The sequence below is a fragment of the Helianthus annuus genome, chromosome 8 (assembly GCF_002127325.2).
Source record: "Helianthus annuus cultivar XRQ/B chromosome 8, HanXRQr2.0-SUNRISE, whole genome shotgun sequence".
Taxonomy (NCBI): Eukaryota; Viridiplantae; Streptophyta; class Magnoliopsida; order Asterales; family Asteraceae; genus Helianthus; species Helianthus annuus.
Genome location: NC_035440.2, coordinates 18782499 through 18854587, shown reverse-complemented (window position 1 = coordinate 18854587; position 72089 = coordinate 18782499). Strand labels below are relative to the sequence as shown.

The 72089-nt window shown below is 35.0% G+C and overlaps 4 protein-coding genes across 4 annotated transcripts in view; 1 reads left to right on the top strand and 3 right to left on the bottom strand.

Moving 5' to 3' along the window:
• The window catches only part of LOC110901932 (probable serine/threonine-protein kinase PIX13), a 1429-nt gene extending 289 nt beyond the window's left edge, over nt 1–1140 (top strand). The window contains exon 2 of the mRNA XM_022148689.2: nt 701–1140. Within this exon, the coding sequence (XP_022004381.1) occupies nt 701–1071 (371 nt within the window). The 3' untranslated portion in view covers nt 1072–1140. The remainder of the gene's footprint in view (nt 1–700) is intronic.
• A 308-nt stretch (nt 1141–1448) lies between these two features.
• Nucleotides 1449–16565, bottom strand: LOC110899702 (probable serine/threonine-protein kinase PIX13). The gene is made up of 5 exons (XM_022146598.2): nt 16076–16565; nt 2895–3030; nt 2632–2765; nt 2202–2325; nt 1449–1988 (listed from the first exon to the last, which is right to left on the bottom strand). The coding sequence occupies exons 1-5, from the start codon at nt 16442–16444 to the stop codon at nt 1525–1527; spliced, it is 1227 nt and encodes a 408-aa protein (XP_022002290.1). The 5' UTR covers nt 16445–16565; the 3' UTR covers nt 1449–1524.
• Nucleotides 16566–21053: 4488 nt separating this feature from the next.
• LOC110899703 (probable serine/threonine-protein kinase PBL21) lies at nt 21054–25180 on the bottom strand. Its single transcript, XM_022146599.2, has 6 exons — nt 24749–25180; nt 24465–24643; nt 24181–24370; nt 23071–23462; nt 21974–22336; nt 21054–21257 (listed from the first exon to the last, which is right to left on the bottom strand). Exons 1-5 carry the CDS (start codon nt 24843–24845, stop codon nt 22052–22054), a joined length of 1143 nt encoding a protein of 380 aa, XP_022002291.1. The 5' UTR covers nt 24846–25180; the 3' UTR covers nt 21054–21257; nt 21974–22051.
• Nucleotides 25181–31712: 6532 nt separating this feature from the next.
• Nucleotides 31713–37365, bottom strand: LOC110899704. Its single transcript, XM_022146600.2, has 9 exons — nt 36916–37365; nt 36166–36202; nt 35953–36031; nt 35813–35858; nt 35620–35718; nt 35104–35172; nt 34662–35019; nt 33769–33923; nt 31713–32575 (listed from the first exon to the last, which is right to left on the bottom strand). The coding sequence occupies exons 1-9, from the start codon at nt 37294–37296 to the stop codon at nt 32003–32005; spliced, it is 1797 nt and encodes a 598-aa protein (XP_022002292.1). The 5' UTR covers nt 37297–37365; the 3' UTR covers nt 31713–32002.
• Nucleotides 37366–72089: the final 34724 nt, after the last annotated feature.

The following is a 72089-nucleotide window of genomic DNA, read 5'->3' as shown; positions in this document are numbered from 1 at the left end:
ATTTAGATAAATGTTTCATTATTGTTTCAATCAGATCACTTAAGTTCCTATTATTCCACTGCTGTGAAGTTTAATGACGGGCTAATTTAATTGAAAGTTGAAACAGTTACGAAACTTGTTATGTTTAGTTCCGGGAAACTCATTACTTGAGATTAAACTTGAAAATGAAAAACCCACCGAGGGGGGTTCGATCCTGAGCCGTACCCCGGTTTTCATCCGGCTGTTACTTCAGTGAGGCAACTCGTGTGGAGGCAGTACGGTTTCCGGGGGAACGCCGTAACCAAGTCTGGTCAACCCAGCGCGGGCCCGGTTAAGACAACGTAAGTCTGGGCAGACTTGGCTAGTGCCGCCAATTAGGTGTGACATTTTGGATCACTAAAAAAGAAAGTCACCGTTCAAAAAAAAATTAAAAACAAGTATTCATATGTGTTTAATCTAGGTCACTTAGTTTCTAAAGTTACGGAGAATTTTATGACAATAGAACGATATGAAACTTGAGTAACCTACATGACATATAATGAAACTTGGTTTAATATGAGAGACATTTTTGCTTAGATAAACTTAGATTGAGAATTAGATATAGTTTTTCAGGTTTGTTTGCTATGTACAAAATTTCAATCATTATAAAATTGTAACGAATATCCTTCTTCGGTTTTGATTTTTAAGTGGTTCATAAAAGGGTGTTGCATTGCAATTACAGGCCGCTTATATGTCAAGAGCGATGTTTATGGTTTTGGAGTGGTAATGCTCGAGATTATAACAGGGTTACGAGTTCTTGACACTTCTCGACATGTCTCAAAGCATAACTTGGTGGACTGGGTTAGACCTTTATTAAGTGATAAAAAGAGAATACACAGAGTTATGGACTCACGATTGGAGAAAAAATACCCTACGAAAGCCGCTCATAAAACCGCTGAGCTCATCCTAACTTGTCTTGAACCAGATCCCAAGAACCGGCCTTCTATGGAGGAAATAGTGTCGTGTTTGCAGGGTATTAATGCTATCAAAATGGAACCGAGCAAGTCAACGGCTAACACCATCAAAGGTCAAGCTATCAATGAAGTTGCATAACAAACAAATATCCGGTATGGGAATGGATATTGTTTTCATCACTAAATTCATGTTTGTTCCTAAAGCTAGTCGTCGCGAAATTGCAATTCGTATACCATGCATCTATTAAGTACATCATTTCAATATTTATTGTTAGAATTATCTTATACTTACGTGTTCCCCTAACACAAACTCGGGCATTGCCACAACCTTGGCCACTGCTGGTCGACCCTCAATACAAGTACAGAAGCATTCGATTGAGTTACATTAGTTCGAGTCACTGTAGGTTCTCCTTGATAGATGACAATTTTTTTCTTTCCATGTCCATTACAAATGTGAAAGCTGTTTATTATTTATTTATATTTATATGAATGAATTAGATAAAATATAATTACGGTAAACAATCAAAAATAATAATCAAACGAGTTAAAACAAAACTTTTAATTTGAATTAATGGAATTCCTTCTATTTATACTATTGGACGGGTGATCTATCGACCCAAACCCCTCCCCGTTGCTTCACATGGAGGGGAGAACGATGGCACTTCTCACGACGATGATCACCATAGCTTTGTTCATGGTGTGGGCTCATCAAGTGTCCATTGTTGATCTTTAACCGCTTTGGTTTCATTCTGATTGCATTGATCTCTTCTAAACTCGCCACCACTTTCTCCATTGAAGGCCGGTGATTTGGGTTCACATCAAGACACTTTCGGATGAGTTCTCCTGCCTTAATCACACCTTGTGATGGATAATGTTGTTCCAATCGCGGATCCATAATTCCTTTTAGTTTCTTGATGTCGGTTAACGAAGGTCTAGCCCAATCCACCAAGTTTTGTTGTGAGGGAGGTCGATTAGGATCAAGTACACGTAACCCTGTCATCATCTCTAGCATCACCACCCCAAAGCCATAAACATCACTCTTCACATATAGATGACCTATAGTTCCATCACAACACTTTATTGTTTATATAATGTAAGTTAAAAGAATATAAGTAATATTAATAGGTGGGGGAAATTTTAACATGAATAAAGAAATGAGTTGCGTCCGGTTCATAATTTAAAATTACCAATTCAAAACCTACCAACCCAAAACAAATTTAAAAACACGTAAATTATTAGATTGACTACAAATTTAGACAAGTGACTAACCAGTAATCATATACTCAGGAGCTGCATAACCATATGTTCCCACTATCATTGTTGACACGTGAGATTCTCCATTAACTGGACCTAGCTTTGCCAATCCAAAATCTGAGAGTTTCGCGTTAAACTCCTGTCACAAAATTCGTTTTTAACAACATTTAATGGTGTAGATGAGTTTTTAAAGTTATGATATAATATGATAGTGATGATTTGTTTCTTCTAAAGCAATGTTTATCAGGCCATCTCTCTTGAAGTTTAAAAAAAATAAACAAATTTATTTATTTATAAAACTTACACATGTGCAACGATGTGCAAGTCATATATAAAAAATTAGAAGCGTTAATCGTTAATATAAGTTAAATTATTTTGGTTTGTTCTTTTTGTTCTCGTAATATTTTAGTTATGAAATCAACTTTACTATGTATATAAAACTTACACCATCTAATAAGACATTTGAGGATTTAAAATCTCTATAGATAACTTTTCTTTCGGTATTATGCAAGAAAGAAAGTCCCTGAGCTGCTCCCATGGCGATTTTGATCCTTGTCTCCCATGGAAGTGGTTCACTGCCTTCTCCATTGAAAAAGATATAAATAAATAACTTGGTATAAACACAGTGTTAAATAATTATTATATATATATCATATTAGTTTTGATTACATTTTATTAATTTGTTACTATATATATGATAATACTCACTTTTAAAGAGATGGTTTTCTAAGCTTCCTTCTTGCATATATTCATAGACCAGAAGGAACTCTTGATCTTCCCAACAATATCCCAAGAGTTTTACTAGATTTGGGTGAATAAACTTTCCCAATAACTCCACTTCTGCCTGCCACACACATGCTAATTGTTATATAAATAGTTACTGTTGATTATATCATAAGATCATGGGTAAAACATAAACCCTAATGATGTAAATTCAATCATAAACAATAAAATAAGAGGTGTGTACCTGATTAGCAGTCACCACACCAGAGAGGGAAGTAGACGTCATGTTCGTCAGATTGGTCTGGTTCCCCTTTAGGATGTATCTTCTTGATGGTAGTACCGAGTTCTTTAGGGTTGAAGAACTCGTAGTAATGGAGAGAGAGGAGGGGCGATTTTAGTGTGATGTTATGAGGGTCTAACCCTAATCCCTCTCTAGTAATCTCCTTATATACACCCAAGGGGAAACCCAATTAGTTAGTTAGGGTAATCTGGCCCATCAACAATTACCAACTAATTTATTATAGGTTTAATATATTTTGATCCAAATAATATAAATGATTATAATGGCTACACAATTAAATATAAATATAATAATTATATTTAATCTTACATTCTCCCACTTAGCCGAGTAATCATTTATCATGAGTATTAGATTAGTCTGATCAGAAGTTAATACTCATTTTAGCCTTAAACAAGTACTATAGCAGAGAAATACAGCCGTTGAATCATTATGCGACTCAGGACCCCCATTAGTCATACTATAGCCTCAATTTAAAACCTAATAGTTATGATCAAAATAAGTAAGCCCTTTAACGTTTGATTTGTATTTATAGTTGTCTATATGTCATTACACCGGCAGAACATATGTAAGAGACATACAAAATCAAACTGATGAGGAATATTAAAAGTTAATCATTCATAGTACGATATGCAGTTGTACATAGTCATCAATAAACCCGTGATTATTATAAGCGCTTACATAATAGTTATGGGTGATAGACTTTTAGTTATAGGATCCTTAAGCATATCATGAATGCATTCGATACAAAGATTTAGTTTCCTCAATTCGTTCATAAACGAATAATTAATTGTGTATCGAAATTTAATGCAGCACCTCTCGAACTGTTACTGTTCAAGGAGACATGGTAGCTGACTTTATCACAATAAGTCTTCAATATATTAATTATATGAAGTTAATAAACTTATGAGTCCACTGATAAATTTCCAACAACATTTAGTGACTATTGCTTTGTGATCAACAATATATTATATCGTCATATCTTAGGTTGTTATTATCAGTTTATTATGACTCCTCCATAAGATAGGTTTTGTCTGCTGACATAAAGATATACCCGAAATTACATTTTTGTCATCTTTGAATATTACAAAGTTAGAGTAATAAACCGGTTTTTTAATTCTCACTTCTTCTTTAAATTGTAGTCTCTCGTTTCTTTTAAAGATATTGTAATACTCCATTAGATGCTACACATTAATCTAGACATATCTAGTGTGTTGCAATATGAGTAATATCTAAACGAGTATAGACTTAAACTTACATAAGGCTTCTAATTAATGAAGCATAAATAAATAATCTCATTTATCCTATTATCCTCTAAAGGAGAGCAATATTGATTGTTACATATGTAAGGACCCATTTAATGTTAAACTTATGGAACGAAACTAATATCCCATTTGGTCTATCTCAGTATGTTATGATATCAATCACGTAAGAGATATCTCTGAGTTTTATTATATCAAGGTTTGTGTTAACAATGCTTTGACTTATGTAACATATGCTTGTCAAAGAATGTCATCTATATAGACAAGTTTATTTTAGTTGCTCCCACTCATCTTGAGGTAGGTACATTAATCCACTTGATTCTTGATGAAAATAATTACGTTAGCTTTTCATCACATTATGATGTTTGCATTAACCCATACATGGATATTATTGGCTTACAAATAAAGTGTTCTTTAACCTTCAGTTTGAAACTTTAGGTTGTTATCTAATGAACATGTAAATGTGTCAGCCATTTATTAGGGAAAATCGTTTTAATGTTCATCTAATGTAGCTTCAAACTATTATAAGCTACTAGAACAGTGATGATCCTTAAAGAAATCTTTTGTTAGATATGCAATAAAGATTCTTTAATAATTTATCTCTTCCTGAGTACAACCTTTGACAATCAATCATGCTTTTGAGTGTCTTAACGCTTATATTTGGATTTGGTTTAGTCATGAACACTCTTAGGTAACTTAATCAAATCCCAAACGTTACGCAAACACATAAAATCAGTTTTACTAGAAAACTGTTTTATTCCATTCATATGATTGATTTACACTAATGGCTTAATTTGAAGAGATAGGATCAGTAAACTTTTCCAAAATCCATTTCAACCCCAAATTAGGGAGGTTATGTAATCATCAAAGTTAGTAGGTTTTTAAACCTAGATGACCTCCTGAGTTTATTATTGGGTTTGTTAGAAGTTTCAGTTTTATGAATTAGCTCTTGATTAGGTTTCTACCATTTTCAGGATTCTAAGTTTTGAAGAGTTGGTGCAGTATGGTGTACAAGAGGTGTAATAAGAGTTAAATTCGAAGTGAAATTTAATGACACTCTTCCCCCCGCCTCTTGTATTCCATGCAAGTCATTATAAGGACTTTGACTGCTCCCACTGACCTTAGAAAACTTAAGGAACTCGGCATGCTTAGGGTCAATGTGTAACGGCTAACAAATTCTAATAGAGAAACACAAATTAGTGACGTTAGTCGTTGTAGTTTCTCTTGTTGAGGATTATGTTAGTTTAGGTAAGAAATCTAATTGTGCCCACAATTAAGCAACAATGAAACTTTTGTAAGAGTAGCATTAGATTTTAAGGAGACAAATTTTGTGGAACAGTGTCGTGATGGAGCGGTGTCTTGTACAAGAGGTGTAAATTGAAGTAATATAAAGTTTTCACTCCCCCACCTCTTGCAACTTTTTACAAGTTATAATTAAGACACTTAATGCTCCCACTGATCTATGATATTTCTATAATGCTACAAGAAAAGTTTCAATGAGCTACGTGATGTGGGAACCTATCACATATATGTTAGACTTTATTTTATTTCTTTAACGTCCAGATATCATAAGAAACTTTAGGGACATAGTTAATAGAAATCTTATTAAGTACATATATGAATAGAGTTCTTCTAAGACCGTAGGCCATATGCGACAAAATTTAGATACAAGTTGATAGTCTTTCAAATGATAAATGAATTATGTCTGAATATTCCATTTTGAATAAGTTCCACGAATGTCAATGAATGACTTATGATGGACCCATACTTATTCCTTAAGCCAAGTAATATTTAGGGCTGTAACGTCATGATTTAGAATCACTGAGAATGAGATTAGATGAAAAAAATCATCCTCATTAACCATGTTATGATTTCTCATGAATTTTGGTTCTAATGGATGAAATTTATAAGTCTCATTTTCCTTTTGTCAAATTCTCATTTGCATGATGACAAAAGTTGTGAAAAAATAAGGTATCATCTAGTTTCATCACAGTAATGTTTCTATCCAGATATTTAGAACAAATAAGATGAGAATTTAAGATAAGTGTGACTTTATGTTGACTATGTAAACCTCACAATCTTCATAACATTGCTTAATTATGATACTATATTCTGATTAATCAGAATATATAAGGTATCGAAAAGCGTTGTTGGAAGACTGTTCATTATGGTTCTTATAGTCTTAACATTTAATTTTGTCACTAACTCTCATGTTAGTTATTTGTCGAGTTCTGGTAAGGAAACGTATGGAACTAGAGTTAACTAATCATGTGTTAGTTGGAATATTAAAATTACCAGACTTAAATATCATTAGTAAGTTACTATCTAATCAATTTATCCAACTGTTCTTTTGAATAATGGATAGTCTCGTTGCTTATGCCTAGTCTAATGACATAATTATGCAGTGAGATTTTCCCTTGAAGAACCTTAACGTTGGGATTAGCACTTGTGATTTGTCTATGGACCTTAGAACAATCCTCTTGTAAAGTTCTTAGTGGTTGTAAGGTGAATAACATCTTATTTTCCAGTTTCAAACATTTATTTCTATGTACATATGTTGCTTATCAATACACTCGTTATACTTTGGTACTTTTGAGTGTTATAGCTGATTTATAATGCATCAAATTGTACAAATGAAAACTTAGTATGTAATGTACTGGAAAATGTACTTATTTCCATGCGTAAGCCCTTAACTTTACGGGTCATGGTATTGTACATTATAATATATTCACATATACCACTTAACCTTATAATTTATAATTTAAATGAAGACATGCACCTTAGGAGTTCTTGTGATTATTCCACAATTATAGATTAGTCTTAGGAAAAAATTAATCTGGAATAACTTTAATGATAGCAATTATATTAGAGAGTTCTTGATTATCATAAGAGACATCATGTTCGATTTGTCCTGATCATCATGCTCTAATTTTCTTCTTTATAATCTTTATCAGAAGAGAGCAATAGGATTATCGTGTCTTAAGAAATAATCAAGGATTTAATTTAAGAGCTAATTCCAATAGAAATTTTAAATAAAGCAAACATTTTGGGTTTAGGAATTAGAGTGGATGAGATATAGGTAGAAGTAAATTATAGTGAGTAAAATTATGGGTACTTAAAATAAGGCAGACGAAATGATCATAAAATTAAGTAAGGATCATTAATATAAGGATCATTATGTGAAGAGATTGTGATATGTCTATTACTAACATCAAAATAATAGACTTAGTAAAATCCTACTTAAACAAAGACAAATCAGCTTTGGCCAGAAGTGTAATCATTTAAGTATGTGTGCAAAGTAATCGTGACAAATCAGCTTTGGCCAGAAATGAGACAATCACTTTAGTTATGCACTTGTCAAGCATGCTAAACATAAATGAATTAAATCAGCTTTGGCCAGAATTAAGACATTTCACGTTTGTAATGCATACTTAACATAGCTTTTATAAGACTTGAACAATAAATAGATGTAGTAAATCAGCTTTGGCCAGAATTAATACATCAAAAGCTCATTCAAGTTAAGCTATTTTGGTTTTGTAAAACATTATTTGATCCTTATTAATTAACTAAGTATTTACAAAACCAATTATTAATTAGCTAAGTCTTAGTTCACATTAAACAGCCTAAGTTTTGAGATTTCGAGTCATGGTCTCGAGTCGTGCTGTTATGGTTTCGAGTCGCAACCTTAGTCTCGAGTTATGCTGTTATGGTTTCGAGTCGCAACCTTAGTCTCGACTAATCACGTTATGGTTGCGAGTCGCAACCTCATGGTTTCGATCAATCACGTTATGGTTGCGAGTCGCAACCTCATGGTTTCGAGTAGCAACCTCATGGTTGCGAGTAGCAACCTCATGGTTGCGAGTAGCAACCTCGTTAACAGCTGTTTTGTGATAAGGTTGAATCAACTAATTTTAATGGATTTGATTATAATTTCAAAATATCTTATGTGTATCTATCCAAGTTAATTATTCGATTATAAATTTAAAGATAATATTTTTATTCGAAACTTGGAGATGAAGATATATAATTTTAAAAAACATAATCAAATCCTAATGTTATCCGAAAATAAGGAGATTTTTTTTTTTTTAAGATTAATGATAATAATAATCAACAAAAGTCGATTTCGATACACTATGCGACAAGTATTCGGAAAACATATAAGTGTATAACTTCAAGCCACTAAAAAAAAATTAAATCACCCCCACTGAAAAGCTGGTGATGAATTATTACTTTAGAAACTTGATAACTCAAATTGAATCAAGATACATATATTCGAATATATCACGTCAGGATTTATTTATATATGAATGATAGAATAATTATAAAATATTAAAAGTAACAATTATCATTCATTCTCAACACTTTCTGGGATTACGAATTCTTTTGCAAAGTCAAAAGATTTTCAATATATTGAACTAATGGCTTCACATATTCAAATGGGGTTATACGCAAACTGATTTCAGAAAAAAAAATAATATATCCATTAGATTTATTTAAGTATTTGAATTCCGTATATCCCACTAAAGCAAACTTTGTAATCGAATTAAATGATTGAATTTATATAATCAACATCGCTCTGATACCACATGTTGATTATATCATAAGATCATGGGTAAAACATAAACCCTAATGATGTAAATTCAATCATAAACAATAAAATAAGAGGTGTGTACCTGATTAGCAGTCACCACACCAGAGAGGGAAGTAGACGTCATGTTCGTCAGATTGGTCTGGTTCCCCTTTAGGATGTATCTTCTTGATGGTAGTACCGAGTTCTTTAGGGTTGAAGAACTCGTAGTAATGGAGAGAGAGGAGGGGCGATTTTAGTGTGATGTTATGAGGGTCTAACCCTAATCCCTCTCTAGTAATCTCCTTATATACACCCAAGGGGAAACCCAATTAGTTAGTTAGGGTAATCTGGCCCATCAACAATTACCAACTAATTTATTATAGGTTTAATATATTTTGATCCAAATAATATAAATGATTATAATGGCTACACAATTAAATATAAATATAATAATTATATTTAATCTTACAGTTACATGTTTCATATTATAGTTAAACACCTATAGCTTAACAAAAACTAGTAAAAATGAATAAATATGTATTTTTTTTTAAGTTTTAGTAAAAATAAGGGTAAAAAAGTCATTATATAACTTGTTTTTAATGAAATAAATCAAAATGGGTAAATTTGCAAATTTATTAGTTAAGGAAGGGGATATATGCAATTTTAATAGTTAAGAAAGGTGATATATGCAATTTTAATTTTAAGTTGGGTAACTACGCAATTAAACAGTTTTTTTAAGAGGAAACATGCAATTGTCCCTTTCTTATAAAAGTCCCTCAACTAAACTTTTTAATATAAAAGTCACTCTACTTGTTAAATCTAAACACATTTTAGAAAAAAAAATATAGGAACCCGTAGTAGCCGTTAGGAATCAAATACAAATCGGTGCATCAGGATGTAAATCACAAATTGCAAATCGTAAAATGATTTTGAGATGAACATTAAAAACCGGTGTTGTTTACAGGGGCAGACTCATATAGAGGAATGTATGCTACCCATTGGAAAAAAATTCTGGGTCCAACACTCTATTGGGTAGCGTTTGGTATGAAGAAATGAAAGGTGGAATGGAATGGATCATTCTGATGGAATGGAAATAAACATGTTTGGTTATCATTGGTAATGGAATGGAGCATTCCAAGGGAATGTAACTCCTTCCAAATATAACAATTTTCATTCCTTGGTATGTAGGTGTTTTTTTTCCATTCCTTCAAGGAATGGAAAGAAATATGTTATTATTATTATTATTATTATTATTATTATTATTATTATTATTATACTTTTATTTGTATTTATATTTATATTTATTAATATTCATACTAATATTAATATATATGAAAAATCTATTATTAATTTTTTATCATTAATATATTATTATTATTATTATTATTATTATTATTATTATTATTGAGTCAATTATATTTTTGTCGCTTTAATACAGTTATGTTTACTTCATTTTTTTTTTTGTTTATCAAATTGTACAAAGTAATGATTCATTCTATTCATATATGAGTAACCAAACATCACAATGGAATGGAATGATCCATTTCATTCCGTTGTCCATTCCATTACCTCGTCCATTCCATTCTCTCATCTATTCCATTACCCCATACCAAACAGACTCTTGGTTGTTTAGTTGTTTGATTAAGGTCAACATATGCTACCCAAAGTACACGACTTCAAAAGGTGAAATTCTCGAGTTTTCGAAAGAAAGCATACATTCGAGTTTTCGGATGGGCATGGCATGTTGGTCAGAGAAAAGGGATGTCAAGTTTCCCGTGGACAAAAAAAAATAATAAAGGATCTTCTTCATATTTATTTCTTTGATCCAACTCAGTACCTTTTTGTTTTGTTAAAAGAAAATAAATCTGTAAACCATCGACTACACCGGTTCCTAATCATTTTTTTTAAATCCCAATTGTGTTTGAATTTAGTAAGCAGAGGGACGTTTCTATTCAAAAATTGGGTTGAGGGACTTTTATAATAAAAATTATGAAAGTAGATTGATTTTGGTTGGGAATAATAACCAAATCAACCGAATAATGCACACTCTGACAATGTTTGTGTTTCTCTATGCATTGCGTGGGATCCCTTCTAGTAGATAATAAAAGAAAACTAATGGGGACACATGTCATCTAAAAATGGTAAAAATACACAGTTGAAAGTAATAATATTTTAAAATTAACTTAATAAAATTTATAAATTTCACGTCAATGCTTGTTTTATTTAACTCTTTGTACTTTATTTTCAACAAAATTAAAAATTTAATTATTTTTCAAACACGTTGAATTAATTGTACGATCTTGTCACCTAATACGTTGATTTTTGTATATGCTAATAGTATTTGTTACTTTAGTCGACAAATCATCTACCATAACTAAAGGGAAAAGAAATCTCATACGTAAGAATATATATAGTGTATGATTATATTTATTTGTGATCGTAAAAAAAAAGTAGAAAACACAATAAAAATAAGATATAGGGTAAATTACTTTTTGAGTCCCTGTGTTTTATGTGTTTTAACTAGTTGAGTTCAAAAGCAAAAAGTTTAACGACCTGAGTCCCTATAAGCATTTTCTTTAACCATTTGAGTCCAAATTTCTAACACTGTTAAAATTATTCTGTTAACTTTGGTTAAATGACCACATTACCCTTTTAATTAAAAAAACCATTTTATTATTAAATATAAAATATATATGTATCTTCTCTAGATCAGATCATAAGTCATGGAGAAATTCACTCTCTCTACCTAAACCATCTCCATCCCACCACCACACCTCCACCATCAACACCACCGTCGCCACCGCACCTCCACCGTCACCACCACCACTACACCGTCACCACCACAATACCCACCACCGCTGCACCTCCACAACACCCACCGCCGCCGCCGACAACTCCGGCGACATAAAGTCAGATGAGGAGGGTGAGGATGATGGTGTGTATGCGCTTTATATTCTCTCTCATTTTCCCAACTTACCCAGAAACACAAGTTCATAAAGATAAGTTTGCTTCATTAATTTATTGATTTCTATTTTCTTGATCATTAGGGTTCTGTGTGTGAATCTTTGCTTCTTGTGGGTGTATTCTTGCTCAAACTTTATCTTTTGTTCAGCCATTTTTTTGTGTAGATGGGTTTCTTCAGGATTTGTTTTTGATTGTGGGTATGTGTGATAACTTCAAATCTTTAATTTTCTTGACCATGAAAGGAAAAAAAAGATTTTTGATGCTTTGAAGCTGTAAAGAGTGAAAGATTAAAAAATTGAAGCTTTTGTGTTTGTTATTTTATGATCATTTCATCTTGATTCTGGGGTTTAATTTTATTGTAATTAGGGTATAATCAGTTTTTCAATGAGTTTGAAGGGTCGGTTCCGAGTAAGTTGTTTGATAAAGATATTGATGCGGTTTTTTTAAACGATAACCGGTTTCGGTTTGCGATACCGGAGAATCTTGGGAACTCGCCGTTGCCGCTGCACCAAGGATAACAAGGATTCCGTTGCAGAGAAGGAAGATGTAATGTCTGTCAGTGATGAACTACAGCTGAAACCTTTGCTTCATTGATGAAATTGAACAAAGGAATGAACAAATCGACGGCTGATTCGTTCGCAGAAAGTTTTAATCGGTGAAAACAGAGGAAAATGGTAGAAATGGAAGTGAATTGAAGAAGAAGAAGAGTGAGAGATCGGACAGAAGAACAGAGACAGAGACGGATTTGAATTAGGGTGATTGTGCCCAAATTTGGAAAATGGATTGTTTAGATTTTGTAGGTTTCTTTTCTTTTTGGGGTTGTGTAATGGATTTATGTATTATTAACAATTAATGATAATAATATGTAGGGGCATTTTAGTCTTTTAGTGCATGTTTGGCTTAGCTTATTTTCAACTTTTGAAAAGTCCTTTTGGCCAAAATAAGTCAGGAATTCCTGACTTTTGCCAAATCCCTCTCACATAAGAAGAAAAGCCAAACACTTTCAAAAGGACTTTTGTTCTTCAAAAGTCCTTTTACCCTCAAAATAAGGAACCCCAAACACCCTCTTAATGAAAAAGTAACAGGAAATTCAAACAAAGTTAGAAATTTGGACTCAAATGGTTAAAGAAAATGCTTATGGGGACTCCGGTCGTTAAACTTTTTGCTTTTGGACTCAATAGTTAAAACCCATAAAACACAGGGACTCAAAAAGTAATTTACCCTAAGATATATTATTTTATAATATTAAAATTGTGTATCGTAATACTTTTGCTATATAGGTGTTAAATACCTATGGTTATGTGAATTCACCGATCTAAATTATGAATGGTAATTTTTAATATGATCCAAAAACAAGGAAATAATTAGATTTTAGATCGTATCGTCTAACTCCTTATATAAACAAGCTGTGTTGGTGTTAATTTGCTTTAATTAAAAACATAGATATATGTCTATTTAAAAATTAAACTAAAAATATATTTTATAATGTAATGTCAACCCGTTTACGCCTTGTTTAAATCTTTTATTACAACATACTAACACGTTTTATGACATGGATAACTCTTTTACAACACGACAACTCATTTGAGTTGTTTAAATAAATAGATTACACGATTTGTTTTTCTAATTACACAAAACTATAAAATAGAAAATTGTCAACACCTTGACTGTTAATATTACAATGTAAATTTAATTAAAAAATATAAATATGTTATCTTCAATTTATTAACATATAACTACAATGAAATATTGTTTTCTTCAAACATCATCATCATACTTAGAGCATCCACAATAAGACCCACTAAAAACATCTAAAAACATGTTCAGTCAGCTACCACATAAGAAAAACACTCACCTTTCAAAAACATCAAAAACCCACCCAATAAGAAAACACAAAAACATAAAAACATTGCCATATCATCACCACCTTTTTAATTTTTAACCACACATTTACACCACTTATTCTCTCTCTCTATATTATATATATTAAAAGTACATGGGTCTCATCATTTACTCATTTTTTCTAGTTCTTGGAGAAAAACACCACCCAAAAAATGGATATAAAAAACATGTCTCACAATAAGAAAAACATGAACATATGCCACATAGACATATAAAAACATGAAAAAATAGCTTATTGGAGATGCTCTTAGTAAATTCCATCAATAGCAAAACTAAGATAAAGTCTAAGTAGCGTAAGATGTACACGGTTACCTCTACAATGAAATATTGTTTTCTTCAAACACGTTGCAAAATTGTTTGACTTTTACTATCCCACTGATTGACTTTCAAGACCGTACAACCTTGCCACCTAATACATTGACTATTGTACTATATGCTAATATACATTACTCTTTACGTACGACAAATTATTATCTATATATGAAAGAAGAATGTCGGTGCCAATTTTTAATTTGGTCCCTCCTTTTAATTTTTACACTTTAATCCTTTTACTTTTGTTTTTTTTTTCTTTTATCCTTTCTAAGGTAATACTTATTTATTACTGTAGCTATTCGCACTGATAATTAAAGTGCACGTGCCGCTTTCGTTTTCTTCTTTCTTAAGTTGGTTTACGTTTCAACATCATTTTTTTTAAACGACTAGGGTCAAATATAATACGTTTTCATGCCTATTTTTATGTACGTTTTGAGTTGATCTACGTTTTGACGTAAATTTTGTTCGAAAACAAGTCAGGTCAAATATAATACGTTTCTATTCGACGAAATAAATTCGAGTTATTGTATGTTTTGACGCCGCCGCAACGCGCGGCGGGTACAATAACTAGTCATCTCTTATAATTAAGTTATAACTAAGACAATATACTTTTACGTTTATATAAAAACCACAGAATAAATAAAAGAGATACTTATACTAAAATTATGTAGAATTGTGTTGGTAGTTAGGGAGATGTAAAACTCAACCCTATTAAAAATTTGAGGATGGTAATTTCTGATAATCACTCGGAACAGGATTGACAAAAAAGAAATAACAAATTTTAAATTGTAGCAAGGTTGGAGAACTCGTTAGTCGTTAGTCGGCCGGTGAGGTTGGGACTAGCGACTATTCGGGATTACTCGGATAGGGTTTTTTATATGTAATTTTCAGTTTTATGTATACGTATACACATTTTTATAGGTAAGTATTTTAAGTAGCTAGGTTTTAACTCTTACTCAACTCATTTTTTAATTATACAAGATTAATTGTTGGAATTCACATGGTTTTGTTGGAAACTGGCCGGAATTTAGAGGTTTTGATCGGAATATACAAGTTTTTTGCCGTAATCTAGCCGAAATCACTGATTTTTGGCTGGCTGACTAGGTCCGACTAGGCCCGACTAACGATTAGTGGACTGATTAACGGAAAATTACTCAGTTACAGGCCGACTATCGATTAATCGCCGACTAGTTGCGATTTTTACAACACTGGATTGTAGTGTCTCATTCGTATAATAACTAGGTTGTGTTCGTGTTAAGGTGCTTAGCTCATTTAACTCAACATGTCTACGTGTCAAACCCTTAAAATTATAAATATAATTTATTTTATACTGTCATCCTATTTTTGTCTGGCTCGTTTAACTTTTATATTACAAAGTCAAAAAACAGATTTTAGATTGGCGGACTCAATACGTGTTAAATTTTCAGAGTTTTCTAGTAAGATTTACACTACGAAGCGAAAAACGAAAGAGGGTACCGGCCCCTAACTCACACTAAACTCTTCCCATATGTGTGTGTGACTTGGTTAAACCAACTATAAACCAGCAACCTGTTTGACTTTGTTTAATTACATGAGTTACATGAATTTTCTTTCAAGTTACACAATCCCAATTTTCTTTACATGAATAAATATGTGATAAACATATATATGTATCATTAAAAGTAAATTTAAAACACTTTATATTTATATTTATATTTATATTTATATTTATTTTTTTATATAAAAAATATAAAAAAAACACCTAGTCATGCAAACGTCATGAATACCGGCTTGTGACATGCAGTTATTACGTCAAAAATAATTCTATTAAATAGTTTGCATGAAAATGACAATATCTTAAAAGATATTAAAATCAAACCTGCCATTCTTTAAGACCTTGAATGCTACCGGAATCCAACTTCTTAACGGCAACCGGAATCCCAACACCAGCCTTCAACGGCGCGTAAGTCACACCGTCCACCCACCCTTTGAATACTTGCCCGAATCCACCTTCTCCTAGGATGCTGCTAGGCCGAAAATTTTTTGTGGCGGTTTGCAGCTCGGCATATGAGAATATTTTTAAGTTTGGTGTTACTATTTGGCCCCTAGGCCTAGGCAGCACCGACTCCTGACTAGCGGTGCTACCACCGTGATTAGATCTGCCTTCGGCCACCGTGGCAGGAGGTTGTTGTTCTGTAGCTTTGTTATTGGTGAGATTATTGCGAAGCTTTCGATGGCAGTTTCCCATCTCTCCAAGTGGCTTCTGTGTATTTGAATGTTAAAATGTGTTTCTTAAAAGCAAGAAGAAAAATGAAGTGGGAAAGATATGGTTGTGACAGGGAACCATATTGTGCCCCTTTTCAAGTGTGAAAAAGTGAACTAATTAAGATTTTTTTTATGGGGTCATCTAGATATATAGGAAGTACTTATTCAAAATATGACTAAAATAGGAGGAGATACTTGTATTTTTTTATAGGAAAAATTTCTTTTATTTCCTGTTATCTGTGGTATTTGAAATCAATGCCTTCACCTCCCAATTAATATGTTTAAAGACTTTGTTTTTGCAAATAGACCATCACCTCATTAGTAGAAGATACTTGTACTTAAAAGGGTTTTTTTTTTTTTTTACCGTTCACAAAAAAATACACGTAAACCTCACACAATACTATAGGCGAATAGAAACAAATTAAATGTTTAATTTTATATTATAGTTGTGTTAAAAGACATATTGTAATTTAGATTAAAAAAGCAAAACAATAAAATATGTAACTAGTTATATAATGATACTAATACCAACGCGAGTATTAGGCCATCCGTAGTCATAAAGCCCTTTGTGGGGCGTTATGTGACACGTGTCGTGCCACGTCACACAGGGGCTTTATGGGGCGTTATATCACTAGAGCCCGTAGTCATAAAGCCCCTACCCATCAATACCTAATTATTAATTTTCGTTTTTATTAATTAATTATAAAAACACTAACTAATTTTTGATTGGTCCAAACTTTGAAATCTCCCCCATACTTGGCGCTATATATATCACGCTCCACTATTTTTTTTGTCTCATAAAGCCCTTCGTAATGGTGTTTGGGGCTTTATAGGGGCTTTATGTGGATGCATAACGCCCCACTACACATGGTCTTAGTATGAACTGCTTTTGTCTCCTTCTAGCTATTGTTCATATTTTTATTTCCATAAGTTAGCAGATATGTTTATTTTCAGAAAATTGTATATACTTTGACTTTTACTACTACTATTATACCCAATGGTAATTTGCGCGTGGTATGGTTGCCGGTGAAGTCATAGTTGGCAATCCATCATTAAAACACACCTTTGTTCATGTGTTAGTAGTTTTTGTCGATGATCACTCGGGAAAAACGTCGGTGAACTCTCTATACACGTCATGTTTCCCGATAAACCTTCATCGAGAGATATGTTTGAAAGCCCTCTATTTTGTAGTGACTACCTTTTATCTAATTTCCAAACTATCACCATTCACCAATATCTCATCTTATTCATCGATTTTACTTAATTAATGGTCCCCATTTCTTCTTGCATTTTTCATATTTTTGGTTATTTATGTGTGTGTGGTGGAGCCACTGCTAGAAAAATACATTGTTTACGTTTTAAATTCATAAATAACTAGCAAAAAGATTGCGGCGCGGGTACATCGTGAATGTCGAATGAATTAGTCAAAGCGTTATGTAATGTGTCACCCATTTGAAAACATGTATTTGGATGCATCTGCTGTAACTCAATGTAACCTATATAAGCATTACGGTTGGATCAAAAAGTAAAGTAGATTGAATTTCTGTCGTATAAAAAACGAAGTCAAACCTGGGTTGGTTCGTTTGAAGGGTTTGACCTAACCACTACAACTCCCTTACCTTTGCATAAAGACTTAGCGGCGTCAAAACGTACGGTAATTCTTACGTTAAAACGTAGACGAACTGAAAACGTATAGTATGAAAACGTATTATATTTGACCCGACTCGAATCCGAAAAAAAAAACAAATTAAGTCAAAACGTGAATTTATAACGACAAGTACATAAAAATCAGCACGTGAGGAAATAACATATTTTTTTAATTTACGTCAAAACATAGACCAGCTTAAACCATACATAAAAAATATGTATGAAAACGTATCATATTTGACCCAAATCAATTCCGAATGCTTTTTCGTATATAAAAATAAGCATGTGTGGAAATAGCGTATTTTTATATTTACGTGAGCACATAGACCAGCTTTAACCGTACATAAAAATAACCATGAAAACATATTATATTTGACCCGACGCATATAAAAATACGCACTTGAGGAAATCGTTTGAAAATATAGACAAACTTAAATCATACATAAAAATTAGCATAAAAACATATTATATTTGACCAGGGCCGGCCCAAGGGTAATTAAACCCAAGCAAGGGCTTTGGGCCTCCATGTGAGAAGGCCCCCAAGTTTATACAAAGACTACTAGTATATATATAAATAGTTAAGTTAGGGACTCTAAAGTGAAAATAGTAAATTGGTTCAACGGTAAACTCCCTCTCTATGTATAAGGAGTTCAGCGGTTCGAATGGTAAACTCCGAGTTCAGCGGTTCGAGACATTTGGACACTGAATCTTGTGTTTGTTTATTTTTGAATCAAAGATCTATGTTTGTTTTTAAAACAAAGCCCAAAAATCAGTTTGCACAAGCCAGCAAACCTTAGGCCACAATATGTATTTGTTTGTTTCTTCTTACTTTTTGTAGGGACTCACACACTTGCACACTTTTACCTCCAATTTTTATTAATGGTGAAATCCTCATCTTTGTTTTCATCAAAATGAACCTCGTTGCTTTTTGTTTATCAGATAATTAGTTAAACTAGAGTGTTCTAGTTCTTAATAAGTTACAAAATCTAAAAATACTTGATTTATAATGTTCATTTTGGCAAGGGTGTAGGGCCCTGGATCTGTAGTTCGCTTTGGGCCTCCTAAACGGTTGAGCCGGCCCTGTATTTGACCTGACTCATTTTCATAAACTTTAAATTTCGAACATAAAAATAAGCACGTGTGGAATTAGCTTTTTTTATGTCAACACGTAGATCAGCTTAAATCGTACATGAAAATAAACATGAAACGTATTATATTTGACCTTAATCATTTTCGAAAACTTTATGCTGAAACGTGAATTTGTACCATATATACATAAAAAAAACGTGAGGAAATCAATTTTTTAAGTAAAAGATTGAAAATAAAGGGGGTGAATTTGAAATGTTAGAAACTAAAGATAGGTGTTATATTTGATGCTACTCATTTCAGAAACTTTAGGCCGAAACATGAATTTATATAAATACATATAAAAATATAAGCACGTGTGCAAATCATGTTTTTCAAGTAAAAGAATGAAAATACAAATGAACTTGAAACATTAGAAACAAAGTGGGGGAAAATGACATTTCATAAAAATTTTAGAAATATAGGAGTGAAAGTGTGCAATCTCAAAATATGAGTGTAGTTTGGTTGGTGGCAAAGATGTTAGGGATAAAATTGTGAAAACTCAAAGTAGAGTCTTGTTTTGTCTTTCATTGAAAGTTGGGGGGTGTCGGTGGCGTCGTTTATGTTTAAGATAGTAGATAATTGATCCTTTGAAAATTTTCAGTAGCAACTAAAGATGGAATATTACCTTAGTAAAAATGTATAAAATGCAATATTACCTTAGTAAGGGTTAGGATCACGTGAGAAACACTAGACTAATTGAGAAACTTGAGAAACATTCTGAACAACATATTTTCCCTAAACTTTTCATAATATAAACATATGTATAGTTTAAAATTGACTACATACATATGTGTATAATTTAAGATTTGACAATATGCATATATGTATATAGTCAATTTTATACTATACATATGTGTATATTACAAAAAACTTAGGGAAAATGTGTGTTCGAGAATGCTACTTAAGTTTCTCAAATAGGGTGAAGTTCCCTTAGGATCCCTACCCACCTTAGTAAAAATATATATAAAAAATCAGCTACGGTTTTTTTTCCTTCGTAGGTAGTTTCTCGTTGATCCATTGCATTTGGACCTTTTCTTGTGATAAAAATCTAAGTTAGAGATGTTGAAAATTGAAAACCGAAAAGGCAAAGGAGAACCGGTCTATTAGTCAAGTCTGGTTTGATAAATTTAAGGGGTAAGTTTTGACAATTAAAGTTGAAAAATTGACTCTTTTTGTCTTTAATATTATAAGCTTTAACTTTACATCTAAGGAACTAAATTCTATTGATCAAAATATCTTAATCACGTGTTGGTTGAGAACTTATTAAGATTCAACGTAAATAGAAACAGGTTAGGTTTATCATTCATATTCATGAGACTATATCTATAAAAATCCAAATTGGGCTTCTTTTCAAATTATGGACAAGAGAATACATTACTTTCAACCATTTCATAATCATTGGAAATTTTAACCGAAGTCAAAATAGTTTTTTAATCATACCGGGTTAGGCTTAGAAACAGTTCAACCGGAGTGCATCGGACAGTTCAACGGGGTGGGTGTTTAGTTTTTTTTTTTTTTTTTTTTTTTTTTTTTGGGGGGGGGGGGGGGTGTTTAGGTTTTAGGTTTTTTGACACTGGTCATTCTATAATGTCTTCTTACACTTATTACTTTTAGGAGCCTTTGTAAAATAACTTAACGCTTGTTTTTATTTTTAGGAGCCTTTGTAGAATAAGTTAACGCTTGTTTTAATATATTGATTTTGGTTAGAAAAATATAAAGTTGGGCCCATCTTCACCACTCAAAGCAACTTATTACCTTGACACCTAAAAAATTTGGTATCTCACAAGTTCAAATATAATCCATAGAACCTGGTCATATCATATAAATTAAAACTCATATAATAAAAATGTTACTTGACAAAGAAACCAAACATTATATATTTATCTACATACAAGATGAAACCATCATCATTCAAAAAACAATATCCTGAAATCAACACTTACGAATTATACACCGTGGCGGCAAACAGAACATAGAATATATATCCATAACGCATTGTAACGACAAGCGAGGTATCATTCCTGCACCAGGAATAGGATGCTAGTGAATTAGCATATCATAACGTCATCAAAATACTAACAATCGTTTGGTGTTACATTTTAAGGCAAAAGATCAAATACAAATAATCTTAACATACTAAACATACAAATTGAAGGAAAACCCAAAAAGACAAGGTGGTATTGTTGTAATTACCACCAACTATCAAAGTTACAACCAAAAATACCTAAAAAAACACAATTTTTTTTTAACATTTTTTATTAAAAAATCGCTACATTTCGTTAGCAAAAAAAAAAAAAAAAAAAAAAAAAAAAATTTTTGGCTGCTACCAAAAGTAGCGTTTTTTTAATAAAAAATGTTAAAAAAATAAAATAAAATAATTTGTGTGTTTTTTTATATTTTTTTAGGTTTTTTGGGGGGTTTAGTTTTTAGCATTTTAGCTTGGGTGGGGGGGGGGGGGTGTTAGGTTTTTTTTTAGGTTTTTGGGGGGTGGGAGGTTTTTTTTAGGTTTTTAGGGGGTTGGGGGGGGGGGGGGTTTAGGTTTTTTTTGGGGGTTGGGGGAGTGGTTAGGTTTTTTTAGGTATATTTGTAGAGTAACTTTGATAGTTATTGATAATTACAAAAATGCCACCTTGTCTTTTTGAGTTTTCCTTCAATTTGTATGTTTAGTATGTTAAGATTATTTGTACAAGAACTTTACCCTACATTTTAATACGCGTTATCATTGTAGGAACTTTACCTTAAGTTTGTAGTAAATCTTTTTGGCGAAACAACTTTGGCATTTTCTGATGTAAGCACATCAGCAACAGGAAAACCGTTATGTAGATAGGTCACGAGTATGGTCTTCATCTTGTTTTGAGGGTGACGGTTGTGAGTCAACAGTAGTCAAACTCTTATGATTTTCGAACGTTTCAGCTTGAGAGGCTAAATACTCAAGTGCAACAACAATGTCGCCAATCAAGGGCCGCACATTTGCTTGCTCCTGAAGACACATTGCGGTTACTGCAACCACATGGTGCACCGAACGCATAGAGAATCGACCTTGCAGCATGGGATCCACCAGCTTAATAAACTTCTTACGGTCTTTTAAAAAGGGACGTGACTGCATAAATTAAATAAATATTTAGAGGTGGCAAATTTGACCCGTTTGCTTAAAAACGGGTCGAGTTGGGTAGTGTTTGATCACAAATAGGTCAGTCAAAAAAACAGCTAAACGGGGCTCATGATCAAAAATGTTTCCTAAACCATTCTATATAAAGATTTATATTACTAAATGTGGTTTTTGTATTCCTAAAAATATATAGAGATAATCCAAATATTTACAAATAAAAAAAAATGTTATTTCAACCTGAGCTGATTTTGACCCGTTACCCAACCTACTCATCATAATCCGATATATCATAAGAGGATAAATTGGTAAACACAAAATTGGTGAGCTGATAACCATGGTTGTAAAAATCACTAAGCGCTAGTCGGCCGGTGGGGTACTGACTAGCAATTAATCGGGATTAATCGGATTGGGATTTTTACATGTAATTTTCAGTTTTATATATAATTATATACACACATTTATAGGTAAATATTTGAAGTAGACAGGTTTGAATCCCTCGTCGGCCCATTTTTTTAAGTACACAATATTAATCGCCGGAATCTACATGTTTGGTTGGAAACTGGCCAAAATTTACAGGTTTTAGCCGGAATCACCAATTTTTGACGAAAGTTACTACGTGACCGGCCGACTAGCGATTAATCGCCGACTAGTCCCAATTTTTACAACACTGCTAATAACTAATACTAGCAGGAGAATTGTTTTTAAAGGTCAAAAAGTCAACTCACCCAAGCAACTAAATTCTGCTCTCCAGGTTTCTTGGTCGTGTCAATGGCCCGACGCCCGGTAATCAGCTCCAACAAAACGACACCAAAGCTATAAATATCGGACTTGGTAGTTAATTTACCACTCATAGCATAATCAGGAGCACAATAACCATAAGTACCCATAACTCGAGTTGACACATGAGTGTTATCACCAACAGGGCCCAATTTAGCCAGTCCAAAATCCGAAAGCTTTGGCTTAAAGTCATTATCCAACAATATGTTTGAAGATTTTAAATCGCGATAAATTACAGGTGGATTTGCTATGCAGTGAAGATACTCGAGCCCACGCGCTGCACCAACAGCTATCTTTAATCGAGTGTGCCAATCAAGTGGCTCCTGGTCAGGCTCCAAATCTAAAAATAAAAATATATTACGTGTTAAAGCCATCAGATAATCTTTTCGGCCTTTTTTTGTGAAAAAAAATATGAATCGTGTGAAGTCACAAGAATCGAATTCAACATGCCATACATTTATTTTCAGCTGTTACTTAACTACTATTTTGTAGATTCTATGAAATTACCAGGTCATAAGCTAGAAACAAAAAATAAATAAATAAAAACAGAAATAATATAGAAGGATACCGGCTTTTTATCGTTCTTGTTAAATTGCTCTTTCTAAACTATCACAATACCTTCAAAATAATAAGATCAAAACTTATAAAAAGCAAGTTACATAAAACATAACAATTGTAGTACAAAGGAACGAAGAAATGTTTAACGTAACAGATATCAAGTCACAGACAACAATAACAAATTCGTTAAAGGGTTAGAACCCGAAATCGCCACCAAAAGCAGTTCATTTTCAAAAAAAAAAAACATCACACCAAATGCAAGAAACAACATAATCTTTGAGACACCGGTTCATCGTTAATTCACAAATATATGTAGTTTTCGTATAGAAATTTTTGGTTATATATGTTTTCGACCCCCCGGTTCTATAGAAATTTTTGGGTATATACGTTTTCGACCCCCTGTCGAAAACGTCAAGCTTCGCCAAATATCCCAAGGAAACTAGTTCATATAACAAGCTTTAATAAGATATCAAACGCACAAATATATCATTAAAACCTACCAAAAAGATGATTTTCCAGACTACCCAATGGCATGTACTCATAAACCAATAATCTCTGATCACCATCCGTGCAGTAACCGATCAAAGTCACAAGATTCGAATGTCGCAAAAGACTCAACATAAGAACCTCAACAATAAACTCCTGGTTCCCCTGAAGCCCATTTAAATTCAACTGCTTTACAGCAACCACCTGCTCATCAAAACTCAACAATTAATCCCAACACTCAAAAAAAAAAAAAAAAACACAATTCAACCCTTAAAAAATGCACATAATTTTCCCTTACTTTCCCCGATTCTAACCGACCCTTGTACACACTACCAAATCCACCTTCACCAATCAAATTCACATCTTTAAAATTCTGCGTTGCAACCGCGAGCTCGCGAAATGTGAAACTGTGAGCCACATTTGCCCTTTGACTACTAAAACTTTTCCCCTTATTCATATTATCATTCACTTTCACATCTACACACAAACATTACAAACCAAACCACATTATTCAACTTTAATCCATAATTCACAATCAATTACAAAAAAAAAAAAAAAAAAAAAAAAAAAAAAAATCCAAACCTGCAAATCCAGCCAAATCAGCATCAACACTTTTAACATCTTTAGAGCAACATTTAATGCAAGCAAAACACTTCATTTGCAATAATCTTTTCATCATAAACACAGAGGCAGTTCAACAGTTCAAATTCAGGAAGCAAAAACCCTAATTGAGTACACAAGAAATTGGATAAAATATATTCTTTTAAATTATAAAAGAAATATACAAAAATGTTCATGTAATAGGACAAGTAACAAATCAACGCGGAATTGGTATAAACAATTCAACAACAATTTAGCAATGCAAAAGTAGAAAAAAAAAAAAAAACTGAAGAATATTAAAGAAGAAAAATACAAAAGTATGAATGAATAAATAAAGGTGTGAAGTGGTTGTAATTGCTTGAAATTGAGGAGGGGAATGAGGTTAAGCGGCGTGTGTGTTGGTGCGTATACAGAGAATTAAATTATGACAGATGACGTATCAAATCCGTCGTAATAAATGGGTGCCAGTATATGTATATATTCATTCTATTCTATATTTAACATGGAATAAAACTTGTAAATACTTTTCTTTTTCTACCTTTTGTTATGATTCTTGTGAATTTCAGTTAAAGGATAGAAATTCAACGGCTATTGGGATTTCAAAATACTTTCTTTTTTAACTATTTTTTTATTTTTATATCATTTTATTCTCCAAATAATTAAAAAAAAAAGATAGAGGATAAAAGCTGAAACTCAATAGTCAATAGATTAGTATATTGCTCTATTATATAGAGACGAATATAAATAAAAATAATAATAAATGTTTACAAGTATTGTTTGTATAAACTGGTATTTACGTTTTGATAATCTGGTTGGGTATTATCTAATATCATTCTTTTTTCACGACAGTAAAAATTTTTAAAACTAATTTCATATCTGAATGTTTGGGGTTTAACATTTATTTCTTAGGTTCGAGTTCATTTGTCATCCTTAGTGTAACCATATTTGTTGTTGTCGGGTTTATCATATTATCTAGTATTTTGGTTTATTGTTGTATCTTATAATTACATTACATTTTGGATTAAAAGACATAAATCAAAGCATGAAAACAAATAAAAGAAATGTTATTTCCCTACTTATTATTTGTTTTCCATTTTTTTACATGTTTTGTAAACGCGCTAATTGATTTATAGATAAGTTCAACTGAATGAATAAAAGTCGATTTACGACAAAAATAGGTTTGGGTTAATTCGCATATAAAAATTATTTATGGAGTGGTGAGATCAAAGAAATTTGTCGTTAAGAAAACGCATATAAAAATAGATTTTGATAGAATTAAAATATGAATTTATTTCTTATTTTGTTTGATTGATAAAATAAGAGATAATTTAATTCAGATTTCATTTCATAATGTCATATTAGCTAAAAAGAAATTAAAATCTCTTCATTTCCATCAAATAGATTAACTTAAATTTTAATCTATTAGATGAAAGTTTACAAATCTATTGAATTTTAATAATATATATATATCATGGAGTTTTCCAAAAGTGTTCTATTTATATTACATCTCATTTATTTTTCTTTTCTTTTAAATGTTCGATATTCTTTATATTCTAGGCTCATAATTCTTCCCGACAATATTATTAAAATAAAAGCTACATCATTGTTTAAATATGCACTTTATTGTGGAATTCATTGAAATCAAATTATTTTACACCTAAGCATTTAGATTTCCTCCTAAATTGGTGTATATATAGCCATTATTGTCTAGTGGAGATGGATATGATCGGATGATTCTACGGGTGACGCGATAATACTCTAGTGGTCGGTCAGTGATCCAAATTTGCCGTTAAAAAAAATTTACACATATGACTATATATTATGCTCCACTTTTACTACAAAAACAAATCTATTCTAGTTATCATTGACCTTTTAATTTATTTGAAAGATGATATACAAAGAAAACGAGCTTCTTAATTTTATAAAATACAAAAAGTGCATTTTTAACAATTTTAAAATATAAAAAAAAATATTCTTTGTATTTATTGTCATCCTTCCTAATGTGGATCGATTCACTTTTAACGTTTTGAGTATATGCAATATATAAGACTTCGTAAATTTGAAAATTTAATAAGCCAAAATGGGAAAAAAATATATAATTAAGATAAATATAAATAAACCCTGGGCTTATAGCTTAGTGGTTATGGAAATGAGGGAAGACTTTTGACCGAAAGGTCTCAAGTTCGATTCCTGATCCACCCGGGTTTTACCGGTTCTGCATTGTCGTGCCCTCGGGCGGGTGCAGGGTCGGGTTTTCCCCGGAACTGGTGGCATGGTGGGCTAGGGGCTCCGTGCGTGCAGGTTGGGCTGCCGCGGGCTACCTTTCGGCCAATGGGTGCCGCGTACGGAGTACCCGGCGATTCTTATGTTGGACGTTCAAAAAAAAAGATAAATATAAATAGATGGGGCCCCAAATTAAATGTTAAAAAGAAATAATTAAATAGTTGAAAGTCGCCCTCAGTGGAGCTTTTAAGACTTTCACTGCCTCGTTTCATTTATATATGTTTCGGTTCCACTTCCAGCTAAGCAAAATAGAAAGCCACACTTCAAATTACTCTATTACCCCATGTCTTCTAGTGTGAAACTATTAATTTGTTATTAATTTTAGAGTTGTCATATCATACATACACATCTTTTATTATTGTTGTTACATACGTCATCACACGCTAATAAAAGATATGAACGACATAAGGGTGGAGGGTGTGGTTGGAGCCCTCTAGAGGCTTTATCAGGCCACGTACGTAGGATCCACGTCAGCCAGGGGGCTTTATCACGCCCCCCTTTAATTTGCATGGTGTCGATAGAGCCCCCTATTAAACAAAATAAAAAAAAAAGATTTCATTGGATTAAATCTAGTGGGCCCCACCTGAACCTTTCATTTTTGGCGTTATCATGGTAGCAAAGAAGGGATGGCGCCCCCCTCTTAAAATCCTGGGTGTGGTGATAGAGCCCTGTGGGCGCTATAGATGGCTGAGGAGGAGGGATGGCGCCTCCCACACACTCTAGCCTAAGGGGTGGAATGTGTCGAAACTTGTTCATTACTAAATTATCGGTTGATATCTTAATTTTCTCAAAAGGTATCCGTCGGAACCCTCTCTTCCTGTGCCAGGGTTCTTATGAACCGCCCCCTATGTCGTCTTCCAAGCTCGACGGTCACAAACACACACAAGTAACCCTACCCAAATCGTTGACTACTACCTCTACCCCTACTCGCGACCCCGACATCAATGTTCCTGATAAACCCAAGCAACCCACAAGCCCTACTCGATGTACACCCCCAACACCCTAAGTATGTAATACAGGTACTAAATATATACAACATACCAAGTAGAATCCCCCTCGTAGCGAAGCTATTGGTGGGGTCTAGGAGGTGGAATATAGACAATTCTGAACTCTATTCCCATGGATAGAGAGGTTGTTTCCAATAAGACTCCCAGTAGAGTCATAAACCACACATAGGAGTCAAATTAGAATGTGCATAGCTAAAAGTTGTACCTTTGCTAAAACGTATAACATGAACAAGTATCACATCAAAGACCATCCAAAAAACACTAAGAAACTAAGCTCGTAAAGTAAGAACAAAAAACAAACAGTACCATGCTTCTAAAAGTCTTTAACCTTAATTATGCGTCTCCACGAACACCTATCATCGACCATGTTCTTAAAGAGATGCAAACGTAACAAATCCTGCCTAAACATACGTGTTCATATATTCATATGATATTCTTTTATCATCGTTCGTAAAATAACAGAAGCACTACACTCAGTGCTACAATTACATCGTGGATCAAATGTCCAACGTGTATATAAAACATTATCAAAGATTAAACAAATTTGAAGAACTGAACAGAATAACTATAGATGGTGAGATGTCTAGGCTATATTATCAAGTCCACGACGTCCTTACACGTACATTAACATAAAAGACGTCAATCAACATGATAGATGTTAAAGTTGAGTTTTAATATCACTTAGAAATGACTATATTCTATAACTTTAAAAAACTTATAAAATATCTTATATAAAATAAACCAAAGCTTTACACATTAGCTCAAGGATTATAAAAGACTGAAATAATAGGAATTGGTATAAAATACAAAGTTAAAATTGTCAACTAAACGGTATTATTAAAGGTCATGCTTACCAATCAGGTCTCGATCTGGAACTGCAATCATAACACCTTCCTCGCGTCACTGAGTGTGTCGCCAGTGACTGTTGCCTGATCAGCTAAGTCTTGATCTGCGGACTTCCAATCTTAACACTTTCAGCCCTTACACTTTCAAGTTGTAGTATACAATGGTCTCACAAGTTCTAACAATCTGGTTATGTTATAACGATATGTATAACGATTAAAGCAATAGATGCATGTGTTTATGTGGTTTCTAGAGTTCTTTATTTATAATTGGTTATGTCTTAAATGGGCTTATGTGTTTACTACCGAGCCAAAGTATAAGTAGAGAACCACGCAGTTATTTGTATGTAGACCAAAGGAAATATAGCCGAAAAAATGAAGATGGATAGGTAAATATTTCTCTATAATGTTTTTTAGTTTAAGTGTGAGTGTGTAACATACATGGGATATGCTTTGACCTTGTTCAAATTTGAATAAAAGTTTGCTAAAGCTCCTTTACTATTATTTTATTCAAATCTACAATGAATGTCAATATGCTTTACAAGAAAAAGATAAATGGATAATCATACACTACTCAAAAAAAAAAGATTAATCCAAATTACACATAGATCAATATTTAATTCCAACGGCTAATTAGATTCGGTTTTCGTATTCAACTTTTTAAACAAAAGTAACAATATTCTTTTAGAAAAAAAGTACTTTTTGTGATAGCCTGATTAAATAGAGTAAACTGCCATTTTGGTCTCTGAGGTTTGGTTACTTTTGCCACTTTAGTCCAAAACTCAAACCTTTTGCATCTGCGTCCCTGTGGTTTCAGTTTTATTGCCATTTTGGTCCAAAAATGAAATCAGGTCATACTTGTCTTATAAAATCCTGCAATTTTGTCATTTTCCTTATGGGCAAATCAGGTCATATTTGTCTTATAAAATATGGTATTTATTTATAAAAAAGAAATGATCATTTTGCCCCTGTGGAAAATGACAAAATAACAGGATTTTATAAGACATATATGACCTGATTTCATTTTTGGACCAAAATGGCAATAAAACTGAAACCACAGGGACCCAGATGCAAAAAGTTTGAGTTTTGAACTAAAGTGGCAAAATTGACCAAACCACAGGGACCAAAATGGCAGTTACTCGATTAAATAAAAAGAAATTACTTTTAAAAGGGGAGATGGATATGATCGGGTGGTTCTGCTGGTGGCACGATGATACTCCAGTGGTCCGTCAGTGATCCAAATTTGCCGTTAAAAAAAAAGGGAGGTATTTATTGTGATAGCCTCATTAGGTAACTCATTTATTTTTGTGATGAAAGATAAAGTGCTACTTATTTCCTCCACTGTTTTTCAAATTAAATGTTTTATATTTTATTGTCGTTTCTGCAAAGGGAAAAGAATATATTGGAAGGAGGATATGCGTTCCCCACTACATGTTCAAAATTGAGGTTTTATTTTAAACTATTTAAGCTTTTTTTTAAACAAGTTGGTCTAGTGGTTAGTCACTTAGTTTTTTTCCTGTAGGTCTCAAGGTTAACTCCCACTAGCATCACATAGCTTATGGCACGTTAGTTATGTTTGTCGCTTCAAAAGTCTTTGTATGGTCTTAAGCATGCTCCTCGTGCATTGTACCAATGGTTCGTTGCCTGCATGGTGACTATTGCCTTTCATAGCAGCCGGTTCGACTCATCACTTTTACTTATCGACATGTCCACGATATAACTAATCTTTAACTTTATACAGATCAAGTTATTCTTGCCAAATCTGCTAGCAATTTGTTACGTCGCCTGATCACTTGTTTAATTTGGCGTTTACCATTAGTGACTTGGGTCATTTTCTAGGGATTGTTGTTACTCGCAACAAAGGCAATATCTTTCTATCTCAAAAAACAATACGCTTGAAAAGATTTAGATCACGTGAAGGTGTCTAATTGCAACCCAACCACTACCTTTGTTAACACTAACTCTAAAGTTGGTCTTGCGGACCTACAATATGTAACTTCCACTAGACCAAACATCTCTAATGACGTTCAACATGTTTCTTTACATTGCCATGATCCTCTAGAATCGCACTCTCAAATGTATGCTTCCTTCGATCATGGGCTTTAGTAATATGTATCATCCAGTTCTCGTCTCATCTCATCACATATCTAAACACTGACCGAGAGGTTGTCGGATACTCATCAATGCTGTTGTGTAATTTTGGCTTCAAAATATGCTCATTGAGCTTCACTCTCCTTTACTATGCGCCTCTATCATCTACTATGACAGAGTCAAAAGTCGTTCATCTTTCAACCAAGCCGATACACATTTGCGTACAAAACACATCGAGTTTCGTATTCGGTAGTGATGATGGGTCAGATATGCACTCTTCAGTTCTTCATGTTCCTTCAAGCTTGCAATAGGTTTATGTTTCCTCCCTTTTAAACTACAATAGTGTAATAATTTTACAAATAAGCAACTCATATCATCATTATACTCAATTACACTCAGTCACTCACCAATATCAAAGCTAAGATAGGTCTGAGGAAGATAAGATGTAGACAGCCTTACCTCTACCCCGTATGAACAGAGAGACTGCTCCCAGTGAGACCCCGGCTCGATGTTTTTTTCTAATTGATGCTATAGTTGTGGGTCATTTTGGTTTCGCCATTTGTTAGTTATTTAGCACACAGAAATATAAAACCTTTGGTATCAACTATCAAGCATTCAAAACTTGTTGCTAATACTTCTTTATCATGCAAGCAATAGTCTTCAATTTTTATCTAAAATAGCATGTAGCAAAAACTAACCTTGAATGTAAGATACATTAAAGGGTAGGTTTTAAAGAGTATAGTACATCAAAGTGAAATTTTCAAGGTTCACTACATACAACAATAACTTATGCCAAAAAAAATGTCAGAAAAAAAAAAAAAAAAAAAAAAAAAACCCAATGCTTGTGTTTTTTATTTCTAGTTCAGGTTCATCATACTCCAATCAATCTTGAGTACAAAGTTACAAGGAGATCCTTAATCTGTACACAGTTTCCTACACTATAGACTAACCTGCATCCATTACCAGATGACCCACAACCTCCTTAACCGCCAAACACAAGAGCCACCACAGACTCAAAGCTGCAACGCTAAATCCGGCTGCTGAGGTGAACCAATCTTCAGTCCAACGTATCCAGGTGAGACAGATGGTCCCTGAACCCCAACATTTAGGTCCGGTGGAACCGGAACTGTAAACTGTCTGTGGTTCATTGATGGTACTTGTTGCCATGTCGGATTTTCAGGATTACTTGCATCACCTTTTGTACCTTGTGCATCATCAATTGTACCACGTTTCGAAAGATGACTCCTTGGGTCATCGTTAAAACCGTTTTTACCACTGTGGGGTACGGTTTTGTTACTTTTTACCTCAGAATCTTCAGCTTTTGGTCCTGAAGTGGATGGGGTTTCGGGTTTGTTTAGAATATCGTTACTGGCTAACCTGGGGGTATAACTGTAATTTTCAGATGGCAAAAATGATATAGATGGGGCAGGAGGTTCGGGTTCACCAACAACACCAGGACCGAACGTGACACCTGGAGGCAAAGCTTTTCTGATTTTCTTTGACGCGATTTCCCAGACAACAGGGCCCATATTAGCGGCAAATCGAGCCAGGCTTCTCGAGTAACCATGTTCAGCATGCACACCTACCTGCATTAATATGGGAAAAATCAAAACTTGTCGGGTAGAAAAATCGTGTAACACGTCTATTAGTATGAATCCAAACTTACCGGGCCAAGCTGAATTGACCCACATACCAATTTTTGTTTATTTTATTTATAATTCTATAAAAATAATTTAGAGTTAAATGCCATTTTAGTCCCTGTGGTTTGGGTCATTTTGCCAGTTTCGCCCAAAGGTTTGAAATGTTGCCATTTTAGTCCAAATAGTTTCAAACGTTGCCATTTTAATCCACTTGGTTAACTCCATCCCTTTATTCTGTTAACTAGAAGGGCATTTCGGTCATTTTATATGTAATTCTGTTAACTAGAAGGGCAATTCGACCATATAAAATGATCGAATTACCCTTCTAGCTAACAGAAAAAATGGACGGAGTTAACCCAGTGGACTAAAATGACAACGCTTGAAACTATTTGGACTAAAATGGCAACGTTTCAAACCTTTGGACTAAACTGGCAAAATGGCCCAAACCACAGGGACTAAAATGGCATTTAACTCAATAATTTATTGAGTTGATTATGAAAAAGAGTAAAATGTCATTTTTGTCCCTGAGGTTTGGCCAGTTTTGCGACTTTCGTCCAAAGATTTGTTTTTCTGCATCTGGATCCAAAAGGTTTGAAATCTTGCCATTTTCATCTGGCTCGTTAACTCCATTCATTTTTCCCCGTTAAGTCGGGTATTTCCATCTTTTTTCTTAACTTAAACGACAATTCAGTCTTTTTCAGGGGTATTCGGTATTTTAAATAAAGTGAAAAAACCGAATTGCCCTTTTAAGTTAACAAATAAGACAGTAATAACCCTGACTTAACGGAGAAAAATGGATGGAGTTAATGAGCCGGATGAAAATTACAAGATTTCAAACCTTTTGGATCCAGATGCGGAAAAACAAACCTTTGGACGAAAGTCGCAAAACTGGCCAAACCTCCGGGACGAAAATAGCATTTTACTAAAATAAAAAATTAACTCTTTGAATAAACTGATCATAAATAAATGAGCAACATTTCTAGTTTTTGGAAAGTCTTCAACTGATTATGTGCATTACATTAATGCATTTAGCTTATAAAGATTTCAATGTTTATAGGATATCATACTTGACTTGCAGGTAGGTGAAATATATAAAAAGTAAAAAAAGTAAATTGTTATCAGTTTTATAAGATTTATACCGCTAATAACTGCTTGCCTTCCCCGCCAAAGTTAGTTAGAAGAGAATTTGTGTTAGCATTATTCAATGGATGAAACTGCTTGTAGGTATCACGCCTGCTCTCGTCTATAACAAAATGTTTGTTCCCGTATTTCATGTCAGCCCTCTTAATACGAGCTGCACATTCAAAACAACTAATTAACAAATAGAAACAGATAAATTAAAAAAAAAATAAGTACAACACTAAAATATAATCAAGGGCATTCAAAGAGAAAATAGATCAAGAGTGTTGACTATAGTTTTCGTCTTTTCATTACCATATCCCAATGAAAATAAACTATAAATCGCAGATTTAAATTCTCATAAACAGATCATGTAAAATCTGCATGTCCTGTTATCATACAGATAATAAAAAAATAAGTAAAATGCCATTTTCGTCCCTGAGGTTAGGTCAGTTTTGCGACTTTCGTCCAAAAGTTTGGTTTTCCGCATCTGGATCCAAAAGGTTTGAAATCTTGCCATTTTCATCTGGTCCGTTAACTCCATCCATTTTTCTCTGTTAAGTCAGGGGCATTTTTGTCTTTTTTAAGTTAGCAAAAAAGACAGAAATACCCCTGACTTAACGCAGAAAAATGGATGGAGTTAACAAGCCGGATGAAAATGGCAAGATTTCAAACCTTTTGGAACCAGATGCGGAAAAACAAACCTTTGGACGAAAGTCGCAAAACTAGCAAAATCTCAGGGACGAAAATGGCATTTTACTCTAAAAAATCAAAAAGTCAAAACTTAGGGGGCGTCAATTAGTAAACAAAATATTATATTGGCATTTTAATCTACTTTTACCATTTTTATACTACACAGATAAATAAACACATAATCGATTATCTAATATGTTAAAAAGACAGCAAATAAAACCTGGAAATTCTTCATTCCAGTCTGCTAACAGCTCATTATGTTCACCGTTACGGGTACGACTTGATGGAAATAAACCATCAGCGTAATTCTTATAAATCATGGGTCCTCGTCTTAAATTGTAAGGAGTAGAGTCATTTGTGTTGTCTACGGTATTTGCTACAGTATTCGCTACAATAGTAGCGCCTGAGGTGGACTCAGGAGCAACCACAATGTCCAATGAGGTTCTGCCAGGTGGCTTTTTCAAGTGCTTGCTTGGAGGTCTGCCTCTTCTCACCACCTTCGGTTGCAGCTCACCGTCATCACCCTCTTGCCTCAAATTTTCAAAATCCCTTTTTGCCAATTCTTGTATAGACCTCGCCTAAAAGAACGAAAATAAAAAAAAAATAAGATATATAACTTTGTATATAGAATGTTAGATCGGAAACAAGAAGGTGAAGCACACCTGGCGAAAGAAAACAGTGTCAGATGAGTTATACTGCATTGCATTTGAACATATCAAGTACACGTCCGCCTGCATACGTAGAAAAGAAAACAAGATGATGTAAACTGTAAACACAACATTTAGCTCAAATCAAATGAAGAACTATTAGCGCGGTTTAAAAAAGCACGAGGCGCTCTGACGCGTTTAGGTCTCGAAATCCGAGGGGCACGCATCACGTACGCGCGAGGCATTGCTCTATGTACAACCAAGTAAACTTATACCTCTCTTCCATCTGTTTTACATATCAATCTTTTTATCAAGAAAAATTTTCATAATTTCTTCAACCCTTTGGTTGTTTTTACATATCAGCCACCAACAGACCATAACTTTGACCAATTTTGACACAAAAGTACATGAGGCGCAGCCTCGAGCCCCTGAACTTAGAGCAACCATACAAAAGCCAGTCTTTGACTCGTTTGGAAGATTGAAAACAAACCAGAAATTCATACAAAAAATAACCAACGACGAATGACTAACCTCCAATTCTTCCAGATTCGAATAAAGTCCCTTGTCAAGTTTGCTCCTAACAGTGCCGAAATCCATAGGGTGCTCAATAATTTCATGATAATCAGGGAGCTATACAAACAAAATTCCCAATATCAGCAACAAATTAAACATTTAACAATTAACAAACAGTAAGATCAATAACAAAACATTCTGGATGAACCACCTCAACAGGATCAACGGGCTCAGAGAACACCGCATGTGTGTCCTTCCTGCAGATACACGCAAACACCGGTTTTAGTCCATCAACTGTACAACAAGAAATAAGCCATCTTTTCAATGAAGTGAAAGAAAAAGAAGACACACTTTTGAAGTCTGTCAAGAATGAACAACAACAACTTTTTGTCTGGCAAAGGTGTTGTGGGTCCAGTCTCCAATGGTGATCCTGTCCACATATTAAATGGTAACATCAAGAAAATGAAGACCAGTGAAACTTAATGCTGGGAATTTCCCAACAACATGTTGCATTTTATTTATACAAAAAAAAAACTTAAAAAAAAAAAGGTTTTTGATTAAGACCATGAAGACTCTCCATCGCTTTCTCATCCTTTTCATCCTACAAACACAACACACATGAAAGATTCATCAGCAACAAAAACCAAAGTCAAAGGGTCAGCCAGTCAGTCAAAGTCAAGATACTATATACTATATACTATCAACTATCAACAAGCAAGATAAGAAGAAAACCACCACCAGCCAGATGGCAGCTGATAGAATAACAATCCACAATAACCATTAAATAAGTGACAAATTTGAACTTTTTCAGGTACATAATTGAGGATTAATATTATGAACCTTCTTTTTGTTGTCCATATAAATAATACAAACTGTACAAACTATCCAGAAACCCTCATCCACCTTAAAGCATCGAAAATACCAATTTTGTTTTCAGAACCAGAAAGTTCAAAAAAATTAAAACTTTTTTAGATTTCACAAAACTTTACATATATTTTCAGATTTTATACTTATTTTCCACTATTTACTGCAAATAAAAATTAAAACTTTACATATATTTTCAGATTTTATACTTATTTTCCACTATTTACTGCAAACAAAAATTAAATAAATAAACAAATAAAGACAATTTCCGAATCACGCGCGCATATACCCAAAAGAAAGATCTGAATAAATACACAAAATTGTTGTCATCAATTTTGCACACTTTCTTAAACCTCTGTTTATCCTCAAAATTACTAATTTTAGAATTCAAACAATAAACCCTAATTTTCAATTTAATTATAAATTTAAAAACTTTTGTGACAAAATTACCTGAGAATTAGCACCAGCACAACCAGATCCGGACTCAATTTGTCGAATATCCACGTCAGCATTCGAATCAGAGCCACAGGAAGCCGAATTAGCGGGTGAAGAAGATCTGGCAGAACGACGTCGTTGTGGCTCTTGTTGTTGATTCAATTGGGGCAAACGAACAACGAGCTTGACTTTCTTCTGTTTGCGCTCATCGTCGTCGTCGTCGTAGTAATCATCTTCGTCGGCAGATGCATCGGCAGTGTCGGAGTTAGGGTTCCGGCGAGTGGATCTCCGGTGAGATTGTTGTTGTTCTAAGGCTCGTTTTTTGAGATCTGTGAGTGATGGACGGCCTTTTTTCTTCTTCGCCGGTGATGGTGTTGCTCCGCCTGCTTTACCCATCTGATTGATTTCTGTTTGTTTGGTTGTTTCTCTCTCTACACTTCTCTCTCTCTCTCTATACCTCAAAGCAGTCCATTATACAATATTTTGTTTTCTTGTTGCATTTTTGTGAGGTTGTAGGATTCTACCCTACACTTTTAGAATTTGGTCATTTTTACCCCTGTATCAAGTAGAGCTTAGTCTTGATCGAAATTGAAATCGAAGTCATCGGTTAACATGTTTAATCAATCTTTCGAGTTTTGGTTAATTAGTTTGGCTTATTCGGTTAGTTTGTCGATTTTTTGTGTAGTTCGGTTAATAACCAAACCAAACTTAGGGTAAATGTTTTACTTAGGTATACATGGAATTGGGGTATAAATACATGAAAATTGAAATATACTTACATGAATTGGATGTATAAATATACGAAATTGAGGTACAAAACATAAAATACATAAAACGGGAGTATTGAAGCTTGAAAATATATAAAAATATGAATGGTTTGGTTTAATTCGATTCGTTTAATTCTGTTAACTGAGGTACATAAAAAACCTGATAACCGATGTTCGGTTAATTAGGCTTTTTGCTATTTAGTTTTCGGTTAATTTCGGTTTGGTTTTGTCGGGTTCGGTTATTACTCACCCCTAACATCTATAATTGACATGTAAGAAGTGTAAATGAGTCGAAGCCTTGATTGTTATTAAGCTTGAGCTCGCTTGACTTGTGAGAGTTTAAACCCGGCTCAATTTGAGCTCCGTTTGAAAAGATTTAACTCGTCTTGTGAGTAGTTTTTTGTAGTGTTGTAAAACTCGAAACTAGTCGGCGATTAATCGCTATACGACCGGTCACTGACTAATTTTTCATTAATACGTCCATTACTTGATAATCGCCCCAAGTCAACACTAGTCAGACCTACGAGTTAGAAAATTAACCGCCATAACCAATAACCGAACCATAACCGACATAACGAACCGATTTTAATCGATAACCAACATAACCGATGGTTTTGGTTATGAAGCTTTGGTTAACCGAACAATCGATTATGGTTACGGTTATGAAGATTTGGTTCACCAGTATAACTAAAACCGAACCGAACTTATAGTGTTAAGTCTATAATTCGATACAATGGATTTATGTTTTACAATAACCATGTAGAAGTTTTTTATTAAGATAAAACTATAATAGCAACAAATTAATATTGATGTAGATGCGCTTATTTTCGTGAAGAACTGAGTTATTATGATCGTATGAATCTTCTATATAACACTGAGTACATAATTACTTTACTAAAAGGGATCTCACTTCGGTAGTTTAACCAAAAAGTGTAGTCTTGGATGTCTTAGAAAAAAAGACCCAAGCTAAGTCCAATATGGTGGGTTTCATTCTTATTTTGTAGGCCCGTCAGCGTATAATTTTTTAACTTTATCCCAAAAGTTAGTTTTAGTTAAAGTTTTTGGTTAATAACTGAAATTAACCAAAACCGAACCATAACCAACTTAATAATTGATTAACCATAGCTGAAGTTCAGTTATGGTTAGCAAATTTCATAACTGAAGTTAGCGGTTATGGTTATGGTTAATCGTAAAAAACCAAACCAAACTTCCTGTCACACCCCAACCGATGGCGGAAACATCGGAGTGAGATAAAATAGATTGCTCGAGACTTCATAACACTAATATTTGAGACAAGTATTTAAATAATGAACTTCATTTCATTTCTAAAAGTCAATTACATGGATTGAAATCAAATACAACAAATTGAAATAAAAGAATTACAATACAATTAATATACAAAATTTGAAATGTGTTTCTAGGCATCCTACTAGGTCTCATGCATCATCAACGTCATCAATAACATGCAACATGTTTTAAAAGCATAGTTCAATACAATGTATTGGCGAGTACACTAATTTTAGACACAAGGCATAGGTATAAAAAGTATTTCTCAATCCAACATAGTAATTTGATATACAAGGTCATCTAGCATGCATAACTAAAAGTCAAAACCAAGTGTCCACAAGAATTATATGTGTCCCTCGCCACAAAGTGACGAGACTAGTTATGAATAATAAGCATCCCTCGATACTGAAGTAATCGAGACCATAAAAAATATAACTTAACAAAACCCTTCGGGTGGTGTGCTACTCCTATAGCGCTATAATTGTTAAGGTGGACTAACAAGTAGCATGAATTCTAGCATGAACCTAAGCATAACAAAGTTTGTATAACGGATTGAGTGAATAAATCATATTTGTGTGAATCGTGCATTTTAACAAGTAAAACATGTTGCACCCAAAGTGTGTTAAAGCGAAAAAGGGTCAAGTGTACTCACAAAATTGTTAAATCTTCCGATTATCCAAGTATTGACGAGTTAATGAGGATAGGAGAATGAATGTGTTCGGTGTTGGAGTTTAAGGAATGTTTAGATTCGGAAATAGGAATTTAAAGTACACAAAAGTATGTATATGAGAAAGTAATTATCTAGACTTAAACACTCATTTTTTACACTATGAATCCCGTATGGGTTAAAGTGATTTCATGGGTTAAGATACCCATTAGAATCGTAACGAGAGTTTTAAGTCCTTAGATAATACAACCTATTACCATGAAACATAATCACCTGATTATTATCAAGGGTTTGGTTATGTTTATATATATCTAATATATATTATATAGTTATGTAATATGTAATAAGTCCAATATTTTTTTCATGGAATTTCATAGAAGTCATGCATGGATGTAGGAGGATAACCTTCCTTTAAAACCACTTTCGTAAGATTCACCAATGCACAAGTTGTCACAAGCACAACTCGGATGGTTATGAATGAAATGGGAAAGAAATATACATACTACCTAGAAGGAAATCATCAAGTGAGGCGGTGGATTGAAAGTAGGATAGCCAAGGCCTCTAAGTAATCACACACACACACACACACACACACCAAACACAAGTCTTGTTACAAGAAAAAGCTTGGGAGATTACAACACTTGTGGGTTAAAACCCCTTTACAAAACAGAAAGTAGAGGCAAATAACCCCTCCGAATTTGTGTGAAACAACCTTGGTTAAGCTCACTAATCATGGATTTGATTAACGGCATAAGAACACAAGTTTGCTTGAAGAAAACATAAGTTTAAAGAAAGTTTATAAAGATTTTATTCAAAACAGAAAGTTTCTTACACTTTTAACCTCAAATATGGTGATGTTCCATCTTGGTTTTCCATGGAAAACCTATGGAAACACTCCTAGAAGTGTCCCAAGTGTCAAGAAGAAAGAAAAAGTATAAAAGTGAAGTAAAAGTGAGCTAGAACTCACTTAGAAAGTCTTGAACTTTCTGATTATAACATGAGAATTTAGATGTGTTTGAGAGTGAATTTGAGAGGATTAAAGTGTTTGTAAAGTGGTAAAAGTGCGTGGAAGAGGTTGGTTTTATAGTTGCGCTTATAGGGTTTGAGTTTGGTGAGTTATTAATGCAATTAGGTGAGTTAAATGCCCAAACTAACACAATTCAGACCAATAGTGTAAGGACCTTCAAAAATGATCCTAAAACGAGCCATAAATGAAAACCCGGACCCTAAAACCCTACTATACATGAAAAAACCAAGAAAAACAAGAAAATTGGGTTTCAGGCGGGCCGCGTAAGAAATAGCTTAGTCTTACGCGGGCTGCTACAACTCAATAACTAACCGGATAAGTTTTAAGGTTTCCAGGCGGGCCGCGTAAACCATAAGGTATGTTTACGCGGGCCGTGGCAACTTATGTTTGACCGGATAAGTATTCCGGTGCCACGTGTTAACCATCTGGGGACCTACTCATGACCAATCAAACCTACGCCTAGACTAGGCGGCCTCGCGGGCCGCGTAAGTTTTATGTGTGGGTTTACGTGGGCCGCATAAAACCCAATTTCAGGCTATAAATAGCCTAGCTCAGGGACTTTCATTCTGTGTCGACGAAACTTTCCAAAAACGAAGTTATACTGTCAAAATTATAATTTTCATATAGTGAGGTGCTGCCACAATACCGGGTATTAACTCGATCGCTGCTACGATTAAATATCCGATCGATTGAAACTATCCAATGGATGTTTAAGTGCTGCCCGCATTAGGGTTATACTTTGTCATTCGTCGTTAATTCGATGGATGTTTAGTATGGCACTTTGTCATTCGTTGTGAGGGTTGTATCTCGTGAGTTATCATAAATGCTGTATTAGTTACTAACCTGGTTCGTGTGCATTGTTGTTTAAACTAGGTTATTCGGCTTATCAGTAGGCTAAACCCTGCTCGTTTAAACTTGCAAAGTGAGTCATTCTCTTTTTATCAACTGTTTTACAATACTCCAAATTATTTTCAAAATCTTATAATTACAGGGATTAAGTCGTGGTTATCTTAATCACTGGCTAGTGGGGTATTGTGCACATTACTAATTTCTCATGGTTAGGCTAATAAGCCCTAACACAGGTTAGGCTAAATAGTCCTAACAGTGACAAAACGTCACTACTTGGGTGACTGGACCCAATAGTGGTATGACCATCGTCACACAGGTGGCAAGGCCAGATAAAAATAAGATAAATGCCATTGTAATCGCTCTTATGCTGTAATTTATAACTATGTGTCATTTTATCAAAATGAATGATTCACTCAGTATTTCCCCGCTGACAAAATATTTTTAAAAACATGTTTCAGGTGACCTACTGTGAATCAAGAACAAGTGCTACGGAGCACTCCCAGGCTTGAAAAAGTGGCTCAAATAAATAAATAAATAAACATGTTTTGTAAAATAAGGGAATTCCTATGAAATTCCTCTATTGTATATTAATGGGTTTATCCCGAATTATGAAATAAATAATACTCGGGCATTTTCAAGTTTAAACGATCCTGTTAAAGACTTCCGCTGTGCCACAGGTTTCTGTCCCGCGGCTCCTGGACCGGGTCAAACCGGGCGCGGGGGCCGTGACAAATAGGGAGCTGAATAATAACATTATGCGGATTGGTGCCTGTGGTGGCCCATGGAGGAATCCTCCTCCACCTGTCGCGGGGCGCGACGCTATGCAACCGAGGAATTTATTTGATTTTTGCCACTTTTGATCCCTAGACTTTGGTATGTTGTCTATTATAAGGTGTTTTATGATAATTCAAGTATAATTATCATGTAATTTGGTTTAAACCAAGGTATTTCATTTAACCGAAACATGAAAGTACATGTCAAACAAGTATGAGCATGTGTGTGATACGTTGGGATCATGTGTATACGACGTTTGCTTGTAAGTTGTACATATGTTTACGAGATTCGTGTATAACGTAACAAGGGTTTAAATGAGCTTAAATGCACACGTATGAGTAAGCAAGCAAGGTACGAAAAGGAAATTTTATTACGATCAAGATACGAATTACAAAACAGAAATGCAATACGAATACGTGACGGATATAAGTTTCTAAAAATAGGAGTGTATACAATCTTTCTAATTAAGGTAAGTTTCAAAACACGATTCCAACCAAATTCCATCCAAAACCTATAAATTCATGCTAGATTCCAACCAAACAATGTATATTCCGGTGATTAATCTTGTATACATAAAAAATGGGACCCTTAGGAGGTAAAACCTTTCGACTTAAAATATTTACCTATAAAAAATCTGTGTGTGTGTGTGTGTATAAAATGAAAATCATATATAAAAATTCCAATCCGATGAAACCTGATTAATCCTGATAAATCGATAGTCGGTACCCCATCGGTCGAATAACGCTTAGCGACTTTTACAATCATAGTTTTTTAAGCTCAGGTTAGGGTCATTTATTGTTCATTTATATATATATATATATATATATATATATATATATATATATATATATATAGAGAGAGAGAGAGAGAGAGAGAGTGAAAGGATCAAATAACTGTATGAAGGGTTAAAGCAATAGGATGCAACACCTGGCAAAAATTTCATTTAGTCTTCAATAAGTGGGGATTAGGTGAAGGGGTGTTTTCAGAAAAGATTTTAGGGCTCCAATAAAACATGGAAAATACGATTGCAGCTCCCATATTAGGTGATTCTCTCCATTCACGTAAAATTTCCCTAATTAATACGAGATTCAAACTTCGATTTAACATCATTCTTTGTCGAATTGCTCAATCAAAGCTAATGTAGCAGTAAATCATGTCGACGAACATGAATGGTACATTTTCTGTGTTTGGGTTGTGATATAGTTAGAATTAGGTTGAATTTTTGCGTCTTTGTGTTCGATTGATTGTTTGAATCAATTTTGTTTGAAAGTTTAGAGATTTTCATCTTTGAATCGATTGGATTGATTGACTTGTTTTCTGTTTTTTTTTTTTATTTCTTAAATGTATTGTATCTATTGTATCGACGTTGTGTATAACTACTGATATACTATTTAGTTGTCTTCCATGTGATATTGTATTATATTATTTCATATTTTGTCATATTTTTTGTCATAATGTATCATATTTTTGTACCGAATGTGTGTTATTGTGTTGTATTTGTCTTATTTGTGTGTCATTATGTCTCATAATAAGTCATATTTTTGTATTCCAATATGTTTATGTGTGAATTTTTATTTATTGGAGAAAATAGAGATTTTGTGTGTTTATCATTAATTGATTTGTGTTCTATTTCTTAAAGTTGTTAGTGCATTGTGTCAATTTTATCTTCGTTGTGCCTAACTGATGATATACGTTTTTGTTGATTTTTGATAATAGGACATGTGATATTGTGTTAAACTATTTTATCTTATGTCATATTTTGTATCGAATGTGTTATTGTGTTATAATCGCCTGTGTTTTAATGTAAATGCTAGTTTGTTTTCTATTTGTGTTTTTTATGTCTTTAAATATTTTTTTGTTGTGTTTGTATTATATATGTTTTTATGTGACATTGTTGTTTTTATTTGTGTAGATGGTATTGTTTACAAAGAACGTGGTGTATAACGTGTATCACCACGTACTAGAAAAATATTTTACATTCCTCGTGTGAGTGAGTTACTTACACCTGTTGTTGTTTTGGTATTTGATTCCATCGACCAAGCCTATGCTTTTTTATGTCAAGTATGCTCATGCTAGTGGTTTCTCAGATAGGAAAAACACTTCATATAACCCAACAGTGTAGTTAAGTTGAAGTATTTTACTTGTTCTAAAGAAGGTTTTTAAATTGGTAATAATGGTAAAAGAAAATGTAGGAAACCATCGAAGAGAACTGAATGCGAGGCACAAGTTAAGTTGTAGTTAACTGTTGATCAGAAGTATGAAGTATAGCTTTTTCAAGAGGAACATAACCACGGTTTCGTGCATGGAGAAGACATATAGTTTTTGACATCTGTGAGAAGAGTTGATCATGTAAAGGAAAGTGTTATTCAAGCGTTATCTACAATAAATCTTGGGCCTCTAAGGGAATTTAACATCCTGAAAAGGTTGTATGGTGGCTATGAGGAGCTAGGTGTAACAAAAACTGATTTTAAGAATTTGAAGAGGGACTTAAATATATACATTGGTGAGAATGATGCAAATATGGTTATTAAGCGTCGTATGAAGAAAAAAGAGTATTGTTCGAATTTCTCGTTTGAGTATAGCGTCAATAAAGATGGAACTTTAGGTGGACTTTTATGGCTGATGAGATTTCCAAAATGAATTATATGGTTTTTGGTGATGTTTTTGGGTTTGATGTTACATATCAATCAAATAATTACACCATAAAATCAAATATGTTATTATCTTTCCAACAAGTATATTATTGCTATACTTTTGAAATAAAAAATGAAATGAACTGGGTGTCCAAATAAAAACGCCATAAAAACACCCAGTTCAGGAAAACGTCATGAAGTACCCAGTTGAACACGCCATAAAACACCAAATTCAGAAAACACCATGAAAACCCCAGTTGAAAATGCCATAAAAACACCAGTTCAGAAAAACGTCTTTAAAACATAGTTGAAAACGCCATAAAAACACCTAGTTCAGAAAAACGTCATAAAAACACAAAGTTGAAAACGCCATAAAAAACTCAGTTGTTTTTTTTCGAAAAGTATATCAATACTATACTCGTTGGAAAGGTAAAAAACGCCGGGCAGCAAGAGTGTCAGACGGGTGAGGTGGGTGACACACCAGCGAAATTAACCAGCGACTTGTGAGGCTAAGGATGAGCATTTAGGACTTGGTACCGGTATCGAATTTCTCATACCAAAATTTTTTCGGTACTGATTCAGTACCCACTTTTTGGCATTTTCGGCACCGATATTTTCGGTTTGGTACGGTACCAGTATTTTATTGAATTTTATACACAAATATCGGTACCATTCCGTACCGAGCATTTTCGGTTCAAGTATCAGTACCCATATTTGACAGAAATTTAAGGGCAGAGTCAAATTGAGCCCCCATTTCGAAATTTTGCTTCCCGAGTCCATGTAGTTTACTAATTGTACACTTTTAACCCCTTGATCTAATACTATCAATATATTACGTTAGATACCTAACAATTTGTTAGGGCGGGCCAAATTGTCTATTCACCCCTAAATAGTTAAACTTTAAACCTATTTTATAATCTTCTTATTCTCCTCCACCACTGCACCACCACCTAACCACCCATCGTGAAATTGAGTGGATCATTTCTTCATCTCTGCAAACTTAATAACAAAATCATTGATAATCAACAATTTGTTCGAAAAGTGAAGAATTAAGATCTTTGCAATATCCATGTTTCTCTTTCTTTAACACACACACACACACACAAACATGTACACATGGTGGTTCTATAAATTTGAACAAATTGCTGAAAGAATCCACTGTTGGATCCTACAATCTTGTGTCCATACAAGATGCAATGTAACCGCCACCCATTTTGTCCAATTTGATTTCCCACTAAACCCTTACCTTCCCCAACTCTACGCTTATATCATCTTCTGTTTACGTGATAACAGATGAAACTACCATCACTGCTGCCATTGGTGAAACATCCGAAAATTCTCAAGAACATTCGTAAGTCAAGTGGGTGACTCTCCTTTTTCGTTTCAAGTCAAAAGAGTACATGTGTTAAGAATCTGAAAGTGATGTTTGATGCGTGTTAGTGTATATATGTTTTTAGATATATATTTAAGCCCTTTTTACACTTTTAGCCAAGTTTTAAATTTATAAAACACGATATTTACTAACACTAAGCACACATATGGGCAAGTGCACCCATCGTGGACGTAGTATAGTGTTGGTAAGATACCGAGGTCGTCCAAGGACACAAGAGCTTTTAATACCGGTTTATCCTCAACGTCTAATCAAATCAAAAAGTTAGAAAAATGTTTTAAACTAAGAAAAATAAAAACTAACTAAATGCTGAAAAATAAAATAAATAAAAAACAGATAGACAAGATGAATCACTTGGATCCGACACGTGTATTAGTATAACCTTTGATTATTTTCGCACTTTTGCACTTGTTTAAGAGATTATCTTAGTTATTGTAGTAGGCCCCTTTTTCGAAGGCGACGTTACCCTCAACCCAGTAGTTTGAGTCAGCAAGGATACAATCCTAAAGGGTCGGATTATTGAAAGATAATGAATTAAGTTATTAATGCAAATTATGGTAGGCCCCGTTTTCGGCGGTGACGTTACCCTCGGCTAAGTAGTCTGAGTCAGCAGGGATACAGTCCTAAATAGCCGGGTTATAGTATTAATAGTAGTTAGCTTATGAGGGGGTCAAAGAGTTTGGATCCCCGCCATCCAATACTTATGGGCATTGAAGGAGATCCTACTAAATTTGACCCAGGTCCCAAGCAGGACCTCTAAACGCTGAACAAGGGCAAGACCTTTACCAAACCGTTCCCTTAACCCCCGACCAGGTAGTCAACATACCTCCATATAGACCGTGGAGATATGAATGGTGAAAATCTTTTATTTTATATAGACAGTAAAATAATGCCAAGACACCACGGACAAACGATAAGGAAAGATCACCTTCAACATAAGTAACTAGTTATTAAAGTCATTAATACAAAACCAAATAAAAAGTGCAAAAGATTAAAAATAAAAAGTATTATACTAAACACTTGTCTTCACCAAGTGATGTAAGAGACTTAGGCAAACATGGCCTTGATTGTCAAGAACTCTTACGATCAATCTTGGATCCCGAGACGACTCACACACTCTATGATGGACAATGGATGATGGTGGTGGATGATGGTGTTATGGTGGTGATGGGTGGTGGATGAAGTGTGAGAGAGGTGGTGTGCCAAGGGATGAGAGAGAATGAAACCAAGCTCCTCTATTTATAGGCTGAACAGAACGCTGGACACGGCCCCGTGTCCGCTGGACACGGCCCCGTGCCCGTCTGACATTCTCTCTCTTCATTAATTGTAATTGCGAATTACAATTAATGCGCCTGCTGTACTTTCAACACGCCCCCGTGTCCGCTGGGCACGGCCCCGTGGTGAGCAATGGAAGCTTCTACTTGTTTGTCTTTTCTGCTGCTTCCTGGGCACGCCCCCGTGTTCACTGGACACGGGGCGTGTTCAGACTTCTGTTCTCTTCTCTTTGTCTTGGGAGGTGCCGTTGAGGGTCCGGGCAGTCTACTTTTGTTCCTTTTCTTGTATTTATGATAGAATTAGTGGTCTTTTTGCTTCTTTTGTGATTTTGAGCTCATTTCATCCTGAAAATACAAAAGGAAGACAAAAACACTCTTTTTCCAACATTAGTACTTAAAAAGGGTTAGTTTTATGCCTTAATTGATGTGTTTTATATGTTGCATTTTACACACATCAAATACCCCCACACTTGAACTTTTGCTTGTCCTCAAGCAAAACTCTTTTAATGTGGCTTACACTCCCAAATGGAATAGGTAGAAGAGAAGTTTTTAACTTGTCCTAGAGTGTCGGGAATCCAAGGTTTGTATAGGTTCTATTTTTATTTTATTTACAATCTTATTCGTCGTGGCTTATTTTGAACTTTTCATAAGATAAACTACTTATTTGGGCATAGCATGCCTTATTAAAATTCCATTTATATACAAGTTCACATACCTCACGGGAGATCACTCAATCACTCGGCCGAAGGTGTATATTTAAGTGAATCGCTCGAGAGCGGCACGGATTTACATTCTCCATATGCTTGCCAAGCGATCAATCCTCCTCCTTTTTAACTTTTTACCTTTGTAAATATCAAGAGGTCTTTTGGGGTGAAGGCTTGGGTTTAAAGGTGGGTGGTTGGTTAGTGGTTAGTAAAAAGGGCGAAAATCGTAACAAGTGTCGGTTTTCGTGAAATACCTTATTTTTGGTGACATTTATTTTTGAAGTATTTCTCCAAACAAGCTTTTTGTAGCTTAAGTTTGTTTTTGACTTCATTCATTTTTTTTTTTTTCGTCACTTAAAGGGTATGTTTATGAAAAACCGAGTTTGTTACTAAAATAAAGGTGAAAAAAATGAAAAAGGTTTTTGGTGGGTAAAAAAAAATTTGTTTTGGGGGTAATGAAATGAAAGGTTTAGGCTCAAAGGGGTTTTCTAGGGGGATTTTGGGTAAGTAGAAAAAAATTGAAAAATAATGGTTTTGAAAGAAAATAGTTAGTCCTAATGCCTCCATCATTTACTTACTTGGGTTTAAGTTGGTAAGGACCGGGAATGTATCGTCGTGGCAAGTTCTAGATTTGTAAAGACCGAGCGGCTATTCACACAAGAAACGAAAAATGAGCATTTAATCTAAATATGTGTATTTTTATGCTCAATAAAGGCTCAAAACTCACTTTTTGTGGGAATGGGTTTTTAATGTGACCAAGCATATATAATCGAATTTTAGCTAGACTTGTTATACCGGTTCATAATTTTCTTATGTTAGTTCTTTTTATCACGACGCTATCGGTTGTAAGTTTGTAAAAATATAACCCTTTTATAACTTGTTATTCCCAACTTAAACTAAGACAAGTAAATAAAAAAAATGAAAAAGTTTTTGAAAAAAATTTGGGGTGTTTAGCGGTTCCAATAGAGTTTTGTGTAAGGCTTGTTTTAGGAGTTTGCAAAATTCCAAGGTTTTAGCATCCCCCCCACACTTAATTTACACATTGTCCTCAATGTGTCCAAAAATAAAGTTTTTGGTTGATTAGAATATGTAAAAGTGTGTTTAAAAACAAAGATTTGTGTTACTGGCGCTCTGGACACGGCCCCGTGTTGACCGGGCACGGCCCCGTGGTCAAGTGCCAGTAACAAAAATTATAGAAGTGAGACAGAAGCCTGGACACGGGGGCGTGTTCGCTGAACACGGCCCGTGTCCAGTTACCTGAACTGGGTGATTTCCTGCAGGGGGCTCAGCACGGGGCCGTGTTGGTTGGGCACGGCCCGTGTGGAGCCTTCTGTTATGGAGATTTTTGTCGGTTTGTTCTGTTCTTCTGCATGGTTCCATTTTTTTTCTCGTTCCCTTTTTCATCCATTACCACCACGAGCCCATAAATCATAAAAACCATCATAACATTGCTAATAGAGAGATTACATAAATATAGCTAATTAACTAAGGGGTACATAAGGTTATCATAAAGGTTCTACTTATTTATGAAAATTTCGGGAATAGCTTCCCGATGTAGAAACATTCTTCAGCCCATGGCTCCTAGGTTCTCGCTCAAAGCCATTCTTCTATCTCCCTTGGGAGGTAGAAGGTAGCCTCATTCTCGTCGGTATCTTGAGGAGGAGCGCTTACCGGGATCCCTTGCACTACCCTTGGTTGCGGTACTTGGTGCAAGGCGTGCCATTCTGCTGGGATGATAACTTCGGGTACCACATTCCACGCCCTGTGTGTAATCACCGGAACCAAAGGCGGGGAAGCAAGAAGGTTTAACCTTTGGTGCAGAAGGTTCACTTCTTGCAGGCAGCCCTCCAAACCTATCGTCAGATGATTAACGCAGTCCACTAAAGCTTCTTCTACACTTGTCAATTCGTCCACGGCTTCCCTTAAAGCGTAAACGTAGTTTACTAGGGAATCCTCTGCGGTGGACGATCTCCTTCCATTTCGGTTATTCCTTGAAGATGCTCCGCTGTTTCGGCTGGCCATTTTCTGCGAAATAAGCCGAGGATAACTAAATTTTTGCAAAACAGTACCTCGAACACGGCCCCGTGCTCAGTGAGCACGGCCCCGTGTTCAACTGTCTGCAGGAATTTTTGTCTAATGGTTCTAGGTTTTTAAATTATTTCTATATACTTTCGTCGTGTTATGAGCTTAGATAATTTAAAAACAAAGTTATAGAACTAACTTTAGACAAGAATCCATAGCGAAAATTCCTACAAACCTTGCATAGAAGGTTGGAATCATGGGTTTCCAAGCTTCCATGGAGGTAGGGTTTGAAAAATTTTTGGAAGAAGAGGAAATGAGCAAAAGTGGAAAAGACAAGATGGTCCTTAGGAACCTTCTTTTGGTACTTACCTAGGATGGTATATGTGAAGATTCCAGGGATCTCTGCTTTGTGGAGTGGTCAAAAATGAGCAGGATTCAGGCTGCATTTAAAGAAAACGACAGCACACTGAACACGGCCCCGTGTCCGCCGGACACGGCCCCGTGTGCAGAAAAATCCTGACACATTTTGTCCGTATTCTGACAGAATCAGCAGAAAATCTTCTGAGCGAACACGGGGTCGTGGTGACCGGACACGGCCCCGTGTCGGAGGGCTGTCTTATGGAGTTTTGTCTTTTCTAAGGAGCTAACTTGTATCGGGTGGCTCCTGACTTGTTGGAACAACCCCAAAGTGCCTAAGATACCTTAATTGTCCTATACTAAGGCGAGAACGCAAGAGGTTGTCGGTGAGGGTAATTCCTATTTTCATTCTAGGTGGACAAGTCCAACCCTTTCCCGGGCTCTCGTTAAAGAAGGTGTATGCCGAATCGCTCAGGTCTATGTATGCACCGAACGAGGTCGATGGGGAGTCCTTCACGGCACAATCGGCACAGGGACGACTATCGTCCACGTCTTGTCTAGGAAGAAAGGTATTTTCGGGAGCAACGAGGTTGTCAGAATGCGGTTCCAACATTTCCTCATGGTCATCATCTTGGGATGGATCTAAGAAATCCTTCCTAAGTTCTTTTGACCAATTTAGAAGTAGTTCTTCTAGTTGAAATAGCTCGTCAAGGAGCATATCTCCTAGAATATCCGGTTGGGCGCATTCGAGGGAGAAATAGTGTTTATTTTTACTTTCGCCCCTCTTAAGGCTACAAGGAATTGGTGGGTCTATATAGTGTGGCCTATAAGTGAGGAAGAAACATTTTAATTCCTCGTGTTCGCCCCCACATAATTGACACCACAAACCATAAGAGTGCCGAAAGTAAAAAGAATCACTATTACTCATGTTTGTATCAGAAGTTACCAACCGCCGGGATCAAACGGTTCTGTTTTCAGTAACTGAATCTTGGGCACGGGGGCGTGTTGAGTGGACACGGCCCCGTGTTCAGCCTACTGTCTGATATAAAACAGGATTGCCAGTTCCAATGATTGGGCACGGGGGCGTGTTCAGCGGGCACGGCCCCGTGCTGAGCTCTGCAGAAGCTGAAAAATCTAAAAAAAATCCTAAAAATTAAAGAAAAATAAAAAGATGATTAGGCCGTTGATTCCTAACTTTCTTAAAATCCTTGTGTCCCCGGCAGCGGCGCCAAAAACTTGATGCGTGTTAGTGTATATATGTTTTTAGATATATATTTAAGCCCTTTTTACACTTTTAGCCAAGTTTTAAATTTATAAAACACGATATTTACTAACACTAAGCACACATATGGGCAAGTGCACCCATCGTGGACGTAGTATAGTGTTGGTAAGATACCGAGGTCGTCCAAGGACACAAGAGCTTTTAATACCGGTTTATCCTCAACGTCTAATCAAATCAAAAAGTTAGAAAAATGTTTTAAACTAAGAAAAATAAAAACTAACTAAATGCTGAAAAATAAAATAAATAAAAAACAGATAGACAAGATGAATCACTTGGATCCGACACGTGTATTAGTATAACCTTTGATTATTTTCGCACTTTTGCACTTGTTTAAGAGATTATCTTAGTTATTGTAGTAGGCCCCTTTTTCGAAGGCGACGTTACCCTCAACCCAGTAGTTTGAGTCAGCAAGGATACAATCCTAAAGGGTCGGATTATTGAAAGATAATGAATTAAGTTATTAATGCAAATTATGGTAGGCCCCGTTTTCGGCGGTGACGTTACCCTCGGCTAAGTAGTCTGAGTCAGCAGGGATACAGTCCTAAATAGCCGGGTTATAGTATTAATAGTAGTTAGCTTATGAGGGGGTCAAAGAGTTTGGATCCCCGCCATCCAATACCTATGGGCATTGAAGGAGATCCTACTAAATTTGACCCAGGTCCCAAGCAGGACCTCTAAACGCTGAACAAGGGCAAGACCTTTACCAAACCGTTCCCTTAACCCCCGACCAGGTAGTCAACATACCTCCATATAGACCGTGGAGATATGAATGGTGAAAATCTTTTATTTTATATAGACAGTAAAATAATGCCAAGACACCACGGACAAACGATAAGGAAAGATCACCTTCAACATAAGTAACTAGTTATTAAAGTCATTAATACAAAACCAAATAAAAAGTGCAAAAGATTAAAAATAAAAAGTATTATACTAAACACTTGTCTTCACCAAGTGATGTAAGAGACTTAGGCAAACATGGCCTTGATTGTCAAGAACTCTTACGATCAATCTTGGATCCCGAGACGACTCACACACTCTATGATGGACAATGGATGATGGTGGTGGATAATGGTGTTATGGTGGTGATGGGTGGTGGATGAAGTGTGAGAGAGGTGGTGTGCCAAGGGATGAGAGAGAATGAAACCAAGCTCCTCTATTTATAGGCTGAACAGAACGCTGGACACGGCCCCGTGTCCGCTGGACACGGCCCCGTGCCCGTCTGACATTCTCTCTCTTCATTAATTGTAATTGCGAATTACAATTAATGCGCCTGCTGTACTTTCAACACGCCCCCGTGTCCGCTGGGCACGGCCCCGTGGTGAGCAATGGAAGCTTCTACTTGTTTGTCTTTTCTGCTGCTTCCTGGGCACGCCCCCGTGTTCACTGGACACGGGGCGTGTTCAGACTTCTGTTCTCTTCTCTTTGTCTTGGGAGGTGCCGTTGAGGGTCCGGGCAGTCTACTTTTGTTCCTTTTCTTGTATTTATGATAGAATTAGTGGTCTTTTTGCTTCTTTTGTGATTTTGAGCTCATTTCATCCTGAAAATACAAAAGGAAGACAAAAACACTCTTTTTCCAACATTAGTACTTAAAAAGGGTTAGTTTTATGCCTTAATTGATGTGTTTTATATGTTGCATTTTACACACATCAAATACCCCCACACTTGAACTTTTGCTTGTCCTCAAGCAAAACTCTTTTAATGTGGCTTACACTCCCAAATGGAATAGGTAGAAGAGAAGTTTTTAACTTGTCCTAGAGTGTCGGGAATCCAAGGTTTGTATAGGTTCTATTTTTATTTTATTTACAATCTTATTCGTCGTGGCTTATTTTGAACTTTTCATAAGATAAACTATTTATTTGGGCATAGCATGCCTTATTAAAATTCCATTTATATACAAGTTCACATACCTCACGGGAGATCACTCAATCACTCGGCCGAAGGTGTATATTTAAGTGAATCGCTCGAGAGCGGCACGGATTTACATTCTCCATATGCTTGCCAAGCGATCAATCCTCCTCCTTTTTAACTTTTTACCTTTGTAAATATCAAGAGGTCTTTTGGGGTGAAGGCTTGGGTTTAAAGGTGGGTGGTTGGTTAGTGGTTAGTAAAAAGGGCGAAAATCGTAACAAGTGTCGGTTTTCGTGAAATACCTTATTTTTGGTGACATTTATTTTTGAAGTATTTCTCCAAACAAGCTTTTTGTAGCTTAAGTTTGTTTTTGACTTCATTCATTTTTTTTTTTTTTTTCGTCACTTAAAGGGTATGTTTATGAAAAACCGAGTTTGTTACTAAAATAAAGGTGAAAAAAATGAAAAAGGTTTTTGGTGGGTAAAAAAAAATTTGTTTTGGGGGTAATGAAATGAAAGGTTTAGGCTCAAAGGGGTTTTCTAGGGGGATTTTGGGTAAGTAGAAAAAAATTGAAAAATAATGGTTTTGAAAGAAAATAGTTAGTCCTAATGCCTCCATCATTTACTTACTTGGGTTTAAGTTGGTAAGGACCGGGAATGTATCGTCGTGGCAAGTTCTAGATTTGTAAAGACCGAGCGGCTATTCACACAAGAAACGAAAAATGAGCATTTAATCTAAATATGTGTATTTTTATGCTCAATAAAGGCTCAAAACTCACTTTTTGTGGGAATGGGTTTTTAATGTGACCAAGCATATATAATCGAATTTTAGCTAGACTTGTTATACCGGTTCATAATTTTCTTATGTTAGTTCTTTTTATCACGACGCTATCGGTTGTAAGTTTGTAAAAATATAACCCTTTTATAACTTGTTATTCCCAACTTAAACTAAGACAAGTAAATAAAAAAAATGAAAAAGTTTTTGAAAAAAATTTGGGGTGTTTAGCGGTTCCAATAGAGTTTTGTGTAAGGCTTGTTTTAGGAGTTTGCAAAATTCCAAGGTTTTAGCATCCCCCCCACACTTAATTTACACATTGTCCTCAATGTGTCCAAAAATAAAGTTTTTGGTTGATTAGAATATGTAAAAGTGTGTTTAAAAACAAAGATTTGTGTTACTGGCGCTCTGGACACGGCCCCGTGTTGACCGGGCACGGCCCCGTGGTCAAGTGCCAGTAACAAAAATTATAGAAGTGAGACAGAAGCCTGGACACGGGGGCGTGTTCGCTGAACACGGCCCGTGTCCAGTTACCTGAACTGGGTGATTTCCTGCAGGGGGCTCAGCACGGGGCCGTGTTGGTTGGGCACGGCCCGTGTGGAGCCTTCTGTTATGGAGATTTTTGTCGGTTTGTTCTGTTCTTCTGCATGGTTCCATTTTTTTTCTCGTTCCCTTTTTCATCCATTACCACCACGAGCCCATAAATCATAAAAACCATCATAACATTGCTAATAGAGAGATTACATAAATATAGCTAATTAACTAAGGGGTACATAAGGTTATCATAAAGGTTCTACTTATTTATGAAAATTTCGGGAATAGCTTCCCGATGTAGAAACATTCTTCAGCCCATGGCTCCTAGGTTCTCGCTCAAAGCCATTCTTCTATCTCCCTTGGGAGGTAGAAGGTAGCCTCATTCTCGTCGGTATCTTGAGGAGGAGCGCTTACCGGGATCCCTTGCACTACCCTTGGTTGCGGTACTTGGTGCAAGGCGTGCCATTCTGCTGGGATGATAACTTCGGGTACCACATTCCACGCCCTGTGTGTAATCACCGGAACCAAAGGCGGGGAAGCAAGAAGGTTTAACCTTTGGTGCAGAAGGTTCACTTCTTGCAGGCAGCCCTCCAAACCTATCGTCAGATGATTAACGCGGTCCACTAAAGCTTCTTCTACACTTGTCAATTCGTCCACGGCTTCCCTTAAAGCGTAAACGTAGTTTACTAGGGAATCCTCTGCGGTGGACGATCTCCTTCCATTTCGGTTATTCCTTGAAGATGCTCCGCTGTTTCGGCTGGCCATTTTCTGCGAAATAAGCCGAGGATAACTAAATTTTTGCAAAACAGTACCTCGAACACGGCCCCGTGCTCAGTGAGCACGGCCCCGTGTTCAACTGTCTGCAGGAATTTTTGTCTAATGGTTCTAGGTTTTTAAATTATTTCTATATACTTTCGTCGTGTTATGAGCTTAGATAATTTAAAAACAAAGTTATAGAACTAACTTTAGACAAGAATCCATAGCGAAAATTCCTACAAACCTTGCATAGAAGGTTGGAATCATGGGTTTCCAAGCTTCCATGGAGGTAGGGTTTGAAAAATTTTTGGAAGAAGAGGAAATGAGCAAAAGTGGAAAAGACAAGATGGTCCTTAGGAACCTTCTTTTGGTACTTACCTAGGATGGTATATGTGAAGATTCCAGGGATCTCTGCTTTGTGGAGTGGTCAAAAATGAGCAGGATTCAGGCTGCATTTAAAGAAAACGACAGCACACTGAACACGGCCCCGTGTCCGCCGGACACGGCCCCGTGTGCAGAAAAAATCCTGACACATTTTGTCCGTATTCTGACAGAATCAGCAGAAAATCTTCTGAGCGAACACGGGGTCGTGGTGACCGGACACGGCCCCGTGTCGGAGGGCTGTCTTATGGAGTTTTGTCTTTTCTAAGGAGCTAACTTGTATCGGGTGGCTCCTGACTTGTTGGAACAACCCCAAAGTGCCTAAGATACCTTAATTGTCCTATACTAAGGCGAGAACGCAAGAGGTTGTCGGTGAGGGTAATTCCTATTTTCATTCTAGGTGGACAAGTCCAACCCTTTCCCGGGCTCTCGTTAAAGAAGGTGTATGCCGAATCGCTCAGGTCTATGTATGCACCGAACGAGGTCGATGGGGAGTCCTTCACGGCACAATCGGCACAGGGACGACTATCGTCCACGTCTTGTCTAGGAAGAAAGGTATTTTCGGGAGCAACGAGGTTGTCAGAATGCGGTTCCAACATTTCCTCATGGTCATCATCTTGGGATGGATCTAAGAAATCCTTCCTAAGTTCTTTTGACCAATTTAGAAGTAGTTCTTCTAGTTGAAATAGCTCGTCAAGGAGCATATCTCCTAGAATATCCGGTTGGGCGCATTCGAGGGAGAAATAGTGTTTATTTTTACTTTCGCCCCTCTTAAGGCTACAAGGAATTGGTGGGTCTATATAGTGTGGCCTATAAGTGAGGAAGAAACATTTTAATTCCTCGTGTTCGCCCCCACATAATTGACACCACAAACCATAAGAGTGCCGAAAGTAAAAAGAATCACTATTACTCATGTTTGTATCAGAAGTTACCAACCGCCGGGATCAAACGGTTCTGTTTTCAGTAACTGAATCTTGGGCACGGGGGCGTGTTGAGTGGACACGGCCCCGTGTTCAGCCTACTGTCTGATATAAAACAGGATTGCCAGTTCCAATGATTGGGCACGGGGGCGTGTTCAGCGGGCACGGCCCCGTGCTGAGCTCTGCAGAAGCTGAAAAATCTAAAAAAAATCCTAAAAATTAAAGAAAAATAAAAAGATGATTAGGCCGTTGATTCCTAACTTTCTTAAAATCCTTGTGTCCCCGGCAGCGGCGCCAAAAACTTGATGCGTGTTAGTGTATATATGTTTTTAGATATATATTTAAGCCCTTTTTACACTTTTAGCCAAGTTTTAAATTTATAAAACACGATATTTACTAACACTAAGCACACATATGGGCAAGTGCACCCATCGTGGACGTAGTATAGTGTTGGTAAGATACCGAGGTCGTCCAAGGACACAAGAGCTTTTAATACCGGTTTATCCTCAACGTCTAATCAAATCAAAAAGTTAGAAAAATGTTTTAAACTAAGAAAAATAAAAACTAACTAAATGCTGAAAAATAAAATAAATAAAAAACAGATAGACAAGATGAATCACTTGGATCCGACACGTGTATTAGTATAACCTTTGATTATTTTCGCACTTTTGCACTTGTTTAAGAGATTATCTTAGTTATTGTAGTAGGCCCCTTTTTCGAAGGCGACGTTACCCTCAACCCAGTAGTTTGAGTCAGCAAGGATACAATCCTAAAGGGTCGGATTATTGAAAGATAATGAATTAAGTTATTAATGCAAATTATGGTAGGCCCCGTTTTCGGCGGTGACGTTACCCTCGGCTAAGTAGTCTGAGTCAGCAGGGATACAGTCCTAAATAGCCGGGTTATAGTATTAATAGTAGTTAGCTTATGAGGGGGTCAAAGAGTTTGGATCCCCGCCATCCAATACCTATGGGCATTGAAGGAGATCCTACTAAATTTGACCCAGGTCCCAAGCAGGACCTCTAAACGCTGAACAAGGGCAAGACCTTTACCAAACCGTTCCCTTAACCCCCGACCAGGTAGTCAACATACCTCCATATAGACCGTGGAGATATGAATGGTGAAAATCTTTTATTTTATATAGACAGTAAAATAATGCCAAGACACCACGGACAAACGATAAGGAAAGATCACCTTCAACATAAGTAACTAGTTATTAAAGTCATTAATACAAAACCAAATAAAAAGTGCAAAAGATTAAAAATAAAAAGTATTATACTAAACACTTGTCTTCACCAAGTGATGTAAGAGACTTAGGCAAACATGGCCTTGATTGTCAAGAACTCTTACGATCAATCTTGGATCCCGAGACGACTCACACACTCTATGATGGACAATGGATGATGGTGGTGGATGATGGTGTTATGGTGGTGATGGGTGGTGGATGAAGTGTGAGAGAGGTGGTGTGCCAAGGGATGAGAGAGAATGAAACCAAGCTCCTCTATTTATAGGCTGAACAGAACGCTGGACACGGCCCCGTGTCCGCTGGACACGGCCCCGTGCCCATCTGACATTCTCTCTCTTCATTAATTGTAATTGCGAATTACAATTAATGCGCCTGCTGTACTTTCAACACGCCCCCGTGTCCGCTGGGCACGGCCCCGTGGTGAGCAATGGAAGCTTCTACTGGTTTGTCTTTTCTGCTGCTTCCTGGGCACGCCCCCGTGTTCACTGGACACGGGGCGTGTTCAGACTTCTGTTCTCTTCTCTTTGTCTTGGGAGGTGCCGTTGAGGGTCCGGGCAGTCTACTTTTGTTCCTTTTCTTGTATTTATGATAGAATTAGTGGTCTTTTTGCTTCTTTTGTGATTTTGAGCTCATTTCATCCTGAAAATACAAAAGGAAGACAAAAACACTCTTTTTCCAACATTAGTACTTAAAAAGGGTTAGTTTTATGCCTTAATTGATGTGTTTTATATGTTGCATTTTACACACATCAATGTTTCTGTGTATAAAGAAAGATATGTGTATTTTGAATGAAGTTTGCTAATATGAGGGTAATTATCTAGGTTTTAACGTGCTTAACAAAACATTTTTAATTGTTTAATCGTGTGAAATTAGTTTGCTTTGAATTTGATTTGCAGGTACCTGAAGCTTAACAGATAGTTTTCGGGAGCTAAACGAGGGGTTAGAAGCATGTGGACAACAAGAGAATTGAAAACACGAGGAAACGAAAGAAACTTGGGTGAAAGCGTAAATTATGCTCTTGATGGCACAATTTACGCCCACGACAGGTGTTTGGTGAGCAAGGGTAGAGCATTTATCAATTGAAAATTTAGGTTTTTATCGTTGGGGAGAGCAATTTACGCTCTATAAGGCACAACTTACGTCCTATGCCAGTTAATGTTGCGAATTTAGGGTTTTGCCACCCTGTATATACCTAAACCTCCCTACACGAAATTCGTTCTTTCCCAAACAATTTTTAGCCATCCCAAAGGTGATTTTGAGGCATTCCAACCCATTCCATGCACACGAGTTCGTAATTTCAAGATCCACGACAAGAACTAATGAATATTCAAGCATGTCGATGAGCGACTAATTCACATGTGATCTCTAGGGTGTAGGGCTTGTGATAAACGCTTTTGATACTTGTTTTTACCTAAGTTTTGAGATTTAATTTATTAACCCTTTAAGTTTTTATTAGATTCAGTTGTGATTTTACATTTAAATAGTTTGGTTTTGTTTAAGCATTAAAATGATAATCCTATTTCATTAGGTGGTTTATTAGTTTATGTTATTGCTTAATTGAATTGGTGGTTGTGCAATTAGAAACCATTAAGTTCGATATCATAGTCTCACTTGTTTAACCACACACATAGTCACAAAATTCCCACTATATTAATAATATTAATTATGTTTTGTTAAATCTGAAACCCGGAGTCGCTTACTTCTTTTCCAAACTGTTTACAATCAATCATTCAAACTTGTTAAACTTGAAATAATAAAAGTGATAGAGTTGTGATTGAGTATATGATCGTTCAATAGAGGATTTAGATCAATATTCGGGTAATGGGTATCCAGTGAGTAACTTCTAGAACACAAAAGACGGTAAACTAGTATATGTGATACCCTCATGTATACCCATGTACCCGATGGGTAAGTAACGGGAATCCGATGAGTACAAGATTGGGTTTGAGTTATAAGTTTATAATTGGATGTGGGAATGAGATTCCTTATACTTGTCAGATACATTGCCTATTTTCATCCCTTATACTATTTGAAAGTCGTCGTTCAAATAATTCTCTCTGTATTTTATGAAAAATTTAGATATAACAAAATATTGCTAACACGTGTTTGTTATTGAAACCACATATGGGATTTTTAAAAATAAATTCAAGTGTCAAATATCTTTTAGGGTAAGGAGGGTAATGATATGAGTTTGGGACGTATATTGGCAATCATAGTCCCATAACAAATTGTAAGATTGTGTTCATGCTCGTCCTAATAATAATCGGATATCATATCAAGTATACCGGTTAGTTTGTGATGCAGATATGAAAGCAATCAATTGGCTCAAGAACGCTAATGGTTTTATTCAAGTGATTTGAACCGAATGATTAGAAATCGAAAGTTTAAAGCTTACAATGTTTATCAAGTATCAAAAGTCCCTTAAAAATTGAATCCTAGATCTTAATATATAGCCTATGATAAACATATGAGGAAAATTCAAATAAAAGATAATTCAATCTCTAATGCTCATGCATCAATTTGTTAAAAATTACATGTAGGGATTCCCAAATGTATATATCTTACTATTGTATATTTTATATAAAATTGTTACCAAGAAGATTAGAAATATAAAAACTAAAAACAATGAACTAATGGATTACTTTACTACCAAGAAAGGAAATAAAAAATATAAAATAAAAAGATAATGTTTATGGGGTAGGGTTTATGTAAACGAGTATGATTGTTTTGGGTAATCAGTCAAGTATCACCTAATACCATACATATCCTATGTCCGCAAAAATATATATGACACATCCCATACCTCAATACCCGTCTTGTTTTAAGTTTCGAGTTTGCTTGTCTGGTTCATTTGCCATCCTCTTTGTAGGGTAATTTATGAGAGGGGGTAAATGGTAACTTTTAAGTAGTTAGGGTTCATAGAGTGTTTTGTCAATATCTAAAGGGTAAATTGGAAAATTCTATCTTGTTTGTTTGTAGTTTGTACATGAGAGGAGTTCACACGAACCGAATGTCTGTAGAAGTGTAGGCGCGTGGTTGTGGTATCGGCATGTCCAAAGTAGTCAAGTACCCTATTTGACGACGTCGTTTGCCACATATCATTAAGACTTGTTCTTGTTTTCTACAAAAAGGAAACTATTAAAATTACTATATTAAAATTGTGTTAAAAGTTAGTGATGTGTGTTTATTTTTAATCATATTTAATCTGATTTCAAAAAAAATGAACGATAAGTAAGTTAAAATTTGTGATACTTTTATAATTCTTTCACATAAAAAGAAATAAGTTATTTTTGTACATGTATCTCTTTTATAATTAATATGAACTAGTTTTTTTTACGTAGCGCTTTGCGACGAAACCGAGCAAATGATAATGTAAAACAAACGTGATTTGAAAATAAAGCATGTTGTTTAGAAAACCAAACTATTAGAGCGGTTAAGTTTATCATCGAATCGTTTTATAATACCAAATAAATACTTTATTTTAAGTACAACTTCGTTTTTAATAAAATTTATAATGGAATGTACGGGAAAAAATGAAGCACAATTATGTGCTTAAGTTTTAGAAAAAAAGTTACAAACGTAAATTATTAAAGAAGTGTCAAATTAATCGATAAATTAATATATGTTCTAAAAAAGAAAAAATGAATTATTAAAGAAAATGGCAAAGGAAATATATGGTTTTATAAAAGGAAAAAATTAAAAGTAAATACAATAATAAACTATTATAATATATTAAATAGAAAAATAATAAAAAGCTATGTATTATTATAAAAATAAAAGAGTAAACTGTCATTTTGGTCCATGTGGTTTGGGCAGTTTTGCCATTTAGTTCAAATCTCGAACTTTTTAAATCTGGGTCCCTATGGTTTGCATTTTGTTGCCATTTTAGTCCAAATCTCAAAAACTCTCATTTTTTACTGTTCCAACATGCCTTTTTGTCTTTTTTGTGAAGGGGTATATTTGTCTAAGTACATTTCATTAAAACATTTTTTTAATTAAAAAACCCCTAAATAAATACCCTCCTTTACACACCCTCTCTCACTCTCTGGTACCTCACCACACATCCAAACCCCCTAAACCACCCCTCCCTTTGATCTGTGTACCGGTTGACCACCACCACCACCGTCTGGTGGTGGCACGACGAAGAGAGAGAGAGAGAGAGAGAGAGACGGTGAAGAAAGAGAGTGACGGCGATGAGAGAGAGAGAGAGAGACCGGAGCAGGGAAGATAGCGGAGCCACGCCGGCATGGTTTTTGGTCCGACGAGTTGTTTTACCGGTAACACTTCTCTCTGTTTCCCTCGTCCTTTTTCATTTTTTCTGATGATTGATATCGGTGTTCTGCTGGATAACAGGTCAATGATGATGTAAGGCTACTGGAGGTTGAAGATGGTGGAGGTGGTTCTGCACGACGGCAGGAACGACATCTGGGGGGTGCTCCGACGACCAGAGGGTTATGATCAGATGAGGGAGAAAGGGTGTGCGACTGATGAAGGATTTTAGGGTTTTATCTTTTGACAGTTTTTGTATCGGATGCGGTTGTTTTGATGCAAAATCATATGTTTTCGGCGTGTTTTCGAGTTTGTTGTGGTAGTTTTCACTCTGTGAGGACTCAAGAAATCACAAAGCATCTCCGATTGTAGCCCACACCGTAGATCTGAAAGGTACCGCTGGGTTTGACGGGTCAATGCAGGTGGTTAGCTTGTGACGGGTGGTTGCAGGTGCCGCCGATGGTGGGGATGGTGGTGGTGCAGCGGTGGTGGAGATCTCTGCATTTGTGAAATTAGGGTTTGGGTTTTTGCTCTGCATTTGCATTTGGGGAAGATGACAACTGATTTATTTAGGAGGGTATTTATTTAGGGGTTTTTTAATTAAGAAAATGTTTTAATGAAATGTACTTGGACAAAACTACCCCTGCACAAAAAGACAAAAAAGGCATGTTGGAACAGTAAAAAATGAGAGTTTTTGAGATTTGGACTAAAATGGCAACAAAATGCAAACCACAGGGACCCAGATTTAAAAAGTTTGAGATTTGGACTAAAATGACAAAACTGCCCAAACCACAGGGACCAAAATGGCAGTTTACTCAAAATAAAATTACTATTCATCGTCTTTCATTAATAATATATACTAGCAGAATTTCCCCGCGCGTTGCGGCGGGAATCCGGTACAATTTATTACGGTATCGCTATGGTATGGACACTCGATATAGCAACCCAAAGACAAAACTCAAAAATAAAGTCATGATATGGTAAAAACGACAACGATACATATTTTATATTGACGAAACCATAAAAACAAATATTAGTAATGATTTTAAACGAATACCAATAATGATTATGTTGGTACCGTTACCAATGTTGTTCGACGCAACGCCAATATTGTTGGGACGATATACGTTTGGTTCGTCACGGTTTTAGTATGATACCAATACCCAATTTACGATATAAAATAGATACTATATATTGCTACCGAAGTTGTACGCACAATATTGATTCAGTTCATTCTAAGGAAAAAAAGGTATAAGTTTTCGTCAGGGTACCAGTTCGGTTGATCACACTAAAGAACAAAAAAAATATCAATTATATTTGATTCGTTTGATTTTGAACAAAACGTTTAGTGAAGCGAAGATAAAATAAGCACGTCCCACTAATTCTAAATTCGATTACACCATATTATTGGAATGACGAAAAGGGTAACAACATTAATATATAAAAAATTTATATGTATGACTGTGCTAACGATTACTTGTACATTAGCACTCACAAAAAACTCGGTTTTAGAAAGAAAAAAAAAACTTTATATCAAAATGTAAATAAAATCAGGCACGTCGAATCAACATACTAAAAATCATATACATTAAAATATAATTAAGTAATAAAACAATTAAAACTGAAAAATAATATTAAAAAATCTATTAGGTAATAAATTAATTGAAAAAAACAATATTATAAAAATATTTAAACACTATTCATGGACACTTTCTTTTAATATGTATAATATAATAGTGGATTTCTCCGGGCTTCGGAGAGGGTTAATTTTTGGTGGATATCGGTTGGGTTCATTATGAATTGGTACGATACGGGCACTCGATATTACAATTGAAAGAAACAAAAACAAACTTATGGGTGAAAAAACTCCGTTTTGACTAAACTTATACTGGTACTGTCGACGATTTTACCAGAACCGATATTATTCGGTCGGAATCGAATCGGTTCATCACCAAACCGGTAGGAACATCGGAAAGCATAAAAAGGAATACCGATACCTATGTTATTCGTATGATATTGTTCGATTCGTGACGATAAGGAAAAACAATTATACATATAACTTATTTATAATTGACCAACAATATATAAACTGATTATATTTAAATTTAAGTATTGGTAAAAATAATTGGTTTAATATATATTCAATACGAACATACATTTGAATATTAAAATAAAAATAAAAAAATAAGAAACCACTACTTATTATTGAATCTATTCATGAGGGAGGAGTTACTATTCATATAAAAAAGAGTAAATTACAAGTTTTGTTCTTTATGTTTACATCAAATTGCATGCGCTGTCCTTTTGGCCAAAAGTTTACAGGCGGTGTCCTTAACCTTTCAAAATCTTGCAGGTTTTGTCCTTTAGGCCAAACCTGGTTAGAAATCTCAGTTAAAAACTGTCATGTGCAATGCGCATGAGGGTAAAATGGTAATTTCCCTCACCATTACACTTTCCCTTCTTCTTCAATGTTTTAAACCTACAATTTAATTACACATATCCAAATCTATCACAGTCCTTCATCTTTTTCTAAATCGAATCAGTGATATACGTGTATGAACATGTGATTTGATTACAAATAGTCACATGTGCACATTCGTTCAGTTAACGACATCAGTGAACACATCCGCTCAAATCTTCAAGTTCAGTTCTTCATTGGTTCATTATCAACAACATCAAGACACTCTCGATTTCGTCACGTCTCTTAGATTTCGAGTGTCTAGTGTTTAGGTCGAGTCAAAACTCTGTCTGGATGTCATTTGTTAGATAATAAAACGACGCTTATTTACGTTTTCGCGCACGATTACAGTTCGATTTAACGGATTCCGCACGTTAAATCGAATCCACTGTAGAACTAGAGATCGTTTACTATCCGATCCTGAACTCACAAGTAGTATCAGAGCTACGGATAGCTCTGCGTGTAATCGTGAGTGAAATCGGACGAGTTTCGGTAAAGTCGGATTGAATCGGTTGTTTTTCGGTCGAATTTTGGACTAATTCGATCTTGTTTCGGTGTATTGTTTGATTGTTTCAGACACATTTCATTGAATTCGGATCATTTTGATCATAGTTTGCAACAATTTATGTCATTTGATTTTGATTACAGACTGTGAAGTTGAGTGAAACTTGATTTTGTTTAAATTTTCATACTACATCATTTGCAAAACTAACTGAGATCCGATCTAAATCAGTATTGATTTTACATCTGAATATAAGACGAAAAAAATGAAAACAGATTAAAAATCACAGATTGCGATCACTGTTTTGATTACATTCCGATCATTGATTTGAATCTGATATCGTTTTCGGATCTGAAGTCGCAAACTTGTTTGGTTGAAATGTTGTTGTTATAATATTCAGATTGTAATCAAATCACATATTCATACACGTATATCACTGATTCGATTTAGAAAAGGATGGACTGCTGCTGTGATAGATTTGGATCTGTGTAATTAAGGGGGTGTTTGGCCTAGCTTTTTTAACAAAGCTTATAGCTTTTTTTAGCTTTTTTTACAAAATAAGCTTTGTTTGGTGTTTGGTTTAGCTTTTTAAGCTTATGCTTATTAGCTTATATAAGCTAATTTGAAGAAGCTTATTTGATGATGGTTTTTTAGCTTATTTGAAGAAGCTTCTTTGTGTAAGGGCAAATGATATAAAATAAGCTATAAGCTAATCCAAACACTTACAAAGAGCTTATCAAATGATAGAAAATAAGCTATAAGATAGTTTAAAATATAAGCATAAGCCAAAAAATAAAAGCTAGGCCAAACACCCCCTAAATTGAAGGGGTATTGCGGGAGGTAATTAAATTACAGGTTTAAAACATTGAAGAAGAAGGGAAAGTGTAAGGGTGAGGGAAATTACCATTTTACCCTCATGGGCAATGCACATGACAGTTTTTAACTGAGATTTCTAACCAGGTTTGGCCTAAAGGACAAAACGTTCAAGATTTTGAAAGGTTAAGGACAGCGCCTATAAACTTTTGGCCAAAAGGACAGCGCCTGCAATTTGATGTAAACATAAAGGACAAAACTTGTAATTTACTCAATAAAAAAACATAGGTAGCAGTACCATTATTCATTTTTATGGTTTTCGGTTTTGAAGTTTTTTCATGTAAACAACTCTGCCAAGTGCATGTTTCGTACCGGTAGTGTGATAAACTGAACCGATACCGATCCAATGCTTGCGATAACGTACTGTCGAATGTTAAAAATTTAAACATTATTAAGTCAGAATCAAAGAATTAAAAAAACTATTAAAATTTAATAAAATACTTTAAAAATTGGAGTTAATTTAAGTTCAAATAAAATTAAATAAATAATTAAAATACTATTAAAATTTAAAAAATAAATACTTAAAAAATTATTGTTACTGTTCATTATCACTTTGAAAAATTAAATAAACAGTTTTTAATATATGTATAATAATTAAAATACTATTAAAATTTAAAAAATAAATACTTAAAAAAATTATTGTTAGAATTTGATACGTACTTAGGTTATATTTTAAAACTATAAATTAGCAACAATTTTATACTTTATGTGGTTGTAACTTTGGTATTGGGAGTTTTCCAAAAAAAATTGTATTTTTTCACTTTTAACCTAAAGATTTAATCTTTTGCATTTTAACCCCTTTGACTTTTTACTTTTAACAAAAAGTTTTTCATCTTTTGCAATTTCACCCCAGCACTTTTTTATTTTCAACTTTGGTCCCCCATACTTTTCATCTTTCGCAAGTTTTTCATTTTAAGTTTCATTATAAATTTTTCGAGTGAACACGCCAAAACGTGCGTGTAGGATTCAACGTTTTTTCGTCTATTTTTTTCCCATTTTAAAGGCAATCGCAACACGTCTATTTTTTTCGTTTGACAGGTTCGTCGCAACACGCGGATCCTGGATCGACTTAGTTGTTCTTTTCTAGGTTTTACATTTATGTATAATTTTTTCGTATTAACACGCTGCAACGGGCATGCGTGGTTCAACGATTTTACGTCTGTTTTTCCTTTGGTATTATTTTTTACTTTTTTATTTATTTTATTTTTACGAGCTCTTCTAATGTTGTTGGTCGCTGCCACTGCTGTGGCATTAGTGCTACTTGGTACGATTTTTTGTAAACATATTTAACCTATTAAGTTTTCTACAATAATTTGTTTCGAATTTACAACTATATCTTCTTTACTTAAGAAAAACTAATTTTTATGAGCATATTTTTATGTACGTGTCCGTATAAATTCAATTTGCTCTACGTTTAGACGTGAACTTTTTATGGAAACGTGTGTGGTTAAATATAATATGTTTTCGTTTAAAAAAACAATTTTAGATACATATTTTTATGTATGTTTCGGTATAAATTCGAGTTGGTGTATGATTCGACGTAAACTTTTTGCGAAACAAGTCAGGTCAAATATAATATGTTGTTTTGTAAATTTTGTTTCGATCCAAGTGGAGTCAAATTGCAGTTTCTTTTTTTCATTTTTAAAGCTCCAATTAATCTATTTTTATTATACGTGTTAGCATTTCCGTTATAACTGTTCCATTTTCTATGTATGACTCGGGCCACATATAATAAGCTATAATTGTACGGTATAAATTTGATTTCTTTATGTTTTGATCCAATCGCAATGATTATATAGGTTGTAGTGAGTTCAATAAGTTAAGTCGAAACACGTGTTTTCATATGATTAACGCATCACATAACCTTTGAACTAATTCATTCGATGTATCTGCGCCGCAATGTGCGCGAGTCTTGATCCTAGTTTAAAGTAATTTTGAAAGCATAATATATTTTATAGGTGTTTTCATATGAAGAAATATTTGCTATTAAGGTATTTATTAAAACACAATTATTAGATCTTATTCCATAATTTAACACACCATTAAAGTTGATGATTACGAATTTGTAAAGTTAAGGACTTCATATCAACCAAGATTTCCATTTTATTTACACTATGTCAATAAATTTAATGAATTCCTTGTGGTGTAAAATTAGGGATTGTGTATTCTTCTTAAAATATTGTTAAAGTTTTCCTAACATACAAAGTTAAGTCTGCTTTTTCCTAACATATAAAGTTAAGTCTGTTTTAGTGAGAGAAACGGATGATGGGTGACGTTCGAAAAAAAATTCACCCGTGCAACAAAAAAACAATAATATGAGCCTATATAGGGTAAAACGGACAACACTTGTTGTAATGAGGGGTCGGGTATTCAAGCTGTATCAAGGTCACATTTGTTTTATTTACAATAGTGGATAAACCTTGTCGAGAAAGATAAGTCTCAAGCCTTCTGTAAATCTCACAACGACATCGTTGTGTTTTGACCATGAAAGTAGGGGTGTGAAAAAAAAAACATACAAGTAAACAAGAAAATTGTCCCAAAGTGTGAATTCGGATTTCAAATCGGTTATCCGTTCCATAAACTTTTCTTATTTGGGTAACCAGGCCGACTTCAATGGAATAATAACTGGTTTAATCGGATAACCAACCAAAGTTAATATACTTGAAGGCCAGACAAGTTTATATAAATAAAAGTTAACATGTTAACCAAAATAAAACTAGATACGTTCTTTACAAATTTTGTTACGATATCTAGTTCACTTTTGGTTAACATGTTATTATGCTTTGCATTTTGTTACGATATCTAGATCACCTTTGGTTAACATGTTATTATGCTTTGCTCTAATTACAAGTACTTTGAAAATGTAGCATGCAATATGTTTTATCAAACTTGTTACTATGTTATAGCACGCAATACGTTTTATCAAACTTGTCACTATGTTATTATTGCATGTCCTTATAGATGCCTATAGACTTACGCTATTATGCTACCCATGAAATTTAAGGCTAGTGGGTGTGGGGTGCATTCTCGGAATGTGATAACCCGTCGAGGCCCGTCATGTTGGATCAGTTCTGTTTAAACATAATGGAAAACATGAATAATACATGTTACAGCAGATAACCCAGCAGAGAATCCAGTCAGGGATGCAGCCATCGAGTTAGTCATGATTGTTAGGATGATCTGGTTCCTCCTTAGGGTGTAAGTTATGATGGTGATGAAACCGAAACTAGGGTGAGAATCGGTTATGGGGAGAGAGACGATTTCTTTGATGTTATGAGAGTTGTGATTGTGTAATGTGTGTAACCCTTTAACTCTCTAATAAGCCCCTTATTTATACACCCAAGAGGAAACCCAATTAGTTAATAAGGGTAATATGGTCCATCAACAATTACCAACTAATTATTAATAGGTTAATAAATATATTTTGATCTAATATAATATAAATGATTATATAGGCTACAAGATTAAATATTACATTTATATATTTAATCTCACATTCTCCCACTTAGCCAAGTAATCATTTATCATGAGTATTAGGTAAGCCTGGCCAGGAGTTAACACTCATTTTAGCTTTAAACCAAGAACTATAGCAGAGAAATACAGCCGTTGAATCATCATTCGACTCAGGACCCCCATTAGTCATACTATAGCCTCAATTTAAAACCTAATAGTTACGATCAAAATATATATAAGCCCTTTAGCGTCTGATTTGTATATATATTTGTCTATATGTCATTACACCGGCAGAACATATGTTAGAGACATACAAAATCAAACTGAGGAAATTTTATTAATTAAAACATAAGCTAGTACAATATGCCATTAAACAAGGTCTTTAGTAAGTCCCATATTCGATACATGTTCCTCGAAAACTTTAGGTGGGAGACCTTTAGTCATCGGATCCGCTAGCATATCTTTAGTACTAATATACTCAATACAAAGATTATTTTCCTCAACTCGTTCACGTACGAACAAGTATTTTGTATCGAGATATAAACCAGCTCCAGTCGAACTGTTACTGTTCGAGAAACTAACGGCAGCTGAGTTATCACAGTAAAGCTTCAATGGTCTAGAAAATGGAATTAACAATTTTGAGTCCAGTGATCAGATTTCTAAGCAACATTCCATGACAGGTTGCGTTGTAAACAGCAATGTATTCTGCCATCATTGTGGAAGTTGTAGTTAACTGTTGTTTATGACTCTTCCATGAGATAGGTCCGCCTGCTAACATAAAGATGTAGCCCGAAGTGGATTTCTTGTCATCTTTGCATTTGGCAAAGTCAGAATCAGAATAACCTACCACTTCTAAGTGATCACTTCTTCTATAAGTCAGTTTATAGTCTTTCGTCCCTTGCAGATATCTGAGGACCTTCTTAGCTGCTTTCCAGTGATCTAGGCCAGGATTAGTCTGATAACGGCATAGCATTCCAGCAATATAAGCGATATCTGGGCGAGTACAGACTTGAGCATACATCAGGCTCCCGACTACTGACGCGTAAGGTATCTGGCTCATTTGCTCCTTTTCAACCTCTGTTGTCGGACACTGGAATGAACCGAAAACATCTCCCTTAACAACTGGAGCGACGGAGGGTTTGCACTGTTGCATGTTGTAACGTGTAAGGACACGATCTATGTAAGTCTTTTGAGACAATCCTAAGATCCCTTTGTGTCTATCTCGGTGAATTTCGATGCCAATGACGTAAGAAGCATCTCCGAGATCCTTCATGTCGAAGTTATGCGAGAGTAACCGCTTCGACTCATGCAACATGTCTAAACTATTACTTGCCAATAGAATGTCATCTACGTAAAGGACAAGTATAGTAAAGTTACTCCCACTCATCTTGAGGTAGGTGCATTGATCCACTTGATTCTTCATAAAACCTTGCCTCTTCATGACTTCATCAAACTTGAGATACCATTGACGTGATGCTTGTTTTAACCCATAAATGGATTTCTTCAACTTACAGACTAGATGCTCCTGACCTTCAGGTTTAAAGCCTTCAGGTTGTTTCATGTAAACATCTTCGTCTAAGTCTCCGTTAAGGAAAGCAGTTTTGACGTCCATCTGATGCAGCTCTAAATCAAAATGAGCTACTAGGGCCATAACGATCCTTAATGAATCTTTACGAGAGACAGGTGAAAACGTCTCTTGATAATCAATTCCCTCTTTCTGAGTGTAGCCCTTTGCAACCAATCTCGCTTTATAGCGTTCAACGTTCCCATTCGGATCTAGTTTTGTTTTGAACACCCATTTACAACCTACAGGTTTGACACCGTTGGGTAATTCTACCAAATCCCAAACGTCATTTTTCTTCATGGATTCAAGCTCATCAATCATTGCTTTGTTCCATTCAGAAGACTGATCACTGCTAATGGCTTCATTATAAGAGATAGGATCATTGAGCTTTCCAACATCCATTTCAGTCAGGTAGGTAATATAATCATCCCAATTAGTAGGCCGTTTTTGCCTAGATGACCTCCTGAGCTGATTTTCGGGTTGAGCGTTTGATGTGCCTTCGTTATGAGGTATAATGGGTTCTGGTTGTGGAGTTGGAGTTTGTGTAGTGGCTTCAGGTGCAGTTGCATGTGGTACAA

What these genes read in the sequence shown, in the direction of transcription:
- LOC110899702 (XM_022146598.2), bottom strand. Translation starts at nt 16,444, where the DNA reads ATGGGAAACTGCCATCGAAAGCTTCGCAATAATCTCACCAATAACAAA. An exon ending in CAAATGTCTTATTAGATGGT is followed by an intron (nt 2,326 to 2,631) that starts GTAAGTTTTATA and finishes ATTTTGTGACAG; the next exon opens with GAGTTTAACGCGAAACTCTC. An exon ending in TCCTGAGTATATGATTACTG is followed by an intron (nt 1,989 to 2,201) that starts GTTAGTCACTTG and finishes ATGGAACTATAG; the next exon opens with GTCATCTATATGTGAAGAGT.
- LOC110899703 (XM_022146599.2), bottom strand. Translation starts at nt 24,845, where the DNA reads ATGATGAAAAGATTATTGCAAATGAAGTGTTTTGCTTGCATTAAATGT. An exon ending in GTCGGTTAGAATCGGGGAAA is followed by an intron (nt 24,371 to 24,464) that starts GTAAGGGAAAAT and finishes TTTGATGAGCAG; the next exon opens with GTGGTTGCTGTAAAGCAGTT. An exon ending in TCTGGAAAATCATCTTTTTG is followed by an intron (nt 23,463 to 24,180) that starts GTAGGTTTTAAT and finishes TTTTATTTTTAG; the next exon opens with ATTTGGAGCCTGACCAGGAG.
- LOC110899704 (XM_022146600.2), bottom strand. Translation starts at nt 37,296, where the DNA reads ATGGGTAAAGCAGGCGGAGCAACACCATCACCGGCGAAGAAGAAAAAA. An exon ending in ATTCTTGACAGACTTCAAAA is followed by an intron (nt 35,859 to 35,952) that starts GTGTGTCTTCTT and finishes GTGTATCTGCAG; the next exon opens with GAAGGACACACATGCGGTGT. An exon ending in AAGGCAAGCAGTTATTAGCG is followed by an intron (nt 32,576 to 33,768) that starts GTATAAATCTTA and finishes ATATTAATGCAG; the next exon opens with GTAGGTGTGCATGCTGAACA.